General features: G+C 45.0%; 1 protein-coding gene and 1 pseudogene across 1 annotated transcript; one reads left to right on the top strand and one right to left on the bottom strand.

Moving 5' to 3' along the window:
• The first annotated feature begins 5,411 nt into the window (after positions 1 to 5,411).
• Positions 5,412 to 6,170, top strand: LOC147883759 (germin-like protein 1-1 pseudogene; annotated as a pseudogene).
• A 28,000-nt stretch (positions 6,171 to 34,170) lies between these two features.
• Positions 34,171 to 67,965, bottom strand: ARFC1 (ADP-ribosylation factor C1). Its single transcript, XM_087399073.1, has 2 exons — positions 67,304 to 67,965; positions 34,171 to 34,971 (listed from the first exon to the last, which is right to left on the bottom strand). Exons 1-2 carry the CDS (start codon positions 67,493 to 67,495, stop codon positions 34,609 to 34,611), a joined length of 555 nt encoding a protein of 184 aa, XP_087255199.1. The 5' UTR covers positions 67,496 to 67,965; the 3' UTR covers positions 34,171 to 34,608.
• Positions 67,966 to 72,089: the final 4,124 nt, after the last annotated feature.

The following is a 72,089-nucleotide window of genomic DNA, read 5'->3' as shown; positions in this document are numbered from 1 at the left end:
TGTGTCCATCATAATTGTTGCAAATTACAAGGGGAGAATTTGGGGCAAAGGGTGGTTGGAGATGTTGGCCGAAGCATAGTTGCATGTAGAATTGTCAAGAGGTCAATTGGGTATGTCCTCCTCAATTTTGGTTGCATGTAGGTGTGTTAGGGGGGTTAGCAATGGGTCAGCGTATTAGGAACCTTTGTGTTATAATTGAGCCTAGGGTTGTCCCCCTTGAGTGTGGAAATGTGCGATATAAACGGATCATTAATCGAAGTTCACGGGTGAAAGTTATGAGCGAATTAGTACAAAAATTAGCCCACACGAGGCACAAATTAATGAGTGCTAGGGATGCCAAAATGGTGTGTATTGGGTTGGAAAAATTCCTTGTAGCATGTTGTTTCTGTGTGTAAAATTTGGGTTCAAATTGGGTTCAATTGGGGTCCCAAATGATCGAATTACGGTTGGTTAAAGGAGGGGTAAAACGTGGCCTTTTAGGGGGGATCTTTGGGACTTAAGGATGGGTGTGAATGGGTTCTAGAATTAAGGGAACTAAACTAGGTTTAGTGAATGTAACTACTAGTTAGTCTAACTGATAGTTCTAACTAACCTTACTACCCAATTAGTCTAATTGGGTAGTTACTTCAACTATCAGTTAGCCTAACCTAACTATGGTTAACCTAACCTTATTTTGATCAATCTAATTGGGTTGTAGTGAGTTTAACCTAGCTACAGGTTAGCTAACCTAGTGCTAGTTGTTCTAACCTAACTATAGTCAAACTAACCTAACTTTATCTAACCAAGGGTCAACCTAACCTAAGCTAGGTAGACTAACCAAGGGTTCACCAAACCTAACTTAGGTAGACTAATCTAATTAGGGTTTGCTTTCGAGTTAGATTAAGATAGGTGTGTTTTTTTTTACAGAGGTTAGACTAACCTAATGTGGTTAGTTGTCACTAAGGTTAGATTTTACCCTATCTCTCCTATGTCTACCTCTCCTTCACTCTCCCATGAGCGTGCACGGGCAGGGTGGGCGCATCGGTGGTGGTCGTATAGACACGAGGAAGGGGCATGATGCCTGATGGTGGCGAACACGAGGCAGCGATGGTGCATTTTGCGAGGCGATGGTGGCAAGGCGTGTCTGTGTCAACAAACGGGAGCACGATGCCCAATGGTGGCGGATGCGAGGCAGTAATGTGGCACCCTTTTGGCAGTGGTGGCGAGCGCATGGCTGACGACTCACAGGAGGTGCAGTGCGCAAAGGACGCATGTGGCTCTTGGCCACAAGTGCAATGTCCGAGGGCGTGTTATGCCCAAGGTGTGCATGATGCTCACAAGTGTGGCGATCGAGGGCACACTATGCCCAAGGGATGCACGATGCCCAAGACTCAACACCCAAGGGGTGTGCAGTGCCTAAGGGTAGTGACCACAAGTATGGCGCCTGAGGCAATTTTGAGGGGCATCAAGGAGGGGGAGGAGGGAGTGGAAGGAGGAGGGGGCAGGAGGATGGAGGAGGGTAGAGAGATGCGGGGATTGAGGGGAAAAGAAAGAGTGGGGGGTCTTAGAGAGACACAGAAGAGAGAGGGTGAGAGAAGGAGGTAGTGAGAGTGGACATGTGGGATGAAGAGAGTAAGGGGTGGAAAGGGGGTGGTCGAGAGAGGAAAGGGGGTGGGAATGGAGGAAGAATGGGGAAGCGAGGATGGGAGGGGAAAAGTGGGTGAGGAGAGGGGAAAGGGGTGTAGAGAGAGGTAGAGAGATGGTGGAGGAGACAGGGGGATGGTGGGGTGGAGGGGGGAAGGGTATCTAGGGTGGAGAGAGGAAGGGGGTGTAGAGCGAGGTAGAGAGATGGTTGTAGACAAATGCTACTTGGGTACTCGTGATATATATCTATGTTGCTAAGTAATAGAAGGACTATGCAAAACCTTAGTAGGGGTAGTTAGAAAGAAACCATTTCTAGAGCATGTATGCTAGGTGTTGCAACTGATATATGGACGAGGGAGTAGTTCTCTGATCGAGTCTTGGTTCAAAAGTTCAGAAGTTTCGAATGAGGAGACATTCTCTGTATGCAGATCCCTTTTTGTCTAGTTTTGACTATGTTTCCTATCTAATATATTGAGTTCGCAATAGTAATGAAATGGATGTCAAGAAGTATTACTTATTTTGATCTTTACTTGTTCCAAATTTAGAATTGAAATGTCCGTTGTCAGAAGTTCTTTCTTTGTTTTCAATGGTTCTCTATTTATTCTAATAGGTGGTTTGGAGGAGGTAGGGAGATGGTGGGGTGAAGGGGGGGGAAAGGGATATGGGGTGGAGAGAGGAACGGGGTCGAGAGAGAGGTAGAGAGATGTAGAAGGGAGGTGGGAGGTAGGGAGATGGTGGGGTGGAGGGGGTAAGGGGGATGGAGGAGGTAGAGAGCTGATGGTGTGGAGGAAAAGGGGGGTGGAGGGAGGTAGAGAGATGGTGGAGTGAAGGGAGATGGGGGGTGGAGGGAGAAAGGATGATTATCTTGAGTGGTGGAGGTGGGGGATGGATGGAAAAAGTGGAGCTGGGGATGATGGGAGTGGGAGGTGGAGGTGGAGGGGATGAATGACAGAAAAACTAGAGGCAGTGGGGAAGGGGATGATAGGAGGTCATGGAGATGGAGGGGGGTAGCTTGACGAAAAAAGTGGTGGTGGAGGGGGGAGGTTGACGGAAAAAGTGGTGGTGGTGGAAATGGTGTACGGAAGTTGGAGGACAGAAGATGGAGGTGGACGGAAAATATGGAGGCTTGATGGAATTCGAAGATAAAGGAGAGATGGAAGTGGCTTGAAAATGTGAGGGGAAAGAAGTGAGGGGGGGGGTGATGTTGCTTTTATAGGATGTGGGGGGTTTAAGGGTTAATATTTTGTAATTAGTGTATTAATGTGCTTATGTACGTCAACATTCTTGAGGATGTACATCTCATCCTTTTGCACCAATTGGAAGCATTTTTTCACTCCTTTGCCTTGGGGGATGTGTCTTGATTGATTTTTTGAAGGGGTGCTCTGCTTTCGCTTCAGGTGCTATTAGCTAACCTCCCCCGTAGCAACAATGCCAAAATTTTGTCACTGGCTCTCCCAATTGCAGGTTCCGAGGGTGTTGGTCACCTACAATCCTATCGTTGCTCGTTGTAGCATAGGTGTTCACAAGTGCAGCATAGGTCCTTGAGTCATATTCTAGTGAGAGGTGTAGGCTAAAGCATAGAAAGCAAACGTCATGCATGCATGGGTGAGAAAGAAGGCACAATGATGGATGGAGGCTCTCGTCTCCACGGGAGCTCGAGGATTTAGAAGGGGGTTGCAGGGTTCAAAAGGGGACAAGGTTGGGAGAGATATCTAGGAGTTCTAAGGTTCAAAGAAGGTTGCAGGGTTTAGGAGGAGTCTAGGGTTGAGGAGTGGAGAGCTAGTCTCCTTTGCGGCTTTGAGGGGTAAGGGTTGAGGAGGAGGGGCAAGGGAGGAGAAGAAGGGAGAAGGGAGGAGGAAGGAGAAGGAGGAGGAGGAGGAGGAGAAGGGAGGAGGAGGAAGGAGGAGGAGGAGGAGGAGGAGGAGGAGGAGGGAGTACAAGGGTAGAGAGTGCAAGAGAAAATGCTAGAACACAGTAGTTAAGAGAGCATGGATGAAATGGAGATCAATCACATGAACACAATAGTGATCTTGAACACTGAACCCCAAATAGTTTGAGCTTCATTCCATTGAGAGATATTTATACATGTTGGTCTCTACACAATCTGTAGATATCTCCGAGGTGGGGCCTTTTTTATAGGAGAGCTTTTGGGCAAGAGTCCCTCCACTTTTTGGGGGGACATTTTGGGTCTCTACACAAAGTGGGGGGACCTTATGGATCTCTATAAAAAGTGGAGGGACCTCAAAGAGTTAGGCTTTTAGTCTTTCTCTCTCTAGATCTTGAGTTTGCAAGTATGATTGGATCTTTTCTAGAGAGTATTTTGGCTATACTCACCTTTAAGATTCATCATACCATCTTTCATGCTCAAGATATTACAAGCGGAGCTTTGCCACTACTCTACACATAGAATGATCTCATCATTGTTACTCTAGACTGCACTTCTGGCCTTTTGTTGCCACAAGGTTAACAATAAGGCCAATCCTTCCTCATCAGTGACCTGCTATTGTGAGCAAGCCATTACATTGGCATTGATTGAACTTGGGAGCTTCACTAGGATTGCTTGGCATCTAGGGCCGACTTTTCTCCTTTCTCTATTATTCTCGAGCAGCTTCAAATACTCCTGCCATAAAGGGCATTCAGCTTTCATGTGATCGCCATCGTAGAATTAGCAATGAAGCTGTGAAGGTCCTTGGATCTTGTCCTTTCTATTTTTACCTTTACCGTTGCTTTTCTTGGGTCTCGGTGGTCATGCTTCCTTATTTTATTGACTATTTTCCAATTCAATGTCAAGAGTGATATACTCTAGGAAGAGTAATTAAGCTTAGCTTTAAAAAATGTTTATTAAATGTCCAAATGTCAAATATTATAACCAATTCAATGTTGGCTCCAGATTCCAGAAAGTGTAGCCAATAGCATTCAATTAGTTTTATACTTGACTTCATAAAATCTAATGATCTTAATGAACCTGACCATGGGTTTTTGCTTAAAGTTATCTCTTCAAGAAATTTCACTGTTGCATTTTGACAAACTTTGCTATGTTGTGATTGCTCTATGGGTTTTGCAAAACTTCCGCACACTCATGTAGATTAATGACCAAGCCTACACCTAGGCCATGGACTACCGATTTTGTCAAAGTCCTAGATTGCATCATGGCCATGGATGAAGGTGACACTTTAATTGCCTCTTTTTCTCTCTCTCTCTCTCTCTCTCTCTCTCTCAAACCCACAACTTGGTGAGAATTCTTAACTCTATAAATATTAAAAACCACCAAATGACACCATCGCGCACAAAACGTTGACACATCATTTTTAAGAGAAAGTAGACTAAATTTCCCCCATAAAATCCACGGTCACAGCCCCAATCGTGCGAGGTTGCCGGCACTACCTCACCACGCGTCACCCGTTGCTTCTCGCCCAGCCTCCGGCCATTCGCCATTTACCAGCAGTCGGCTCCGGGACTACTCCCGCTTGCTAAGCGCAAATTTCTCCTTTAAACGTACGCATTCGGGACTCCTCCCATTTCAGATCGACGCGCTTCAGCCTTCCTTGTATTGGCACGCTTCCTTGTTTGATTACAAGTCCAGCAAGCCTGAATCGGCCTTCGAAAATGTTACTTGCCGGCTGAGAATAGGGCTACCTAGGGTCATGCGAGCATGCTGTTGATGATGAAGCTTCATGAAGTTAGTGTGATCAGCTGCAAGTTTGAACCGGAAGGAAGACGACTTACAAATCGAACACAGCAGTCCACCATCAGCCCCATCTTTCAGTACCACACCTGCCAGTTGCACTATGGGGGGCTGGATTCGTCAAAAGGATGACAGCATTTGCCCCTGCTTCCTTGTCGCTGCAACAATGAGCGTAGTGGTTTGTGCTGCGACTTGTGCCATGGCCGCCGACCCTGATCCCTTGCAAGATTACTGTGTAGGGCTAGCCTACCCCCTCCCGCATCGCCCTCCCCCCGGGACTATAATAGGCCCAAGCCCAGGGGATATCAACTTACAACGAGATATGAGTGTGAACGGTATATTTTGCAAGGAACCAAGTATGGTGACATCGACAGACTTCACTTCCACGCTGCTCAGAAAACCGGGAGACACCAACTATTCCCTCGGCTTGGCAATTAATCGAGCGGATGTCTTTGCCTTTCCAGGCTTGAACACGCAGGGTCTCTCTATCACTCGTTTCGACTTCGCTAAGAAGGGTGTAAATCCTCCTCACTTCCACCCCCGCGCAGGTGAGCTCTTCTATGTGCTGACTGGTACTCTGATTGCAGCCTTTGTCGACACTGCAGACAACCTCTTCGAGCAAACACTTTACGCTGGTGACATCTTTATCTTCCCAAAAGGCCTCGTGCATTTCCAGTTCAACGTGGGGGACGGACCGGCCACGGCCATAGCTGCGTACAATAGTCAAAAGCCAGGCGTATCTCTGGTTGCCAACAACCTGTTTGGTGCCATTCCAGCTCTTCCGCTGCAAGTGCTGATGAAGGCTCTTGGCTTGAGTAAAGATGATCTCTTAAACGTGATACAAGGCTTCAAGAAGAGCTAATTGATCACCTCGGTTCAGACTCCTCGAAGAAGTTCTCAGAACATATCTATCTATATATGTCAATGTCCACCTACATACCATGCATGTGTTATTTGACCATACGATGTGTTAGTTTTCCATTTTCTAGTGATAGAGCGTCCATGATACCCGAGAAGTACGGTAAAGTTCCACTTTTGATATTTGTTTTCTTTATCTAAAGTTTTGATTATCCAAAGAGAGCAATTTGAGATGTGGTGTGAGAAACCTAGCACTCGAATAGTTAAGCAATATTGTCTAGATACAAAATTCACCGTGCATACATTAAATAAAACAAGCATAAAATGATTAGTAGCATAGCCACATGATAGATTATACTAGGGCTTGAATACATTCTTGAAGGCAACTATAATTTCCATGTGGTTTGGAAGGTGGGTGCCCAAACATGATTAGTGATGCATCCAAACATATATAACTCTATGACATGGATTCACAAGAAGGGACATATATTTAATCCACTTAATAAAAAATTTCAAGGTTTCATGAGACAAAAAAGAGAGCTAAGGTTTATATTCTTATTCTTCCCACTATATACATAATATTATGTAGTAGCAAACCTCTCATATGATTGTACTAAACTCATTGAGCTATAGATCATAAGTTATCACCATTGGGAGGGGTTAGCATATGCGAAAAAAATAATTTAAAAAAGCTATTGCACTTGGCACCCTATGTCTTATCACTGGATCTCAGGAAAGGAAAATGGCCATTTGCATAAAAATTCATATGTCCTTTTACTACTCCAAGGCAAATTGGACAAAAATTATAATTATTGAACGTCAACTTCATTAATGCCATTGGGTAGAGCATAAAAACTTGCTTCTTACATCTCCTTGATCCAAGCTACAAATGACAAGTTAAGCCATGGGGAGGGGTCGGATGTGTGAAACATACACCGTCTTAAAGGAGGCTGGATGTGTGAAACATAGAGCACTTTAAAATGCTATGTGTTTCACATAACCATTAAAACGTTGTGTTTCATACATTTGGCCCCTCCCCATGGCCATAATGTGCGATCTATAGCCCCTATACAAGAGTTGTAAAGCCAAAGTGTGTCTTTTTTTATGCTCTACCCAATGGACAGATAACATCGTTCCTTTTATTGTTTCTAAGGCCTAAACCTCCCCATGGCCATAATTTTGTGATCTATAGCTCAGATCGTGGAGCTTTAAAAAGAAAAGGCGTGCTTTTTTTAATGCTCTACCCAATGGAGCTAATTTATTTCAATAAAAAAGTTTAATTAATAAGAGTATGTGTTTTTATTACAATTACCATGGTATTTATTAACATAATATATTTACTACTATCAACTTGTACAAATGATGTACTACCAAGTTGCAATCCTATCTCATAGACTTTGAGAAACTTTAAAATTTTTAATGAAGGTTGTTTATTTCTAAGTGTGCCCAATACTCGCCCAATAATTCTTGATTATTCAAAAATATAAAACAACGTTTGATCAGTTATTTGGAGAATTGGGTTTCTTGATTCTTATATCAATCCTTTTTAAACAAGATCAAGGAAATATAGGAGCATGGTGAGGCCCAGATCCTATCTCACAAACTTTGAGAAACTTTAAAATTTTTAATGAAGGTTGTTTATTTCTAAGTGTGCCCAATAATTCTTGATTATTCAAAAATATAAAACAACGTTTGATCAGTTATTTGAAGAATTGGGTTTCTTGATTCTTATATCAATCCTTTTTAAACAAGATCAAGGAAATATAGGAGCATGGTGAGGCCCAAATGGTGGCATGTTCTTCATTTAGTATTTCTCCATTTTATACAAATCTTAGCTTTGTCTATGATGACTTGGATGATATTATTAGGTCTCAAGTCATCGTTATTAGTTTCTTTGGTCAGCTCATCAACGTAATGTACATTCAAAATAGGCATGGGGTGGCATGTCAACCTTTTCCTATTATTGGGATAAGTATGATCAAGGGCTTGCTCTATGATGCATATGTGCATCTAGGGGAGTCACATGTGTGTTTGTGTGTGTTGTAAAGGCACATCAAGTGCTATGATGTGTCTAGTGTGTGACCTAAGTGATGATGTAAGCCAAAGGGCCCCACATGGGAGGTTCCTTTGATTTAGGCCAGTCCCACTGATGTAGGGGTTGATTCCCACTGATGTAGGGGCTGATTGCCACTTATGTAGGGAAGGTACTACCTTCTCCCCCTTTCTATAAGAGAGAGTCCTCTCTCTCACAATCCATAATAGAGAACTACCATTTTGTTTCATTGTGCTCTCATACCTCTTTCAAGATGCATCTATTCTATCCTATGGGATTCTACACTTGGTATCAGAGGTTTAGGTTCTAGATCTAGCCTAGCCTAGCATTAGATGCTTTCTCTAGCACAAACTACTAGTTTTCTCAAAGCTTCTTCATCTTCTCCATTTTCCTCTTTCTTCCCCAAATTTTGTGAGAGCTTGCTCTCTACCTACAAGCAACTATTCTTCAAACCCTTTGAGTTGTAGACTCCTAGTGTACGGGCGACCTTCCACCTACAAGCAATTAGAGAGTTCTTCTGTATGTGCAATGCCAACATGAAGACTATCCGCCGATAAATCGTGCAATGCCACCTCTGCGCTTACCTATCTACAAATTTCTCTGAGCTCGAGCTGCATGACACTACAAGCAAGCTGCTGATGAAATTTGAGCCTATTTGGTCAAGAATTGGAGGCGCAACAGACAAAAAACCAGTCGATTTTCTCAAGCATCTACATGGTGACCTGGCGCAACATTGTACCTCTTCTTGTTGGTAGCTTTGGTCTGGTATACTAGTGTTCTTTCTACATAAAACCCCCCTTCAATAGAGCTATGAGCTATGAGAATTGCACCCTCCAATCTACTCTAATCTCTGTTGACAGAATTCTACATATTTTGGTCAAAAGGTGTTGAGCAATCACTATAAGTTTGGGGCTTTCATTATTTATCGCAGACTTTCATTGCTTTGATTGTACTTGAGAAGTAGAACTCAGTCATGGAGCTCATAAGTTTCATTTGGAATGATGACTATGTCATTCTCTTTGATGAGTACTTGAACTATAAACATGACTAAGCCCAAGCAAATAGAGAAGTTTGATGGAACTTGTTTCCATACTTGGCAAACAAAAGCTGAGTTTATGCTTATGAAAAAGAAGATATGGAATGTTGTGAATGGAAAGAAGTCTACAAAAGAAGAAGCTAATTGGTTGATCAAAGACAAGAAGGCTCTTGCTATCATTGCTTTGGGATTAAGTGACTCATACATTCACCACATTGATGGCTTTGAAACCTCACATGAAGCTTGGGATCATCTTCTCTCATTATTTGGTGCACAAGGAAAATGCTTCAAATATATCTTGCTTATTAAGTTCCTTTACCTACAATTGGAAAAGGGAATGTGTTATTCCATGAAGAACAACAAAGAGAATCAAACATTTCTTGTGAAGAAGGACTACTTCAACAATAAAGCAAATCTGGCTGAAGGAAGAACTCCATCAACAAATGAAGAAAATGAAGACTATGCTTTTTAAGCACTTTGTCATTTTTGTGTATCAACACTTGGTCAAATTTTGAGGTTCTCTGCCTGGAGTAGTACTCCAAAAAGAATATCATATGTTTTTGTCTTTTGTAAATCACCTCTGGTCACCATATGATGTAGACCATGTGATATGTGTTTTGACTATCCCATTTCTGTGAACCTCACACCCTTGGGAACCCTTGCTAGCATGAGATCCTAGCCATAGATTTATCCTTGACCACCATGAGATGGCATGAGAAACTATGAGACTAGATGTATCCTTGACACTGCAAGAGGCAACCCCTTGAGGGGGGGTATGTTGGGATAAGTATGATCAAGGGCTTGCTCTATGATGCATATGTGCATCTAGGGGAGTCACATGTGTGTTTGTGTGTGTTGTAAAGGCACATCAAGTGCTATGATGTGTCTAGTGTGTAACCTAAGTGATGATGTAAGCCAAATGCCCCCACATGGGAGGTTCCTTTGATTTAGGCCAGTCCCACTGTTCCTTTGATTTAGGCCAGTCCCACTGATGTAGGGGTTGATTCCCACTGATGTAGGGGCTGATTGCCACTTATGTAGGGAAGGTACTACCTTCTCCCCCTTTCTATAAAAGAGAGTCATCTCTCTCACAATCCATAATAGAGAACTACCATTTTGTTTCATTGTGCTCTCACACCTCTTTCAAGATGCATCTATTCTATCCTACGGGATTCTACACCTATGTCCCACTCTTTCTTGAGAAAGTATCTATTTGTAGTATAATAATTCAAGGGGTCATTCTTTATCAACAAATGTTGATATTTCATACACATTAGTGCTAGGCTCGCGATTCTTGCATAGATATCCATGATGTATTAAGGTTATATCTAAAAAGATTTAAACTCTTAAAATCATTTTTGTGCAATATACAACTTTTCACTTGTACCACTTCATGGAAGCTAGATAAAATTTTACATAGAGAAACCATGGCATATAATATACCAAAAAATAGGGATGGCATGTCTCCTTTGACCATCCCACACTTTCTCAAGGATGATCATTCTAGGATTTCCATGGAGAAATTGTGGAGTTATTTCTCACAATTGGAATCCTATTCCAAGCATTTTGTCACCCATCACTAGTTATGATTCATGAGTCATTACGAAAATGGGTCAATATATTAGTCACTTCTTTAATGAGGAAGACATTCGATTGTGATGCCACTTTCCATGATTCAAACATACAATGGGTCAGTTTATTAGTCACATATGCATTGCACAATCTGTGTCCCTGTTTCAACAGTTATCGAGAAGAAACATCTTCTACAGCAATGAGATTATCGACAGACTATTTGAAAGGAGCAAATAGATGGTCCAAGCCTACCATGGAGCATTACTTCCAAGAGACCGAGCCTCTAAAGGTTTTTGACTCCGAGGAAGAAGTCCAATCTATATCGGTAGAACGGATGCATAACGGGCAGCTAGCTATTGACGATCGGTACTCTTGGTACGATCAACAGTCTACTTGGCGGGGAGGAAGAGGAGTTGATCAGCGAGATAGAGAGACATGATCATGTGACTCTTGATCGTGAAGAGAGCTCTGTAGTAGTACTGAAACTACAGGACGAGTTGTGGAGGATTTTCTATATGATCCAGGATGTAGAACAGAACGTGAGCTTCAATCGTCTCAGCAGCTATATACAGCTCCAATTTCAACAGCCTCCTAGCCAAGACTTCCACCAACCTCCAGGTATGACTCGTTTTTTTCTTGCAATAGATATGACTCATTTTTTTCCTGCAATACAAAGGTGCATTCTCGAAAACCTCTTTCACTACTCTGACTGGCGTAGTCTCTATATTTTTTCATCTCGTGAGATGCTTTTATGGAAGAGTAGATTACAAGGGTGTGCCTAGTACATGTAATCGATACTTTTTGTCAAAAATTATCCCAAATCCATGCTTTTTGTGATTGCGTACCTTTGTGTCTGACATGTTTAGGCACCATCTATTTTGTGTATGTTGCACCAGTACTTTTTGAGATTAATTCAGCAGTCTACAATCTTCGTGGAGGGGAATTTGTTAGTGAAATAACATGAGTTATCATGAGCTGCTATGTAGTTTCTACAGCTGCTTCGAAAGATGATGATCTCCCACAATGGGAGGAAGGGCGACATCAAAGAGGATGATAATCGAGCCAACACCTTGAGAGGGCGAGGCAGCGAGTGCTACATTATGAATAAGCCTACTCACCATCAAGAGGAGCATGACATGATGATCGATGGATTGAAGGTCTTTAGATCCGAAGATCATAGCCTCAAAACTAAATTAAGTCACCCTTGGCTCGATTTGGATGATGTGCAAGTGTGGAAGACCGTCAATGAATACTGGATCAAGATAGACGACGAATGTAATCACAAATCTCTCTCTCATAGAACTTGCCATGCATCACTGGTTTTTGATGAATTTGATTGCTAATTCTGCTCATATAACTTCCCATGCATCGTTGGTTTCTGATTAGTTTGATTGCACTTTGCTCTAGTCCTACACATAAAACTTGCCATGCATTGTTGGTTATTCATGAATATGATCTCTCATGATTGCTATATTTTGCAAACTTCAACTCTTTGGATCATTTAGCTAGTGTTGGCTCTACTACCCTCTCTCTCCAACATTGCTCACATAGAGAAATCGCTTTGGAGGTAAAGACAGGATTTCCCACAAAAAATGACAGAAGAAATCATGACAAGAGTTTTGGTCAATGCTCGTGTTGGAATACAGATACACTCATTGAGATTTAGGTAATATATCATTCTCTTACACATTCGTGATACTCAATCTCGGTGCTAATATTCTCGACGATTACAACCTCAGTGCACGGGGAAGGGCCTATTCCCTCGGATTATAACTATTTGGGGAAGGAAGTGCGCCGCCTCCCCACCCACACTATGTGTGGTTATAAAATACACACACACACACACACACACACACATACACACACACACACACACACACATATATATGTTTTCCATTTCAAATTCTGTGTTTTCTTTTGCTTTTGCATATTTCAAGTTTTCTTTTTCTATTTGTGTGCCGAGGTGCCCTAAATATTGAGAACCTCTTCTTCAAGACTATGAAAGTTTTGGTACGATAGGAACTATCATTGACCTGGGTCAGATTAGGAAAGGGCCAATTGAAGGGCCGAGCCTTACAAGCTAAAGATGCAATGATAGACACCAACATAGAGCGAATGCTGCAATCAAATATAGGATACCATGACTTCACACATCTCAAAACTTCTGTTGAGTACAAACTCCGTTTAAAGAAGAACTTGTTCGCCCAATGGTTAGGCAATTAGGCCCATCAACATTCTTCGTGAGACGTTCTCCACATCAGAAAAATTGTGGGAGCCATTGCTGCAATTCCTTCACGATTTGCAATAAACAGTTGCAAATAAACAGTACAAACAACGGTCCACGCGATCTCATTCGTTTAGATCCAGTAACAACAACGCAGTACTATGTCCATAGATTTAATGCAATGAAAATGCTATTATGAAAAGACAAATCGATGCTAGGAAAAATAGTGGACTTCTTCTTCGTCACTGAATTCCAAAATAGAGGAAGCCAACATGACCACGCTCTACTTTGGGCAGAAGATGCGTCCACTTACAATGTTTCCACAAACGATGAAATAGTGAGATACATTGACACATACATAACCATAGACCTCTCCAAGATGAAAATACCACACAAGGAAATAGAATGCCATAAACACAAGAAACTAGGGTGCGGTAGGCCACCTAAGGGGAATGAATGAAGAGAATAATCTATAATATGTTGATTATAAATTAACAATGAAGAAAGGATGATAGGAACCTTCAGTCCTTATTCATGAGCTCCCATTTTGCTAACTATTGGTAGGGTATCCTTTCGAGGACGTTGTATGCATGTGGAAAATCGTAAAACAATGTTGGAAATGTCAACTCTTCACATTGCTTCTCTTTGAAGATGCTCAAGGGCGAGAAGCCTTCAAATGGAGCAACTAATATTGTCCGGTCCTCAAAGTCTACCACTTGTTGACTTGTGTATATTCCATGCACTAGAGTGTCTGTGTGTGGCATGTCTTCCTCTTCCAGGTCATTGCAGTGTTGTGTTGTATCAATATCAGTTCTTGTTTCCTCTTGTAAATTGTGAATGTGTTGAAGCCATAGGGGGGTTTATTTGCACTTTGTTCTCCTAGTACAATGGTGTTGGAAGTAGTTCGTGCAAAGCATGCATTGTAAGTGTTGGTCGTACCAAACCACTCTTGTAGTTGTGGTTGAACTCCATTTTCCTTTTGATTGCCACAGTGACTGTTGCATCGACATAGTACTGCTTATGCACGATCCACATCTGCAAACACATTCACGACACTTCCATGGAAACCGAGTTGTCTATCATAATTGAATTTCCTTAATTGTGTGAATGGAATTTTGATGGACAACAAGCCTGGCTCGATGTCATTGAGCTTAGATGTATGTGTTGTCATATTACTCATACGCATGTTATTTACATTGAATGTTAGTAGTGTGCCTTTCTTAATTTGGTCATGGCATGAATTGCAGACGCAAGGGGTACTACGTACTTCAGCATTGGCAATTATATTGTTTGCTTTGACGAAGTGTGATGTTGTGGTAGTTAGTCTTTTCAGTTTGTGTTTGAAGTGTAGAGATGCACATGAGATGCACACAAACATTAGATAATCTCTTACCTTGTAACATTAGATAATCTCTTACCTTGTTTAAGTATGTAAGTTGATTTGTTTTGGTTTGCCTCATTCTTTTCTTGGTGAATGATGTGGTTGTTGTATGTTCGAATGTTGTAGGTGCCTCACGGTGTGTGTTAATATTATGTATCATGTTTATCATGTTAGTTTCGTCTAGGGAAAGCAAACGTATATTGGGTTCATGTGTTGTTGACAATCGCATCTTGTAAATCTTGTTCATAATACTTTGCATTGAGTGCTTGCAATGTGGGTGTTTGCTAATATATAGGGATGCTATTTCTCTAGCTGTCATTGTGAGATCATTTGTGATTTCATGTATCAAATCATCCTCTTCTTTTTCTCTCCAAAGGTTATACTTGCATTTTCTTCTGATTGTGGATAATGGATTCAAAGTCATAGGAAATTTGAAGTCATTCATGAAAAGAGAATGCGTAGTTCTTGGATTAGATGGACCAATGTGATAAAGTGGCACTGTCACATTGTTGGTGGTTGTCAGCACTATGAACGCATCCTGGAACGTAGATGATAATTGAGTCAAGCAATCAACGAGCAATGATCTAGAGTTGCAAGAATTGGACAACAACTTGCGTAGGTCGTCCTTGGTCAATGAGTTTTCAGTGTTGTTGTGGTGCGTCTGTGACAGCATATGCCATGATGTGCTTCCACTGCATGATGTCGTGGAAATATGGTCTACGATCGCATTTGCCAAGGGGTCGTACATCTACAATGGATGGAACTCTTTAATGCACTTCAGTATATCTATATTGGATGGGTTCCTTGCATCGCACTCTTCATTCCACTACACATTGAAGCCTTTGAGATTTATGTTCATACTCATTTGTATGTGGGGATGGCTCTACAAAGTTTGGTCTGTAGGGGTGTAGTCCATGTTAGAAACCTTCTTATCAAAACCGTTGTAAGATGTTGATTGACAATGCTGCCCCAATGTACTTTTTGCTACCTATGTTTTTTTTGGGATGTTTGAAGGTGAGAGCATTATTGTCATACACCATTTCATTTCCTAATGCCATAGAGACTCCTCACCTCTCATTGCCACCTCATTTGAGGGTCAGTCTCTCTTCATCAACATGTACTTCATCGACAAATTTAGAGATGAGAGCCCTATCATCCCCACTCCCAGGGCTTGTGTTTTTTTATTTATGCTTATCATTGGCCATTGCTAGAGGATCATCCCTTAGCACATATATGTGGGATTCTCGCATGTACTCAAGAGGTTCTACTAATAATTCTTCATTGACACCATCTACATCGACTTGTGCTTCATTGCCATCATCTTTAGTGACCTCTTGGAGTTATGCACTTTTAATGGGGGACCCATTTGACTTCCATTTGACTTCAGAGGAGGGGGAGCCTCCCTCACCTCTATCATCATTAACGTGTTTCCTACACTTCATCAACATATTGACATGGATCCTACACTTCATCGACATATCCTCATCATCCAACATTTTTCCCCTTAAGCCATATTTTCTATCCCATGTATGTTTCACTTGCATTGATGTACCTTCCACATTCACATTCAAGGATAAAATGTGCTTCAGAGGTGGGGGCATGTTAACCCATTCTGAACCATTACAAGCTTTATAACCAAAGAGCATATTAGAGGGGAAAGGGGAAAATCTTGCCTTACTGACCTCTCTAGTGAATGCATAACTACTCATCCATTTGAGCACATAGCTGTTACTCAATAGCACGCTCATGATCCTAAAAAATATACCTCCAAACCCCATTCTTCAAGGACCCTCAGCATAAAATCCTAATGAATATCATCAAAAGCTCTATCAAAATTCAACCCCACTAAAAGCATTGGCAAATCAACCACCAAGTTGATATTCCCAATACTTTTGAATAGATATCTCCTCTTCATAAAAGCATATTTCTCCTTCCCTATTAACAAAGGAGTCACATCCATGAATATCAAAGGCCTTTGCTTTATCTTGTAAACCTAGTTCAACATTGTAGTTGGCTTATTGTCCCAAAGCTTCAAATTCTATATTAGTCGAATTAGCCATGTATTTATATCCTTCGAAGCTCCCCTGCCAATTAAGCCACTCACACCAAGGGATCTTCCCAAAAGTCTAAAGAACTAAATCGTAAGTCCATCTAACCTTCGTGATTTATTACCTCATAATCTCTAGAAAGCATCCTTTAACTCTCTTTCAAACAAGTCTTCATCCAAAAGCTTCACTAGTAGCACTCACCCTTGCCTCCATCACATTTTGGAAAACCTTGCATCCCTCTTCCCATTTGTCAACAACCATTAGGGACCGTAAGTCAAATGTTGGTAACTAATGATCAATGCTCCACTATCAAATACCATGTATTATTAGAGGCATGTTGGCATATTCGATGCTATAGTAAGGGACCCACATCGGATCATCTTTTATAATTCATTTGAACATGGCACACAAACATTCTTTAGTGCATATAATACCTAATAATGAAATTATGCAAATTACACTATCATGCAAAGTGTTTTTGATTGACATTTCAATAAGCCTAAGCATTATACCATGGACTATTGAAAGAAAGACTCTAAAAATTATGGCACCTCTTGCTCCATGCTTTCATCATATATTTTGTTGCTTTTTCTTCAGCAGGGATAAGTTTCCACAATTCTCTATCCTTGTCTACCTCGTATGTCTAGACTAAGTATTTTATAGCTCGTATTGAGTAACAAAGTATTTTACAACAATGACAAGTTTTCACAATTCCCTATCCTTGTCTACCTCTTATGTCTAAACTAAGTATTTTATGGCTCCTATTGAGTCGCAAAGGACACTCTTGTTTATGTTTGACATTGTACCTTGCATCAATGGCTTTAATTATCTCAATTGTTGTTATCTACACTATTTAGCACTACTCGAACCCTTTGTTTTTCAATATGGACCAAAGATATTGCCTTGACCGCTACCAAACCTTTATCAATGCATGATACACTATTCCCTTGTGATACATCCCAAAGTTAACTTCAAATGGCTCAAAAATTCATGCGAAAAACTCCTCAAGAGTTCCCTTGGATCACAAAGCTAGAGGGGAAAATCCTTGCAAGAATTTCCCCCCAAATGGTTTCATTAAGTTTCGATGTCTCTATACTAATCATAAACTCTATGCTATAGAAATTTCTTCATTGATTACAAATTTTTATAGAAAATCTAAAATTTTTCAGGATTTTCATGCAAATATCATCAGCTTTTCATGTTAATCCTACCAATCTCACTTTTGTGAGTCTTTTCACATTCAGCTATAGAACTGTTGCCACCTATAGGACTATTGTCACTATCCACCTGTGTGGGAGCTGTTCCTAAGAAGCCCTCACTAGGGCAAGAGCTTCTAGGGCTCTAATCTTAGAGTGAGACCATGATCCATCAACTTGCCTAGGAGGGCTCTGTTAAACATTTAGGAAGAGAGCTAAAGAGAAATGGGAATGAGTCGAGGCAAGATATCACAAAGCAACACTAAGTTTCTATTCTACATAAAAGGAATACAATTCACAGAGATATATCACACACTCATGTACAAGACCTTAAATAGGCAAATGGAAGAGTTCACTGTCTTTCACTAAGCACTCTACCTCCAAATGTCTCACATGCAAGGATGTGATTACAAAATGTTGCCACATACCACTCACATGTGTCTCAAGCCTAGTATATCACTAGAACCTTAGACACCCACTCAAATGTACCTCCCACATAGAATCACTAAGTATGGATGCTATGATCATCCATCTCTCAAAACTTTCTCTTGGTCAAGCATCCATAACATGTAGGGTATGCTTAACCAAGGAACCACAAAGTATCACGAAGTACTTTTGTTATCACAAAGAAATGTAAAATTATATAGTTTACAATATACTTTCAAAAGTAGCTAGGTTGGCTTTATGGTTGGATGAGGCATCCGTATGATTGACCTTCTCATCCCATTAATTCTTATGGCACTCCTTAACTATATGTCCAAGCCGCTTGCAATAGTAGCAAATACATGGTTTTTTCACAAAAAGAGTGTGCTCACCCCGATGTTTACTTTTTTCATCCTTTGAAGAGGTTCTCCTTTTCTTTTAAAGAAAGGAACCTTGCATTAATGCTTGAAAGATTTCATACAAGACAACAGCCCCGAAGGTGCTGAGTATGAAAAATTTGAAAAAGGTTGAAACAAAAACCGGCCTATTCCAGAGAAGCCCAGCTCACTGCCTAGGGGATCTCTGGAACTGGGGCTAATAGCCAAGTGGGGGGACTATACAGCCAACGAATCCCTCGTGGAGTGAAGATGTAGAAAACACCTGCAGGCCAAGCCTTGCAGACACGAGCACGCCTCTCAATAGTCGCCCTGGAGCATGGAGTCCCACACTCCTAGGTGGACCGTAGAGTGTAAATGATATCTTGCCAAATGGCAACCAAGGTAGCCGAGGGTGGAACCGGGTGCTCTCCCATCACAAGACTGCACCGAGCTACCCAAATGTTCCAAGCCGTGATGCTAGCTACCAACTCCCAAACAATGTCCTCCCTAGGAGGAGGAGGAGCTAAGGTGTCAAGGGGGACTGCCTCGTGGAGATCTCATCAATCTGAAATGCGTCTCCTCCCTCTATCAACCAAGCCACCATCCCCTAGGTGTAATCTCTGTGTCTCTGTGTATACTCTGCATGCGTGTCATGATCCTGAGGGCTCTCATCCAGATCCTCGCTGCGATATGACAGTTCCATAAGTAGTGCGGGATAGTCTCCAGGACACCATTCGTCTAGGGTGTGAAATGTTTGGCCCTTTCAGCATGTTTCTTGCGTACTTTGGAAAGGTGAGCTATCCCCAAGATACTTTATCACCTTGCCATGGTTCTAGTTTGTTTGCAGCAGCGGAAGCTGGAGCATTTGTGAGATTTATTGTTAGAGCTAATATTCTTGGTGTTTATATTCTTGGCGCTTATATTATTGATGCCCAAGGAAGGGCCCGTTCACTCAGATTATAACTCTTTGGGGAAGGAAGCACGCCACCTCCCCGCCAACATTGTGTGGTTATAATAATTATATATTATATATTATCATACAATATTTTCAATTGCTTGTTTTCAATCTGAATTCTTACAACATTCCCCTCTTTTGATGCACGTTCTCGATGCGAGGGAGCAAGGAAATCCAAGCTGGATGCAAGATCAAAAGATATTGACACCTTTATTCATATGATTGTAGTCAATGTGACAGTATTGTATAGATTGTTTGCAATGAGGATCAGTTATGAGCTCTTGTGAATGTCGCCTTATTCATGTATTTGTTGGGCTTCAAGTCCCAAAACACACAAACAATATGGCCAAGTCCTTAGTCAATAACAAATCACACCCGTGACATTTGTAGGGAGGATCGGGTCTTATCGGACCCTGTGTCATATGTCTCATGTCCACATTTTTATTCATTCAAGTTTTTCCTTTAAAGATTTGATAAAATGATAGGATTCGAGTTCAATTTTGAGTTAGTAGTTACATGCTCGATGACGGAAAGGTTGCCTACCACAACTTAGTTGTGATCATTTCTTGATACCTGAACTTGTCCTGTTGTTCTAGATATCAACCTCCTAATTGAAGAACTGGTGATTAACCATCATCTTAGTTATCAATCAGCAAGACTCATGGCTCCAGAAGGGAAATACTTTGACAAGAAGGATTGTTTTGATGGAACTAAGTATCATACTTGGTTTGTCAAAATGAAGATGGGCTTAATCGAGTGAGACATGTCAGGGATAGTATCTAGAACTGAAAAAAAGAAAAGGAGAACCTCTATATACATAATTGTAAAGGGTCCAGGAGCTGCTCGGTGAGCTCCCCCTGCTGCCCACGGCTCCTGTCTGCTCCGCCCACTGCCCCCTCCTCTTCGTCGCCCCTCCTCCTTGCCTCGCCCTCGCCCTCGCCCTCGCTCTACCTCGCCCCTCCTCCCTCTCCGCTTTGCCCTGTCCTCCTTGCTCCACCTCCGCCTCCCACCTTGCCCCCGCCCCACGCCTTCTCCTCTCGCTGCTCCCCCTTGCCGTCTCCCCCGTCATACCTTCTCCCTCACACCGCTGCCCCTTGCTCCGCCCCCCGCCCTGCCTTCTCTCCCGCTCCACCCCTCCTTCTGCCTCCTTGCCTCCCACTCCCCCTCCTTGCCACCCCGCACTTCCGTCCTTCTGCCCTCCTCTCGTCAGTGCACCCCCCTCGCCACTCCGCCTCCCCCCTCCTCCTCTTCTCCTGCCTCTCCCACCCTCCTTCCTCCTCTTCATTCCTCCTTCTCCTCTCCCTCCTTCCTCTCCTCCCCTCTACTTTCCCTGCCGCCCTCCCATTCTCTCTCTTTAGCCTTTCCGCCTCGCCTCGCCTCGTCGTTCTTTCTTTTCCTTTTTCATTTGCCTCCTGTAGCGGGAGCATTCGTGTTTGTTACAGTGAAAGAAAATCTTGGTGGTGACCTTTAGTCTAGCCAGAGGGGCTCTATGGTAGCACCCTCGACTCCCACAGCCGTCAAGGTTCTTCTTTCCCTTGCTGACAAGCGACAGGTACAGCAGGCAGTTCAGTCCCTCCAAGACAAGGCGCTTGTGGGCAAAATTGTGGGCCTCATGCCTACATGGAGACAAGTGCGAGAGTGGATTCAGGTGAGCTTGACATTAGAGGGCGACCACATCCAGGAGGTCACCATCTATGGATGAGGCCTTTTCCTCATCTACCTGAGCTCACTCGACACTTGTGGAGCAGAGCCCCATACTCCTTGGCCCGCACCTTGTCTACCTCTTTCCTTGGTATCATGGATTCACAGTGGAGGACATGGATACGACACACCATGTTCCATGATTTTCAGTTACACTCTGTTTCCCACGGCTCCCTAAGGAGTATCGAGCCATCCTCCCTTCCATTGGCTGGGCATTTGGCATGGTGCTGGCACGGTGCTAGAGTCCCCGCGAGAGACGATTGCCTTCATTCTAGCAAATGATGGAGTCCCTAGGATCAGACTGGTGGTGGAGAGCCCGGAGTCCCTCCCAGAGTTGATCTTTCTCGAGACCTTGAAAGGGGGCACACTTTGCCAAAGGATGGAGATCTCCGGGTTACCAGGCCAGTGTCTTCAATGCAGACAGATGAGCCACCTCGCTAGAGATTTCCCCCGTGGCCTCCCTCACGCACCTCCTCCCCCTCCACAGAGTAGGCAGAGTCAGCAGGCCCGAGTTCATCGCTCTCTCATTAAGGAGTCTCAGACCCCATGGGTTACCCCCTCGGAAGGGAACTGGACATAGGTTAAAAAGCAAAAGAAAACAAGCAAGCAGGCCCGCAAACGCCGTAGACAAAGGGCCAACCGCAGGGAGAGGGACAGGGTTGATCGAGAGGCCTCGAAAGAGGAACAGTAGGAGCCCCCCCCAAAAGCGGGAGCTACCCATCCAACCGATCCTCCAGCTTCGAAAGACCAGCCTCCGCACCCACCCTTGCAGCAACAGAGAGCCCCAGGAGCTCTAGATGCAGCGAGGAGGAAGCCACAGCCGCTAGCCTGACGAGGGTCGTCGAGGAGCCGATCTAGAGCCCCGGCAAGCCTGATCAGCAGGGGGGCCTGAGGTCGCCCTTTTCCCTCCTCCCCCCCCCCCCCCCTCCTCCTCTTAACTTTCCCCTCCCCCTCCAGGGTTCCCCCCGCCCCCTCCCTCCCCCTCAGCCCCCCCTCTGATGGTCACTCTCACCACCCACCCCCTACCCTTTGTCCACCCGCATCCCAACCTCTCCCTCTCCTGCCGCTCCCCTCTTCGCTTCAGTAGCAGCTTCTTCCGCTTCGACACCCCTGCCATTAGGCAAGTGAACGACGACGCCCCCTTCTACCTCCTCATCGCAGTAGCAGGTCCGTTCAAAGAGGGATCCTGAGAAATGAGGCTCGTCCTCCCGGCCAGCAAGTCCCAACCTCTAGCTTGGGCGTCCCTTATCGTGGGACTTCTGGAGGTTAGGACCCTGGAACTATCTGGATATTCCGGACTCATACCCTCTACCATTGGAGATCACGCTCATGGTCCTTCAGCCCTGTAAGGGGGGTTTGATCACTGCAGTGGGATTTTAGACACACCGTTTGGAGATTTTCATTTGCCTCCACAGGGTTGGAGAAGTGGTCCCCAGAGGTGTTTGATGCTATTTTGGGTAATCAACTTATGCTCATGATGGACGAGTGGATGGGACCACAGGGACTAGATCTTTGGTACGCCCATGGCGTGGAGGTGAACTTTCAGCTAAGCTTCACGCGTGAGGAGCCGATGTGTGGTTTAGCGACGGGAGTTATAAGATTGCCGATGGAGACAAAGGTGGACCAGGCACACTTCTGACCCCTCCAGACGTGTGCGGATTTGTTCGAGGTGGAAGCCTCCTTCATGATGAAGTGAGCACAAAAGATCGGTATTGAGCCGGTATCCACCCTAGTACGACACCGCACATACACTAACTACTCGCCCTCCAAACCCCCGACAAAATCACACAAGTCAATCTTTCTAGGACATGCACCCACCCACAGGAGAGCCTTGTTCCCGACTCCCCCGTCCTCATGAGCTGGACCATAGTGAGTTGGAACGTACACGGGCTCCACGACCATGTTCGTAGCTAGCTGCAGTACCTGATGCTCCGATAGGAGTTGCAAAGGGCAGTGGTAGGGCGAGCAGTGGACATCCTTATGATTCAGGAGCACATGTTTTCCGTAGCAGACATCAGACGACACCATCACCTTCTTCCACGAAGAGGTCCAGAGGAGTGGTCTCCCGCAGTAGGATAGAGCAGAGGGGTCTGCATCTCAATCTCATAGACCTTAGCTCCAGAGGTCTACGATCAGGGCGAGCTCATTCCAGGATGGGCAGTTTGGATGGGAGTTCAGATGGGAGAGCCCAGGATTGGAATCCTGAACATGTATGCCCCAACGTGTAGACAGCATCGCCCGGCCTTTTGGAGGAGGCTGTCAGAGTGTCTTTCGGATGTTGACTCCTGGATTGTTGGAGGGGACTTCAACAACTTGGAGTTTGGAGAAGAAAAGCAGGGTGACACCTCATTCTCTGAGATGCTAGCAGTAGAGCGTAGTACTTGGGAGCAGTTCATTTTTATGATCAGTGGCAGAGACCCATGGAGAGAGCCAGAGTTTTTTTGATCTCGGTCTGCAAGTGCTTCCTCCAAACTCACAGGCTCCTTTACTTCTGCAATAATCTCAGCCATTAAGGCCATATTGACTATGTGAGCAGAAACCCTCCTTTGCTCCTCGATTCTCTAAGACCACCTTGGTCCATCTGCATGCTGCTCAACAGACATAGGCATCTGGTTATCATGGTCGTAGAGCTGCCTTACCCATTGCAGCAATGGCTTTTCCCGTGGTGTAACAACAGGTTGGTGACTTATACCTTCATCATCTGATATTTCCTCCTCCTTTATAGCTCTCGGGATAGGTCCATAGTGAATTACCTCTTCGCTTGATGATAAAGTGGAAGAGCTCTTTCAGCAAGACTTCTGGCAGCCTTCTCCTCTCCTTTAGACAGAGGAGACACGATGGATTGCTCGAGAGATTAGATCGCTTCTATGTTGCGGACTAGGCATTACACAGAGGCGGCGCTATCGAGATTTTGGCAAGTACCACGATGTCTGACCACTCTTCTCCAGTAGTATTTCACTTGGATCAGGCCCGCCGAGGTCTCCCCCAGAAGGGGGTCTGCATCCCAGAGGACCTCTTGCAGGACAAGGAGATTCAACAAGTTATGGCAGAGATCTGGGAGCACTCAGAGATGGCACTGAGTGAGGGCTAGCCTGCGTGGGTTCCCAATGCGATTCAGAGGAGCAGTGTGGAGCTACAGGCTCACACCCTCACGTGAAGGAGGACCCTTCAGGAATGCAAGCGGGCTTTGAGGAGAGACCTCGCCTCCATTGAGAAGCTCAAGGAGCAGGACCCAGTGTCTCAGTGGCTTACTGATCGCTCGTCTCGAGCTTCAGGACACGGAGCTGCAACGGGCTGAGTTCTCCTATCATTCCTCCCGGACCTGATGGGTACAACATGGGGATAGGATGACAAAGTAGTTCTTTCATACCACTAGGCCCCAATCGACCCCCTACGAGTCCCAGAGAAGTTATAGCTGTGTGCCCATCATGCACACTGACCCACAGGAGATTCTTGACATGACCATCGGTTTTTATAGCCAGCTCTTTCAGACAAAGAGGATGACCCCAGCCGGTCTTGTGGCCCGAGAGCTAGTTTGGGATTACATTCCGACAGTAGTCTCGTGGGACCTATGCAGCAGACGTGAAGAGCCTTTCACAGATGAGGAGCTCTGGGAAGCCCTCAAGGCTCTTCTGACCCAGAAATGCCCGAGGGAGGATGGCTTGACTCTGGCCTTCTTTCAGAACTTCTGGGAGATTATCTCCACCCTTTCCGTTTAGCTTGCTAGGAGATTTTCGACACATGCCTTCTCCCTCAGTCCTTGCGCAGGGGGTGGACTCTAAGGTCTTGAGTTTGCGGTTACAGCCTCATCTTACCGACATCATCCATGACACACAGACTGGGTTTGTCCAGGAGCGCAGCATCCTAGACAACATCTTCACGTTCTGGGAGGCAGTGGATTGGTCCAGGGAGGAGCCACAGCAACTTGCCATCCTTCTCTTGGACTTCGAGAAGGCCTACGACAAGGAGTGGTCTTTCCTTGAGGGCACTATGAGGAGATTGGGTTTCTCAGACCGATGGGTTCAGCGCTATATGCAGGGAGCTCTAGTCAGATGATTATTGGAGGACACACAAGCAAGGCCTTTCCTCTCTCTCGCTCGGTCCACCAGGGTTGCCCACTAGCTCCTTCCTCTTCTTGTTTGTAGCGGAGGCTCTGGGCTACTACTTGAGATCACAAGTGGCGGGTCTCACAGGGTTGAGGCTCCCAATCAGACAGGAGGAGGAGCTCCTTGACTCGGAGTTTGCAGATGACACGGCCTTGTATGTTGAGGGCGCCATAGTGAGTCTAGAGAGAGTCAGAGGTGCCTTGGCTATCTATTGTGAGGCCTTGGGGGCACGGATCAACTGGACGAAATCCATAGGCTTCTTCATGGGCTTTGAGGAGACACATGAGATCCATGAGTAGGGGAGTGAATTTGATTTCAGATGGATACCACGGGGCCAGACAACAAGATATCTCGGATGCTAGGTGGTTATTGACATCACAACAGAGCAACAGATTGCCCCAGTCCTTGAGAGTGTTCGACGCAAGCTTCTCTATTGGAAACTCTCCCTCACAGGTCGCGCCTTAGTGGCAAACCAGGTCCTTCTTGCCACTGCCTGGTATATTGCCTCCTGTTGGTGCTTTCACAAAGGATGCATTGGGCAGCTCCGTCGGTTGGTACAGAACTTCCTCTGGGCAAGTTCAAACGGCACGAGGAACACTAGGGCTTGAGTAGCTTGGCAGACGGTGATCATGCTGCAGGCACTGGGAGGCTTGGGTATCATTGATTCGGAAATGCAGAGCACGGCCCTTCTGGGCAAGTTGGTGGTTTGTGGCCTCACCCTAGGTGCCGAGCCTTGAAAGCTCCTCTTACACAGAGGGCTTCTGAGGAACACCCCACGCACTGGGGGACAATGGCAGCGTTCACATAGATGGATCTTCTCAGAGGCCCCCCTTATGTGGAAGGGCTCCCCCCTGATGAGGAGCCTCCACAGGGTTTGGCAGAGACTAGCAGGGGGCCTCATCCATGCTCCACCCAGATGCAGAGAGGAGTTTGAGCGCCAGCCCCTTATGTGGCACCTAGAGGTTAGAGATCAGGAGGGACGTATGCTTGGGCAGTAGACTCACATTGGCTGGGCACAGTGGGACAGTGGTCCAGCAGGGTCTTTTGGTCGCTGGAGCAAACTACCTATGGAGGCAAAGGCGAGGCTTGACGCCCTAGCGCATCTGAGAGGGGCAGGGCAGTGGATGGGCGAGATCGATTTAGCCATTCCTAAGTCTGGTGGGAAGGACTTCACATTTGGAGAGACAACAGATGGTTGGGGCAGTTTTCCCGTACTGGTGTTCCCTTGAGGATTTTGATGCAGCGCGGCAGCATGCACCCCGGCTTCTTCCATGTAGCACCTGGAGGCCTGCTTCAGCCCCTCACTGGGAGTGACCCTGAGATGGATGGGAGTCTTGATGGGATACACTGGCAGATGATCAGAGTGGTAGGACGCTTGGGGAAGGAGTGGCACATTGATCCCAGTATCTCAAAGTAGGATGCCTCTGGCTATGGGAGGGTAGACCCCTGAGGGAGGTCCAGTGGGACCCGGGGGAGTGGTTCTGGCCCTCCAGGGGCGGCCTAGCTGAGACAATAGATGAGGTGCCTTTCTTTTCCTACACCACATGGATTGGCAGGAGACTTCAGATGGACTCGTCGAGGTGGACTCCCTCAAGGGAAAGACTCTGGGTGACCCAGAGAGTGCCACGGGATGTTCGTTCCAAGTTTTGGATGCAGTTGTGGTCCAATTTGCATCCGAGGAAGATTTCATACTTCTTCTGGCTGGCAGCCCACGGAGGTTTGCCCATTGGCCCGTGGTTGGAGCAGATGCAAGTGGAGGGACAGTGCCACTGCTACTCAGAAACCCACAACAAACACACATACTAAAAGGGTTGTTGCAAGCCATGAAAGACCTGAGAAGATTATTGCAAGGGTGGAACTAAATGAGTTAGGATTCAAGAATAAGGACATGAAGCCTGTGATCTCAAGTTTTGAATTAGTACGAGTGGTCATTTCTCTTGATAAATTTTTGCAATCGGAAGAGTGAATTATAGATTTATGTAACACTATCCTAAGAGTCTGGCAAAGCTAATCAGGTCTTTTCCTGATCAGCAATGGGTGCATTTGTTTTCGGAGCGGTTGAGGCATCGAGTTTAGTCTATAGAGGCCCATAGTGTAGGAAAGTGAGATATCATCAAGAAAGAGAGCGGACACTTAAGGTTTAATAGTAGAATCAGATCTATCTTGGATAGCAAACTTTAGTATCCATACATTCAAGAGCGTTCTCTTGTTGCTCTCGAGCTGACAAAACTAGGTAAGATAGGTGATTTAAGACCGAAACATGGAAGACTATCATACCCTGAGCAATTGTTTAGGCAGCAACGGTTTTTGCAATTGTGGCAAACCTCTCTCCCAAAAGATGATTGATTCCTGTGAGCACTTTGCTACTACTACTTTGCTTGGATTGCCTTCGTTCAAATCCTCAGCTTGAATTGCCTTTGTGCTCAAGATTTTGCAAGTTGTTGCACTCAAGCTTTTACGGCACATCACAGCTTTCTTCTTCAAGACTAAATTTGTTACCCAATTCACGTCACTTGATTTGCCACTTCGACCACCCAAGCCCTATCCACGTTGCCCAATTTGTTGGCACAATTGGCCCCCACTTTACAAGTTGTAAGGTGTCCGATGTCAGACTTGGCTAACTAGGAGGCATTTACTGCATGCTCTCCGACTCCGCGCTGAACGAGTCAAAGTCCTGCTTTAAAGCCAATGCTCCCACCCCCGTGCAGATGGAGAATCCGCACACCTTCCCTTTTGCATTCACTATGTACACTGTTTCTATGGCCATGGGTGTGTGAGTCATTGCTCTTGCATAGTCTTGGTGATCCGGCCTTCTTCGTGGGCTTTTCCGACATCCATCACCACCTTTTCCTCCGTTGTTGCTTCCTTGGCCTCCATAACAACCACCTTGCTCTCTCTGTACCTTGTCTGATGCCCACCCAGAGCATAAATACACCATTAATCCTTTGCCGTAACGATTGCTATGAGGCAAGGATGAGGCAAGTAAGGCACAGGTAAGGCACAAAATGGAAACAGTGATGGGGTCAAAGATTTTGAAATTCTCAGCCATGTTCTGTGTATACGTAATTTGTGAGGGTCGTGAGCACAGTGGCAAAGTAAGATGTCCAAGACCTGCCAAGAGCTACCAAATGGACGAGACCTTTCAAGAAGATGTCGAGTAGCGATGAAAGCTACAAAATCTCCAAACTCGATTCTCAAATAGGCAGATAATCCACCTACGGAATTGAAAAAACAAGGCTGAAACCAATCAAATTGCTTTCACAATTGTCACAAATCAAAGCAGTGAGCAGGAAGCCACAAATCAAAGCAATGAGCAAAAAGCATACTTAGCAACCAAGCGGGGTACCGTAATAGAGAAGACACCTGCCACCACGTACGAGAGCACAACGATAGGGCCAACTGGGGTGAGAAATTCCACTCTTGTAGCATGAGCACACCCACACAACCGGCCTAGATCAACGTCTTCTTCATGCTATCTTTACGGTAGGTAGCCTAGTCCCTTTTCTTTACTGTAGGCACTTAGTTCTATGATCTTGAACACTTCTAGAGCACCACGAGGACTTAGCGTAAAAAGGCAATCTGAGAATTGGTGGGAAGTTTGGCTGACTAGAGCATTGCAATTAGCTCAAAGTTTGGTGGACTAGAGTATTGAGTAAGCTCAAGATGAAGAGAGTGAAAAGAGAAAAGCATGACCAAAAAAATCAAGAAATTTCTAAAACGCACTCTCTACAACTCAAACCACAGGATCTTCATAAAGATCAATGGCTATAATTACGACACATGGCTTAACAATGGCTTAAAAAAGGGAAACTTCCGTCTAAACTATATCCAATTGGTGCCAAATCTCTACCAGTGCCTCTTGAGCATCGTGCTCCTATAGCAAGGCATCTGGAATGCAGATCCCCCTTAAGCCCATGACAGTGCTACTCTAAGTGCCAAAATGATTAGGGAATGGTCATATGACAAAAATAGAAACAGAGACTGCATGGAAATTGCAGAGAACTCCGTATCATGCCAAGGACCCTTGCCACAAATCGTGAAAGTGAACCGTTTCTCGGTGCTCCTCTCGACTTTCGGCATCTCTGAGGACACTTCAACCTGCTTGTCCCTCCCCAAACTTAGATTGTTGAAGCTACCTCCAACAATCCAAGAGTCTACATTCGAGAGGCTCTATTAGACAACTCCAAAAGATCGGGTGTTGTTGCCTACAAGTAGAAGCGTAGACATCCAAGATGCCTATCCTGGAGTGGGCCAAGTGAATACCCATCCAAACTTCCCGGCCTATGATCAGCTCCTCTGATGGTAAACAGCTATCGCCATCTCTTATGAGACTAAGATGCAAACCCCTCCGCTCCTGCCAACTATGGGGGACCACCTCCGAACCTCTCCTCGCAAGTGGTGGTGCCGGCGGTTACTGAAAACGGATGCTCTTCAAAATCCATTGTTCGTCCTACCACAGCCCTCTGCAACTCCTAACGGAGTATAAGGTACTAAGGCTACTACCATGCACGGTCGTGGAAGCCCATGCATGTCCCAACTCACTATGGTCCAACTCATGGGGAGGAGGCTTGGGAAAACAAGGTTGGCTTATGAGTAGGAGCTTGCATTACCACTTCAAACCTCTGCAATTTCCAGGGGGACTTGGAAGTGGAATATTCTGCATTTGAGTGTCTTCATACTAGTGGCATTACTGGTCACATGCCTATCTTAAGAGCCCTCAACTCCTAGCTTGGCTACGCACTGGTCGAATGACTAGTGTGTAACCTATGTGAACTGTACCTCTGGGCCCAAGCGGATGCCTATGCACATCCTCTCTGTGGAGAAACTAAGCTAAAAAGTAGCGATATTGCCATGATTGAGCCAAATGTCAATCCCTTAAGGCCCCGTATACTTCGCCATCATGCAAAACATCTGCTCTTTCATCATACAATCAAATGAAGTGGGGGTCCAACTGTAGAAAGGGTGGGTGTGAGAACAAACCACTCCCCTTTTTGGGGCTGCAGAATCATGACAGTCATTCCCAAGGCGAGAGGATATTCGTCTGGTATCTCTACGTAGTTCCCCAGCCCAATCCTCCAAAAATCTCAACAAGGATTGCCCAAGGTAGGGCTTCGAATCTAGCAGTTGGGAGAACAAGCCACCTAAAGATGACTTTTGTAAAGAGGCAGAATCCTAAAGATAGGGGGAAGTAGACTGTGGCTGTGATGAGGAGGCCGCAACCTGAGGGGGAGGAGAAGACTCATTCCTCGGCCTTGCCCAAGGAATTCGGGTCATGGTCAGGTTTGGGAGGGGGACGAGAGAAGGAAGAAGAGCCGGCTGACGTTGCTACATTAGTAGTGAGAGAAGGAGAAGAGAGGAGTGTTTTTTTATTTTTGGGCTTGGGGGGGAGAGGGGGGGGGGGGGTGCAAAGAGTAGTGAGAGTAACTACAACTGGGTAATGGGCAGAGTAGGCAGGGGTGGGTTGGAGGGGGGGAAGAACAACTACAACTGGGGGAATGCGCAGAGTGAGTAGGGGGGAAGGGGGTGGGGGCGACTGAAATAGCAAGACTGTCGAAGATGAGGGACCCTTGGAATCCTACTAGGGTGCTAGCTCCGAGGTGCTATGGGGGTCAATCTGAACATAAAAGGTCTCGTCCTCCGAGGTATAGGTGCGATTGGGACGCCCTCTCACTACTTGCCCTGGGACTTCTCTTGCTCGCGGAGTCTGGCACGCCATCTGCGACTCTTCAAAGCGTGCTTGCTAGACTTCTTGCATTTCACCTTAGTCCAAGCCCCTCCAAAGGCACTACCTAGGGTGCCTAGGACGCCATCCATTGTCTTGGCCTGTGTTGCGCTCTCTCTGGGTGAGCAACCCTACGCTCCTGGCAAGGCTACGGGGGATCCTTGCCCAAACCCCTCCAATAGTCACGAGCTGTGTCCCCCATCTGCTTGCACCATAGGCACTAGCTCGACAACCCCAAGATCTCGATGCGTTGCTCGAGAAGGAAGACCCCTCTCCCATAGATCGTAACCTCCTGAATATCATCACCTTCTAATGCTAAGCTTGCCTGAATCCAATCGCACACCTGCCAACCATCTCTGTCTCAAAGAGATTGGAGTGCTTATCTTTAGGAGGGAGAAGAACCTTTATCAGCTTGGCAAATTGAGGGTGTTGCCATGTGAGCCCCCTGCCAAAAAAGGGGGAAAAGAAAGGGAAGAGAGGGGGCTACAGAGGAAAACCCAAAAAACTGGCTATAATAATCAGCTGAAAAAGGCGGCCAAAAAACCAACCATCTCGAAAAGAAAGCCGGTTGTGGGTTACTCCCAGGAAAAAGACCGCCAGCTTCGAACTTAAGCAACCCGAACGCAAGCAACCAGCAGAAGGGTAAAGGGTGCAAGCCTCAAAGGGACCTTAGGCTAAGACACGAGCTCCTCCCACACCCGAGACCACCACCTGTTAACCAAGAAGCTGTAGGCACCGAGGACTGCTCCCAAAGACTAAGAAACCCGAACTTCAGCAACCAGAAGAAGGGTAAAGGGTGCAAGCCTCAAATGGACCTTAGGCTAAGACACGAGCTCCTCCCACACCCGAAACCACCACCTGTTAACCAAGAAGCTGTGAGGACTACTCCCAAAGACTAAGAAAGCAGCTCCAAGGTCCTCTGATACCAAGCGCGAAACTCACTCGGACCTCCAAAGGACCCCCAGGCTGTAACCTTTACTGCTCCTTGCATCAAACTGGCCGAACAGACCATCCTAAAGAGTTCGTAGCGAAAAGGCTAACTATCAAGGCAGCATGGCCCAGGTGCTGGCCACGCGTCCCAAAAAAACCACCCGCTCGATGGCACAACCAGCCAGCGGACAGAAGGAGCCACGCACAGGTGGAAAAAAGAAAAAGGAGCTGCTGCGACCTGAGATACCTCAGCTCCAAAAGCACATCTCAAGCGACCACCAAAAGAACACGGGCTCCAGTCCGAAATGCAAAGGGATGGAAAGAGGCAAAAGCGAAGGGGTTGTTGCTCGAACTGACTCGAGGGCCAAGGATAAGCGAAGGAATTGTTGCTCCAAGGTCCAAGGACGATCTGCTGAGGAGCTTCAAGACCTAGAACGAGCTGAGGAGCGGCAAGAGATGCCCCTAGCTCCAGTGCGAGACTACAACAGGAGCTCCCTTAACCCAGAACGCAATCAAAAAGGCGGCCTGGAGAAGGGAAATTTCCTTTTTTGTAGCACGTCCCCTAAAAGAGGGTGAATAGCGGTTTTGAGCCTCAATGCCATTTTCGACATTGGAGACCCCACTTACCGGCAGGAAACATTCGAATTGCCTTTTTACAGGGCATGACTGCAGCCTTCACACCAGTGTCGTCATCTAGAGACTCATCCGCTGCGGTATGACTGTAGAGCAGTCTTCATCCAACGTCGTCTCACTCCGTTGCATCAGCCATGATGCAGCCTGCATAGAGGCTCCGAGATCAAGTGTTGTACAGCCTACCGTGAAGTGTCATGAATTAGTCGAAGGTGTTGAGGTATGCAAGCAAGCACCACATGAAGTGGCTCAAACCTTTGCATTTGCAAGCGAGGACCTTGAGAGAAGGGGCCCCTTTGACATCGAGCCTTGATTAAGATACTAGTAGAGGACACCGTGCAAGTTTCAAAAGAATCAGGCAATCAATGAGAGCCATGTACAGGAAACAAGCATGCAAGGAGATGCAGGTGTAATCTACCTTTTCATGTCGCAAAAACACCACAATGGAGGCAAATGGTGAGAGCCATTGCTCGCATTGTGAGACACTTCATACAAGACCTTGCACACAAAGGAATTACAAGAGGAGGTTCGTTGATCTTCCTCAATCAGAGCTGAAACCTGGCCAAAGTATGGTTGTAAATAGCAATATGATCACAATTCAAGGTGTCCACCTCAAAGTTCAAGAAACTAAAGGCAAGGTGTGTATTGGTGAGGTCCATAAGACAACCCATAGGTGCACTGAAATAAATTTTCATACCTAGTTTGAAATTATAAGCAAAACCCTATGCCTAAATAACTTGCGCAACTAGAATGACAAACAAGGTTCTAGAAGATGGCATCGTAGACTTTAAAGCTGAACATTAAACCAGGGAGTTAGAATGACAAACAAGGTTCTAGAAGATGGCATCGTAGACTTTAAAGCTGAACATTAAACCAGGGAGTTACATAACTCCATATGTAAAACCTGACAATGCAATGGCCTACATCAAACTATAGGTCCCTAGACCTCCATCCTTAATAGATCACACAAAAAAGGCAGAACTATTAGACAAACCATTTGGATGTGCTTGGCATTGGCAACATTGCCAGCGTTCCCAACCTAACACTAGGCTACATGACATTAAAACATTTGTGAACGCATCTTGACCATCATTGAATGATTGATCTTTTAGCTCTCCTCACAGTGGTAGCCCTTTTTCTCCTCGTCTCCATTCCCTCAGCTTTTTTCCCTGTATCACCCTTTGATAAATCATGAAACATACTACTCTTGCCTTCCTCAAAAAGTCACCTACAATATGGAAACAAAGATTTCCCACAAATTGTTGAGATGCTTACACGACCTAGAAACAATGGATTTTCACTAAAGATGCCAGCAAATCAAGCAGGTAGTCTTCTCAAAGAAATACACCATATATAAGAAAGCAGCCAGATAACGTGTTAATAAACAATCACTCATGGGATAGTCTTAATAAACAATCACTCATGGAATAGACTATCCTCTCTCTCTCTCTCTCTCTCTCTCTCTCTCTTTCAAGGATGCATGGAGGAAAGTAGCCTACAAAAAAAGTCTATGATGACGTTTGACCTCAAATATGCTCTACGATACCAGGTGCAGCTTTAGGTCATGCCTCATTGTTTGTACCCTTACAAACATCAACCTGGAATGAAGATATATTTGCACTCAAGAAAGAACAGGCCTTGTGCACAAAGTAGAGATGTAAGCTTGAAATTGTATTAAAAAGTAGCGACAGCTTCACATAAAATCAGTTTCATGAATTTACACATGAACACGTCTAATCGAGAAAACAACAGCAGAACACTGCTCCAATTTTTGAATACAAATCTTTAGGCAACCCTTTCTATTTGTGTTTAGTGACCCCCGACGTCTTCTTGACTATAAATTGAGACAAAACCAAGCAGGAAAAGTTCTGGAATTGTGAAGATTGCGTCTGAAGGCCTTCTCCCAACTGCCACAACCTCGTGGTATTTCTGGACAAACTTTGCTGTCATCTTCTCCAGCAAAAATTCTACAGAAGCAGATTTATTTTTTAAACTGAAATTCTAAATTTTCGAAACTACAGAGCTCTAATATTCATTGCATCCACATTTTCTGCTGTATTGCAGAACAATAAAAATGGCCAATGACCACTAACTTCCACCCTTTTTACCTGTGACATGTTGTGCAATCCATCCTAAACCATCATATAAACCTTCCCCTGTCAAAGCACAACATGCCTGGATGTGCCAATCATGATTCTTGATGCTATGGAGAGAGAGTGCATCACTAATTTCTGCTGGGGTCATTGCATCCTTCAAATCCTGTTTATTTGCAAACACAAGCAACACGGCTTGCTGGAGCTCATCGTGCTGCAGTAGCCTGAACAGTTCATCTTTGACGAAGGCAATTCTTGCCCGATCTGTGCTATCAACCACCATCAAAACTGCATGTGTACCCCTATAATATGTCGCCCAAGATGGACGAAGACTGTCCTGACCCCCTAGATCCCAAACCTAGCCAAAAGCCAAGGTCACTTGTCAGGTCACGATAGCTCCCATCATAACAAGAGGTACTTCAATAATGCCACATCTGCTACAGTTTTGGAACAGAAAAACCCCTCCCGCCCTCTTTTCTCCCTTGCACACACGCAAAAACATCTAAAGAAAGAAAAATCATACCAATACTGAGTTTGAGTCTCTCTCTCTCTCTCTCTCTCTCTCTCTCTCTATATATATATATATATATATATATATATGGTGCATGTGTGACACGTCCCAGCACTCCTGAAACCTCTGATCTGCAAACAAACACACACCACGTGAGAACTGAGCAGGCTGCTCACCACCCAACCATGACATCTATGGGATATGATCCCGAATCAAGAGATGTCCCCTCTGAGCCACGAGCTGAGCTACTGGCACGAACTCCCAATCAGATCCAAACCAGCCTGGTGTCCCATACCACCAGGTGGCGCTGTGAAGCCCTGGATCTGCCACTGGGCCTTGGGCTACGCTAAGATGCAGGCGCGCGTCCGCGACTCAATCCAGGAACAGACCTGGCACCTGGGAACGAAACTTGCTCCCAACTGCACACTGAGAACTGAACCCCCTGGGCCCCTTTTATAGACTCGGGCCTCGAGCGCCAAAAATAGCGAAGACCTATAAATAGTCTGTACCCTTGCCACTCAACCCGAGAATCAAGCCTGCCTAGCTCTAAGCCTCCCCAGGCTAACCTGAGCTAGTCCTGTGTACCTAGTACAAGTCAGATACCAATCCGTGCACATGACATACTCCCCCTCCTCTAAGAACTCACTCCTGAGTTCGCTAAAAAACCCGAAAAATGTTCTCTGGAGGTTTTGTAATGTCTCCCATGTTGCATCCTCCTCAACATGATCCTTCCACTTGATCTTGTATTCCGTGATAGTTCTATTTCGAATCTGCCTTTCACGAAATTCAAGAATACACTCAGGTTCGTGAGGAATAAAAGTCAAATCTGTAACTTCTATTATCTCGTGAGGAGAAACAAGTTGATCATCTGCACCCAATACTTCTTTCAGTCTACTGACATGGAAGACTGGATGGACTTTAACATCAGGAGGCAATTCTAGTCGATATGCAACTAGTCCAATTCTTTTAATGACCTTGAATGGGCCACAGTATCTAGGGGATAACCAGTACTTAAGCTCTTGGATTTCTTCGGAATTCGCAAATATACCATCGTTCCTTCCGAGAACTCTCTAGGTGAACGATGTCTATTAGCATAAAATATGTCCCGATCTTGGGCACTTCTAATAGACTCCTCGGCAAACTGCAACATTTCCTACATATCTAGCAAGAAGTTCTTAGCAGCATCATTTTGAATTCCTTTTAACCCAACCATAACTGGTGACTTAGGTTGAAACCCGTACATAAGCATAAAAGGACTGTAACCAGTACTAGAATGCTTTGCACTGTTGTAAGCAAATTCTATTATAGGTAGATAATCTTCCCATGAAGACTGTCTCTTACATACATATGCCCGAAGCATGTCTTCAACCAACTGGTTGACCTTCTCTGTACTGCCATCGGATTGTGCATGATCCGAGGAACTCATACTTAGAGTAGTTTCCAACTTCTCAAATACAAGTGTCCAAAAGTTACTTGTCAACTTTGAGTCCCTGTCACTGACTATGTCAGATGGCAAACCATACAGCTTAAACAAGTGGTCCACAAACTCGTGAGCCAACTGAACAGCTGAAATAGTTGTTCTAGTAGGTAAGAATCTAGCCATTTTTGTCAAACGGTCTACTATGACCCAAATGGAGTCATGACCCTTGCGCGTTCGAGGCAAACCAGTAATAAAATCCAAGGAAATACTTTCCCATTTATTACCTGGAATCTGTAATGGCTGTAATAAGCCCGCGCTTCTAAGGCGTTCTGCCTTAGTAACCTGACAAACTCGGCAACCTACTACATAGTTCTCAATAAATGCACGCATCTTAGGCCAATAAAAAGTATGCTTCACAAGAGACAGAGTCCTATGTATACCCGGATGTCCAGCACTAGGAGCATCATGACACTCCCAGAGAATCTTGGATTTAAGGTCCAGAACATCAGGCACACAAATCTTTTCATTCCGGAACAGCAAGCCGTTCCTAATCATCCACTGACCTCCCGCCGCCTGTACCGTAGGTGGCACAATCCCTGAGTCCTGGTCAACCATGGAGCTCCCATCCTGGACTCTCTGCCAATAAGAACTGAAATGACTATCAGTTGCGTATAGCCCTCTCAAGGATTGAAATAGGTCTGAGGATATTTCCGTAAATGACAGAGCATTTACAAACTTAACTCGACTTAAGGCATCCGCCACACTATTCAACGAATCCTTACGATAACGTATTTCGAAATCAAAATCTTGCATTAATTCTGCCCATCTAGCTTTCCGTTCCCTCAATTCAAATCCATCACACACATACTTAATTGACTGATGATCAGTCAATACAAGGAACTTTGAACCATACAAGTAGTGTCTCCAAATCTTAAGAGCATACACTACAGCATAAAGTTCCTTCTCGAGTGTGGGCCAACGATATTGAGTGTCGTCTAGCTTCTTACTCTCGAAAGCTACAGGTCTGCCCTCTTGAAATAGAGTTGCCCCAATCGCATAATCACTCGCATCGGCCTCTAAAACATAAGGCCGAGTAGGATCGGGTTATGCAAGAACGGGTGCTTTCTTGATAGAGAACTTCGAGGTTTCAAAAGCCTTGTTCATTGCATCATTCCAAGAAATTGGCTGGGTAGACCGGCATCCACGACCTTTCAATATGTTAGTCAATGGTGCCGTGATATGTGAATAATCACGCACAGACTTCCGTAGAAATACCGTAAATCCTAGGAAAGAACGAAGTTGTTTCACAGTCTGAGGGATAGGCCATTCTAAAACCTTCTGAATACGATCCAGATCAATGCTAATACCTTCAGAAGAAATCTTGTGTCCTAAGTAAATGATCTCCTTCATAAAGAAGTCACATTTACTCATCTTGGCATAGAGCTTATGCTGTCTTAGAACAACTAAAACAACCCGGAGGTGTCCTATGTGATCCTCAAGCGTTCGACTATATACAAAGATGTCATCTAAGAACACTACAACAAATTTACCCAGAAAATCCCTGAACAAATCGTTCATCATCTGCTGAAAAGTAACAGGAACATTGGTCAAACCAAAAGGTAATACGAGGAACTCGTAATGACCATACCTAGTTCGGAATGCGGTCCTATCTATGTGTTTAGCATAGATACGGATTTGGTGATAACCCGTACGCTAATCAATCTTAGTGAAATACTTCGCTCCAGCCAAACGGTCTATCAAATCATCGGAACGAGAGAGAGGGTATCGATTCTTAATTGTCACTTTATTTAATCGTTTATAATCTATACACATTCTCCAGGAAGAATCTTTCTTCTTTCTTAGGAGGACAGGTGCACCCCAAGGTGATTTACTTGGGCAAATATAGCCCATATTCAGGTAATCCTGTAGCTGGGTAGCTAACTCATCCTCCTCTACCTGGCTCATCCTATAAGGTGATAGGTTGAGCCCCTGGGACTAAGTCTATGCGATGATATGCTGCCCGTTCTGGAGGTAAACCTTCCGGCAGTTGAGCAGGGAATACATCCTTGAAACTATCTAACAACATTCTCAATTCACGGTGTTCAAACACACTTAAATCATTCTTGTTAATTACAGAAACAACAAATGAAGAAAGCGGAATCAAAACACACTGATAGACATCATAATGAGAAGTGTTTAATATATTCCGAAGCTGCATCGCAGATACAATAGGTCCCTGAGAAGAGGGAATTTTATCACACTGAATACAAAATTGGGTGTCCTTGTCTACAAAAGAAAGCGTATGCTCCGTCCATCCGATCTGAATATTGTGGGTTTTAAACCACTCTATTCCGATCAATAAGTCTACATGCTCCAGGTGCATAACATAGCACGTGAGAACCCCTGTGTAGGCTTGAATCCGGATAGGAAGTGCTTCAACCTTGCGATCCCATAACTGCTTCCCAGCTGGAAGCTGCACCTCATAGGTGTGGTCGCTAGGTACTGTGGACAGCCCCATCTTCTGTACAAATTTGTAATTAACAAAATTGTGAGAGCTGCCCGGATCAAAGAGAATGTGAACCTGTTGATTCATAACTTCTCCATAAACTCGGAAAAGATCATGGGAACCAAACAACGAAGTATTGAAAGTACAATTACAAGAGAGTGGGCAGGTAATGACATTTACAGAAATACATGTCATCGAGACTTGGTTCGCTCCCTTGGCTGCGGTACGTGGACCCGCCTGGAGCTTCGGTCCAAGCACCAACTTTTGGTTCTTGCGCTTTGGACACTCATTCTTGGTGTGGCCCCGCTCCTCGCAATAGAAGCATCGTCCTTCTTTCTTGAGCCTCAAAGTACGAAGGAAACGGGCTTTACCATTCTTAGCCTGAGTTAAGTGTTTCTTGGAGGCGTTGTCCGTAGACTTCGTCTCCCCAGTACCAATCGTAGGCTGAAAGAACTTTCGTTTGTCCTTTCCACTCGTGTCGGAAACTGTAGTTGCTTTAGCACCGGCCATGGTATCATCATAAATGCGCGCATAATTCATGGCCTCTTGCAACGTTGTGCATTTGTTGTTCTTTATCTGCAACTTATGAATCTAGCAAACCATCCACGAAGAAACCTAACAAGGTCACTGGATCCATCTTTGTGACCCTGGTTTGCAGATCTCGAAATCTTTGAAGATAAACTTCAAAGGTCAAGTTTAACTTTGACATATCGAGGGCTTTAAGCTTGCCAACGATATCGTAATCATCCTCCTTCTTCAGGAACTCCTTCCTGAAGATCCCTTCAAAATCTGTCCATGTATCGGGCTTAGGCTGGACTTCCTTCCACCATAGCAACGCTTTACCTGACATGAAACCCGCTGCAAGCTGGATCTTCTTCTCATCTGGGTATGGGTGGAACTCAAAGTGTACCTGCCACTTGTGTAACCAAGTGTCAACTACCTCCTTCGTTCTAGACTTTTGATCTCCTGGGAAAGGGTCTGGAGTTATATTCGGGCCTAGCACTGAAGCCATGGCATCCACATGCGTGAGTGCCTGCACAGTGCTAGCCAGAAGGGTGAGAGTTGCTTGAATCCCCTGGAGTTGCTGTGTCAACCCCGTTTGATTTGCATTAACCTGCTCGAATTTTCCATCCAGAGCAGTCGTAAATTCACTGAAGGCCTTTTTCGTAATCAGGTCATCATAAAGACCCTGATCCTCCTCTCCCACAGGAGTGTAATCCAAATCCTGCTCTCCCATGGTGAACTCGGGATTTGCAGAATCAGACATAACTGAAATCTGATTTGAATATAAACTGAGAGAAATAATTGACTGAATCGAAGCGGAAAGAAGAATGGAGTAGAGGAGAAGGCTGCTCACCACCCAACCATGACATCTACGAGATATGATCCCGAATCAGGAGATGTCCCCTCCGAACCACGAGCTGAGCTACTGGCACGAACTCCCAATCAGATCCAAACCAGCCTGGTGTCCCATACCACCAGGTAGCGCTGTGAAGCCCTGGATCTGCCACTGGGCCTTGGGCTACGCTAAGATGCAGGCGCGCGTCCGCGACTCAATCTAGGAACAGACCTGGCACCTGGGAACGAAACTTGCTCCCAACTGCACACTGAGAACTGAACCCCCTGGGCCCCTTTTATAGACTCGGGCCCCGAGCGCCAAAAATAGCGAAGACCTATAAATAGTCCGTACCCTTGCAACTCAACCCGAGAATCAAGCCTGCCTAGCTCTAAGCCTCCCCAGGCTAACCTGAGCTAGTCCTGTGTACCTAGTACACGTCAGATACCAATCCGTGCACATGACAATGTGCAAGAGCTTGTATGGGCTTGCAGCACATAAAGCAAAGGAGCACAGAAAGCGACACTATCAACGGGCTACCCAACAAATCATACAGAGGACAGACTTTCGTAAAGCTTCAGAATTCCCAATGTACAAGCTAAAAAGACTATCTTCAGCATAGAACCATATGGCAAAGGACCCCAACCATAGCTAACTTTTAACAATTCCGGACACAGGCATACATTGTTGTTAGTGTTTCCAAAAGCTTTGACACAGCCATTTGCTCATGCAACAAAACTACTGATTTTGGAATGAGCGGTACAAAGCAATACAAATAGAGAGAGAGAGAGAGAGAGAGAGAGAGAGTACTGTTTAACACTACAACACAGGGCTGCTACCCATTTATATATATGAACACGAAGGAATACATAGATGCATACATCCTTACACAAAATCATCTAGCACCTATTGAGAAATCCCACTAGAGGGTATCCCGCAGAGCCGAAGACTAATAGATGGGCCCAGGAATTACACGCAGAAGTCTTTCGAATTCCCAATGTACAAGCTAAAAAGACTATCTTCAGCATAGAACCATATGGCAAAGGACCCCAACCATAGCTAACTTTTAACAATTCCGGACACAGGCATACATTGTTGTTAGTGTTTCCAAAAGCTTTGACACAGCCATTTGCTCATGCAACAAAACTACTCATTTTGGAATGAGCGGTACAAAGCAATACAAATAGAGAGAGAGAGAGAGAGAGAGAGAGAGAGAGAGAGAGTACTGTTTAACACTACAACACAGGGCTGCTACCCATTTATATATATGAACACGAAGGAATACATAGATGCATACATCCTTGCACAAAATCATCTAGCACCTATTGAGAAATCCCACTAGAGGGTATCCCGCAGAGCGGAAGACTAATAGATGGGCCCAGGAATTACACGCAGAAGTCTTTCACTATGGAATCAAGCTTCATAAACATGTGTGTACTTCACAACCATTCATGTGAGTGCAAGCCAGCAAATAGACTGTACGTCAAGACAAATATAGAAGCAACACTTATATTCCGTCCGTCCATAAAGTGGAGACAATACAATACCAAAATATTCTCCTACTATATGCCGGGCATCTCTAGATCTCTGAGCCCGCGTGCTCCATTGAGCTTATGTAGACTCTCTATCCAAATGATCCCTTCCACCTGCTGTCCGGAAAGCCAGCCTAGGTGGGCTGCCACTCTAGCTCACTCTACAGCTTCATCTTGGTCACCTTCTCCTCCTGAATGTAGGCCCAAAGTAGGTCCGTCTGCTGCTCTTGTCTGCTGTTTGAGGGCTGCTCCAAGTGATGATGAAATGAGGCCCGAAGGCCTCCCTTTTATAGGGCTGAAGCCCCTTCCCTAAATTTGGGGGCATTCGTCCAGCCTTTGGCTGGCCTTGCCTGGCCACGTGGCTGTCATGTGCACGGATTGTGTCTAGGCACATAGGACTAGCTCAGGTAGCCTGGGGAGGCTAGGGGCTAGGCAGGTGATTCTCAGGTTGGGTTGCAAGGGCAAAAGGCACGAGTTAGGTGTAGCATGCAACGATTATCTGATCGTGTAATTCACAGCAAGACCTTCTTTAAACCTTTAGCGAGGAATGAGCGTTGTTTACCATAGAAGTAGAAGTAGAAGTAGAAATTATTATCGTCCACGGGGGGCCGAAAACGACCCATGGGACCCGAACGGTATACAAGAAAAGTCTCCTCCGGTGTGGAGGGGTCAAGAATTTTCAAGTTCTTGACAGTACAAAAAGAGGCGGGTAACAAAAGATCCTAATGCTGCCGGCGAGGTAGTGGAAAGGACTGATGTTAACTGTGTGGAGTCTCCCAATAACTTCCGGTAGTCCTCCCTAATGTGTGCATAATTGGGACACTGCACAGCTATATGTGCCTCTGTCTCCACTGTTTGAGAGTCACAAAATCTGCATATTCTGGCATGTCGCGGAAGATTCAACCACGCTCCCTTCTCAATTGCAAGCATGTGAGATCTAGTCCGGAATCTAGCAATATTTCTGCGATAGAGCAAGGGGATGGAAGTGCTGATGTATGCCTGAGCAAGGGCCTCTTTTGTCATATATGTGGACCAACATGTGGGGTTGATGTGATCTTGGTAATACTCCAGCTTCACCCTCTTCTTTGTTGTTAGCCATTGAGTCTGTAGAGTGCTCAGTAGGGACATCTGAAATTCTTGGGTATCAATTCTTGCGGGTGGCATAGTCAGGTATGAGTCTACATTCCATCTGCTGAACCACTTCCTTATATCTGTCCCCCATCCTGTGCAAATGATCTTGCTCTTATGGTTCTTTTGAAGTTTCATGCTGGCCATCCATGCTCTCCTGCCTGTTTCTAATAGTAGCACCGAGTATGGAGTAGTTGCCTTTACACCTAAGTGGCGGCGTAAGAAAGCCTTCTGCATTTTTTCGATCTCATTCCATGTCGATGGGGGAATGCTGCCTCCCCATACTTCCACTCCATAGAGTATTGTTTGAACCACATATGCATCAAACAAAATGTTCCGAATCTTCCAACTGCGAGTGTCGGTGTGCCTGCAGTCATTTTCAAAGTGATAGTATTTGCCCCAGCCTGTGTCTAGTCTTCTTTGGACACATTGCCACCATCTATGATCTGCTGGAATATCAATTCCTAGGTATTTAAAAGTATTGACATATTCGAGGGGCTGTCCATCGTATAATGTCTGGAGGATGTAAAGGCTCAATGGCAGGGACTATCGACTGCATTGCACAGCAACATGGGAGTCAAGCAAGGCTGCCCACTCTCACCCACTTTATTTGGGATATGTATTGACAGGCTAGAAGAACTTGTAAAAGAAGCTATGTCAACAGAAGGCATACAAGGCTCCAAAATAGGAGTGTGGGTAATATTGTTACTGCTATATGCAGATGATATAGTTCTTTTTGCATATGATCCCGACCACATAGAGAGAAAAGAGATGAGGGTAGGGAGAGAGTAGAGTCGACAACCAATTGGGTCTGTGTACCCACTGAGGCCCCCTCCCCCAATCAGGGAAGAATTCGCTTTATACTTGGAGAACTGAAAAATACAAAGAACACTCTTCAAGAGAGCACGGAACACGCTTCTAAAGAGCTCATTGTGCACACGTATAACAGACCCAAAGACTTGAGAGGCAACGCCGACCAATACCGAGACCTTGATGCTGTCCACACTGACGATGTAGGATGCTTTTGCAAGGCAAGGAAGAGGCTTGTGCTGTCTACCGGAATGCAGGGTTACTGCGTGTGTGAGAGAGTGAAAACTAGAAGTGATAGATCCTATGAGAGAACTGAGAGATGACTGAAATATAGAGCTGAGAGTGAGCTGTGTAAACTGTGAAAGAGAGCTGAGAAAGCTGAGGAAACAGTGTCCAAACCTCTCTCCGTTTGCTGGTCCAAACCTCCGACTGTTGTGCTGCACGGTCACCTTCAGATCAGGCTGAACTGATGGCCAAGGGACTGAGGCTAGAGCACGGCCAGATCTGAGGATCTCAGGGGCTGCACAAGAGGCTGAAGTGGAGCTGTAGGAGAACTGAAGGTAGGAGTAAACTGAATGAGAAAACAAGGCAACCAAGGGGCCCTTTTATAGGGCTGGACTGAGCCAACCCAGTCTGTAAACAGACCGTAAAAAGCCCTCCCTGGCTCATTTGCTAGGGGAGTTTTTGGGAAGCCTTTGCAAGCTGCCTTCCCTGCTTACCTGTCCAGCCTTTGGGGACCCTAAAGGGACTCCTAACCTAGGCTAAGACCTAAACTATAAGATGGAAACACTTAACCTACTGTTCTCCAATGGGTACTAGTGAACAAGAACTGACTACTGACTTGACCTAAGGCTGAGAGACTGACCTACGTAGCTTGTGCCTAACTGTCCCTGGACAAGGGGTCACAGCATACGACAAAATCTCCTATCTGGGAACTACAATGCACTTGTCGATGTAGCGAGTGTGTCACCTAGCACCCAAGTGCAGGGGTGCATGTGACATTCCCTCCTTAACTTGGCGGTAGGTTCATTGCTTCCAAGTAGTCCGCCAATATCTGGGGAAACTCCTGGAAAAAATCTTCATCCAACCACACTGCTTCATGGGTAGGTTCATTGCTTCGGAGTAGTCCATCAATATCTGGGGAAACTCTTGGAGAAAATCTTCATCCAACCACACTGCTTCATAGGTATCTCGATCACGGAACTTGGTGTAAAAATCCCGGTTCTTGCGTCCTGACCCATGCTTGAATTTATGAAGAAGGATCTGTTTTGGCTGCAAAATTTCAACTTCATCAAGAACTTCAGGTTGTTGCTCGTCGGAAATCTCTGAAAGAGGAGGTCCAAAATATGGCTTCAACCAAGCTACATGGAACACGTTGTGCATAGTCCAACTATCTGATAGGCGTAACTTCATTGAGACATCGTTGATCTTTTGAATAATAGGGAATGATCCGAAGCTAGTAAAGGACAGCTTAGAGCATCGCTTGCCCACCTGCTTCAATCGTTGCTTGATAATGCGTAAATACACCAATTGACCCTCTTTATACTGGACATCTCGTCTGGATTTATTAGCTTGGCATGTATACAATGCTTGAGCTTTGGCGATGCGGCTTTTCACGGACTCCGTAATCTTTGCCATGGATTCGGTGGTTTTGTTGGCTTCAAGAGATGGAGACACCATCCAATGAGGTTAATCGCCGTCCAAACGCCACTTCATAAAGTGTGCGACCAATACTAGAAGAATAGGTATCGTTCAGAATGGCCTGCACAAGCGGGAGAAACTGCTCCCACTTTCCCTGAGCATCATGACAATATGATTTCAAAATATCAAATGCCATACCATTATACTTTTCCGTCTTGCCGTTCGATTGCGGATGGAAAGCGCTGGACATCTGCAGATTAGTAAAAAAATTATCAAACAAGGCTCGCCAAAAGTTAGACGTAAATTTGGAGTCCCATACCAATACTTGATAAACAAACGAGCTACATCTTCAACGCTGGCCGTTTGTTTGCAGGGAATGAGCATACAATATTTACTAAAGCGACAAACAATAGTAAGACATTGAGTATTACGAGTACCTGCGGATGCTGGAAGTGGTCCCACGTAATCCATACCTATGTCCTAAAAAGAACCGTCGAGAATTAGCAATGGCATAAGTAAGCCTGCCACTTTCTTGTGGGAAGCCTTGACCTTTTGGCATATTTGACAATTCTGCACATAGCCGTATCCTGGCCAATAGAAATAGCGCTCCAACTTCTCCAAAGTCCCGTTGATACCTCTGTGACCACCGGTAAGAGCATCATGGGCATCATGAAGAAGCAACTGTCGTTTGTCTTTGAGTACACATAACGTTTTCTTATAGAAAATCCAACCGTCCTCTAATGAGTAATGGCTTGGAGCAAGCGTCTTGGCTACTGCGTGCCAAACTCCGCTGACTTCGCGTACTGTGCCTTCATGCTATCAAGATCATTTCCTTTGATTTCGAGCACAGTGGCCTGCTCAATGGTCTGGATGAAACCTTTCTGACTGAGAGCATCTGCAATGGGGTTGTTTTTGCCGGGAACGTACTCGGAATATTTGACTCCACCGCTACTGCCGATCACTCCATTGCGTACTAAGCATTGTCTAAAGCCACTTAAGGGCTTGGTGACCTGTCTTCACCGTGAAGTCCGTCCGTAGTTCTTTTCGGCATCGTTAAGCTTTCTGCTGTAGTATGCCACGGACTTATCTTCTTGCTGTAAAACTGTCCCTATGGCGACATTGCTAGCGTCTATGATTACCAGAAATGGGATCATCCCAAGAGGCAATCTTCATAAGTGGTGCTGTCGTAGCCAACCGTTACAAGTGGTGAAGGCTTGCAAAGCTTTGCCTCTGACGTGAACTTTTTGTCTGCGTGTCTTTACCCCCTTGAGTAAATCTGTAAGAGGGGCTGCGTATGTTGAGAAACCCTCCATGTGCGAGCTGTATGCTTGACACAAACCCACAAAGGATCGGATCTCCTGGGCCGTCGTGGGGACAGCCCAACTTGTGATAGCTTGGATCTTCTCAAGGTCCAATCGAATCCCTTGAGCACTAATGATGTAGCCCAAATACTGAATTTTCAGCAATCCGAATTCACTTTTCTTTGCGTTGAGATATAGTTGGTTATCACATAATAACTGTAGGGCACATCGCACATCCTTAATATGTTGCGCGGCTATCGCAGAAAAGATAAAGATATCATCGAGAAAGATGAACAGGCACTTCCCACTATACTTTGCGAATACCCGAGACATCATCTTGTTGAATGTTGGTGGTGCATTCTTCAGACCAAAGGGCATGACGATGAACTTGTAATACGCTCATTCAGTTCGGAAAGCTGTCTTTGGGATGTCAGCTTCAAAAATCCGGACTTGATGATAGCCACTCTTGAGATCAATCTTTGAAAAAAATCTTGCACCATTGAGTCGTTCCAAGATGTACTCAATGCGGGGCATAGGAAACTTGTTGCTTACTGTAAGCTTATTGAGTGCTCTGTAGTCGACACATAGTCGTGCAGACTTATCCTTCTTTGCCACAAATAGAATAGGTGCAGTAAAAGGCGAAGAAGAAGATCTAATAGACCCTACGCGCAATAATTGAGACAATTGCTGCTCTAACTCCCCCTCCATAGACTTTGAAAGTCAATAAGGAACTTACTTGGAGGTGTCGAGTTCGGAAGGAGATCGATGCGATGGTCTTCCGGTCGGTTGGGAGGTAACTAGAGTGGCAGATCGTCCCGGAGCATGATGTCTTTGAACTCTTGGAGGAGATCCACCATTGCTTGCCCCATCGGACGAGCGACTTGAACTGCAGGGATCTGGCACTGGACATAGATAAGTGCACACATGGCAACCTTGCGGACGGCGCGACCTACTTGAATATGAGAGATTAATGGAATCCCTGGTATGCTCCGATGACCGCGTATCATGGCGGGCTCAGGTAAACCTTCCACAATCGTGAAGGTGTCCTGCCGCCAATCAGGCGTCACAACATGCTCACGGAACCACTGAATTCCGAGGATCATGTCGCACCCCATCAAAGGAGTCAATATAAAATCCCGCGTAAACATGGCCTTCTGAACTGAAAAGTGAACTAGATGGACTTATGCATGATGTGTGTGCGCAAGCCGGGCGTGAACCCGTCCACTGCAAGCTCGTGAGGCACCAAGGTGCACCCCACTGTCTTGACAAGCTGAGGGGAGATGGCATCTTCTGAACTCCCCATATCGAACTGGACAATAAACTGATGTCCGTTAGCTGTGCCGTACGCTCGAATGAGCGCCTTCTTTTGATCTGAGAAGTCGCCCTCCTTCTTACCTTGAAAGACCACCGTGGAAACGGCATTCAAAGCAGGGAAGACGGCATTCGTAGCTGAGGATGGAGGCGGGGCTGGAAGAGCCAATACATTGGCGACAGATGAAGTAGGTGCTTTCGCAGTCTTTTCGGCAAGCCACTTCGGACAATCCTTCTTGCCATGCCCAACGATGTGGTGGCAATGAAAGCAACGATGTTCTTGGTGGTACCGATTCTGCTCGTCGGGCTGTAGATAGCCTTCCGTAATACCCGCTTTAGCCTTCTCATCCGGAGTCATCTTTGGCTTGGACTCCTTTTGACCAGAAGCCTAGCCGTCTTTCTTTTAGAAATGGTTGTCCTTCTGATCCTTACCCGTTGTGTTGTTTGACTGCTGCGGGGCTTTGGAATCTTTCTGGACCTACTTGGGCTTTCCCCCGTTCAGTATCATCTCTTGATTCTGTGCGAGAGTCAACGCCCGCTCGTAATCTAGCGGGTCGAAGTTCCAAATGGTAAAACGTATGTTCGTGTCCAATCCTCGAATGAATTGCTTCATCTTGGCACTCTCCGTCACACCCAACTGTTGTGCCAGTGTGATGACCTTGTTACTGTATGTCAACACAAGCAAACCATTCTGGGAGAGACAAGCGAACTCATCCTCCAGGTTAGTGGGAGAAAATGGGCTTTTAGGTCGGCCACAAACATTGCCCAAACGAAATCGTCTTAAACGTGTTTGGGTCGGTATGCTTACTAGCCCAATGCTGCCACTAAGTCACCGCCTCACCTGTAAGATGAGGGGCTGCAAGGTGGACTTTATCTTGCTCATCTTGAATCCGTGCTAACGGAAAATGAGCTACAAACTGATGAATAAACTATAAAATTGCTGAATGGTCACACTTACCATCATACTTAACAAAATTTGGAGTGGACCGAGTGAGTGGTGTTAATTTGGAGTGGACCGAGTGAGTGGTGTTACCTTTGTCAATGGCGAAGCTGTGGTGGAGACGGCTGCTGTGCTCAAACTTGCCTGCATATTGGCTGACATCTGTTTGTGTTGGAGAAGCATCGCCTCTCGGTCTAGCTTTTGTTGCCTCTCTGCCTGGGCGAGCTCTGCGCGTCGCAGTGCCTCCTCATTTTTGCGTTTCTCATGCATCATCAGGATGCAGTTTTTCAAAATCTGTAGTTCCTCTTTCTTCCAGCGGCTTTTCTGCTTCTTTTCCTCCAGACGTCATTTTGTCTACTCCAGTTGTCTTCTGCTTTCTTCCAGCCGGGATGAGTGTTCTTCGAGTTGCTGCAGCAGGACCTGATTCTACTCTAGAAGGTTCGCCATCACTTCTTGAGCATTTGGCAGAAGCGTATCTTGTTGGTAGTCTTTAAAGTCTTCGCGATTGAAATCTTTTCCTGACCCTTCCATGGTGCTTGATTGTGTGTCCTTCCCGGATCTCAACACAACCATACACTCGCGGTAGTCAAGCTGGATATAGATCGAAGCTCTGATACCAATGTAGCATGCAACGATTATCTGATCGTGTAATTCACAGCAAGACCTTCTTTAAACCTTTAGCGAGGAATAAGCGTTGTTTACCATAGATAGAGAAAAGAGATGAGGGTAGAGAGAGAGTAGAGTCGACAACCGATTGGGTCCGTGTACCCACTGAGGGCCCCCTCCCCCAATCAGAGGAGAATTTGCTTTATACTTGGAGAACTGAGAAAAACAAAGAACACTCTTCAAGAGAGCACGGAACACGCTTCTGAAGAGCTCACTGTGCACACGTATAGCAGACCCAAAGACCTGAGAGGCAACGCCAACCAATACCGAGACCTTGATGCTGTCCACACTGACGATGTAGGATGCTTCTGCAAGGCAAGGAAGAGGCTTGTGCTGTCTACCCGAATGCAGGGTTACTGCGTGTGTGAGAGAGTGAAAACTAGAAGTGATAGATCCTTTGAGAGAACTGAGAGATGACTGAAATATAGAGCTGAGAGTGAGCTGTGTAAACTGTGAAAGAGAGCTGAGAAAGCTGAGGAAACAGTGTCCAAACCTCTCTCCGTTTGCTGGTCCAAACCTCCGACCGTTGTGCTGCGTGGTCACCTTCAGATCAGGCTGAACTGATGGCCAAGGGACTGAGGCTAGAGCAGGGCCAGATCTGAGGATCTCAGGGGCTGCACACGAGCCTGAAGTGGAGCTGTAGGAGAACTGAAGGCAGGAGCAAACTGAATGAGAAAACAGGGCAGCCAAGGGGCCCTTTAATAGGGCTGGACTGAGCCAACCCAGTCTGTAAACAGACCGACTCAGTCTGTTTTACAGACTGGTTCGCCTACAACCAGGCCTATAAAAAGCCCTCCTTGGCTCTAACCTAGGCTAAGACCTAAACTATAAGATGGAAATACTTAACCTACTGTTCTCCAGTGGGTACTAGTGAACAACAACTGACTACTAACTTGACCTAAGGCTGAGAGACTGACCTACGTAGCTTGTGCCTGACTGTCCCTGGACAAGGGCTCACAAAGGGGTCACAGCATACGACAAAATCTCCTATCTGGGAACTATAATGCACTTGTCGATGTAGCCAGTGTGTCACCTAGCACCCAAGTGCAGGGGTGCATGTGACATTAGGGTTTCGGCTATAAATAGCCGCCCGGGGCCCAAGTCTATATAAGGGGCCCAGGGGGCTCAGTTTTCAGCAGAGCAGGGTAGAGCAAGTCAGTTCTTCCTTGTTAGTCTGGATCCTGGATTGTGTGTGGACGCACACTTGCTCTTTAGATTAGCCCAAGGCCCAGCAGATTGATCCAAGGCTCCTTGAGGGCACCACCTGGTGGCATGGGACACCAGGCTGGTTGGGATCATGGTTGGGAGATGTGCCAGTTGCCAGCAGCTCAGCCTGTGGCTCGAAGGGGGCATCCTAATCTAGGATGCCATGGTTGGGTGGTGAGCAAGCCTGCGGATTCCTTTGTGGTTCTATGATTGGTTTCTGGTGTTTGTTTGCAGGTCAGGTCACACAGGAGCACCGGAGTCGTGTTAGTTGGTATCAAAGCCACTCCTCTGATTCAATCTCTGTGGGAAAGAGGTATGGATGAAGCTTCTTCAAGGTATGAATCAGCCCTGAGCTGTTTTGAGAGATTTTCCAGCTCTAATTGTAAATTCGTCATGAGGGATGAATGGAATTGTGAGTGGGTTGCAAATACTTCATGATTAGCATAAATAGAGCCTAGTAGACGTGGGAAGTAGTGAGGTAGAGGGAACTTGCGCCTGGAACGATAGAAGGGAGCCTGAAATGAAATCGGATGATTGAAGGGGGCAAGTCAGACTATTGAGACGATCTTTGGTCCACTAGCTGGTATTACGTGGCTGGAAGCTAAACTAGCAGGTCTATATCAATTCGATCACGTAGAAGGGATAGCAAACCAGCATGGATGAGGTCAAGAGCGAAATTCGATGTGGAGGCAATCGTCATTGGCAGTCGGCTTTGGACAGATGCGCCGCCTGCTCCTCCGCCTCTATCAAGAAGGTGAAGATCCAGAGATATTTAGTGGCTTCGAAATTGTGGAAACTGACAATGGGAGTTGAGGCGAAACCGAAGGATTTGATGTACAACAATGGGAGGGATACTCATACCAGTAGATGGAGAGGAACTCGAAGCTTGGGAAGATAGAGATGCCCACGCCCTGGCATTGATCATAGGGACTACAGTGGACTCTATGCTTCCTCAAATCCAAATGGCAGACACATCAGTAGAGGTGTAGGCCATTCTGAAGGATCTGTACGAGACAAATAACACATCCCGGATCAGCTCTACAACTTGGATATGGATGACGGAGAATCAGTACATGACCACTTGACAAAGGTGAGGGATCAACTAGCATCGGTTGGTTAAAAGATGGACTCATGCCAGTTGGCCTTGATGATACTGGGAAGGCTACCACGGAGTTTCAAAAGCTTCGTTACAATTGTGACAGCAAGACAACGGACCAAACCTCTGACATTTGAGGAGTTGAATCCATTATTGCTCCAGGAACAAGCTAGGGAGAAGCTCTACAACAACAACAACGATGACAAGGCGTTGCTGGCAAAGGATTACGCTGGCAAAGAAAAGGGCAAGCCTAATGGTGGCACACCTGTAATGAAGGGGAAAAAGGGCCAAGTTAGAGGCTCTTTTGAGGCCCTTTAGGTGGAAAATGTGAAGGGACTATATAAGTCCCCATCCACCCCCTACTATGTACATAAAAGTAAGTCCCCATCCACCCCCTACTATGTACTTTTTTATGTGACATCTAATCCTATCTACGCTTCCACCTCCTTCCTGCTACCTGCTCCCTACTCTCTCTCTCTCTCTCTCTCTCTCTCTCTCTCTCTCTCCTGCCCCTCCTCTTCCCTCTTTTCCCTAACTCTCTCTCCCTTCTGCTCCTCTATTCCCCTTCTCCAAATCTGTCCCTATCCCTTTTCTACATTGGTATCAGAGCCAGTCACCATGCCACCGAAGCGTGCCCCTCGTGATATATCACCTTTCATGTGGAGCATTTGGTTGCTATGCCTTTCCTTGCGCAAGAGGATGCAAATGGAAATGCTCTAATGGATGAGGAGGAGATCTATTGGGATGCGCAGCAAACAATTTATGCTCTCTCTTTTCATGCCTTGATGGGTGCCAAAAGTGCTGAAACTATCAGATTGAAAGGACAAATTAATGGCAGGACTGTTCACATGCTTGTGGACAGCGGTAGCACTCATAGTTTCATCGATTCTAAGACCTTACGAAGGTGGGACTGATTGCTACTGAGATTAATCATGGGCTGAGAGTAGAGGTGGCAAATAAACAGCATTTGGTCAGTAAATTTTGTTGCCAAGATGCAAGGATCAAGCTCTCTGAGGATTATGAATTTGCTGGGGATCTCTTGGCACTGGATATGGACCCAATAGATGTTGTCTTGGGCTGCGATTGGCTAAAATCTTTGAGTACAATCAGCATGGATTTAAATGCCCTATCACTCAGCTTGTCCACAAGGGTAGAACTGTGGCATTGCATGGCATTGCCACTCCTATATTGCAGGTCATTTCAGCAAGGCAGTTGGCCAGAGAGATCAAGAGGGAGCATGCCCTCTATGCATTGAATGTGTCAGTATCTCAGGGGGGTAGCATTCCCCGTGTTGAGGATTGTGATATGCAGCAGTTGCTATCGGAGTTTGCTGATATGCCATCCCAGTTGCCTCCCAATAGGGATGTGGATCATGCCATTGTTCTAGAGCCTGGCAGTAAACCCATAAACAAAGCTCCATACTGTCTCTCTAAGGTTAAGCAGGAGGAAGTGGCAATACAAGTGCGGGAATCGCTTGAGAAGAACTTCATCTCTCATAGCACTTCTCCTTTTGTCTCTCCGGTGCTTTTGGTGAAGAAGAAGGATGGATCGTACCACATGTGCATTGATTTCAGGGATCTAAATAAGACCACTATCAAGAACTGGTTTCCAATCCCCAGGATAGATGACCTGTTCGATGAACTCAAGGGTGCTCAGTTTTTCACGAAGATAGATTTGAGGTCTGGTTACCATCAAATCAGGGTGAAAGAAGGAGATGAGCACAAGATGGCCTTTCGCACAAAACGGGGCTTGTATGAATTCAAGGTGATGCCTTTTGGATTGATTAATGCACCGGCCACCTTCCAAGCACTGATGAACAAAATATTGCACCAGGCACTGATGAACAAGATATTGCAGCCACTTCCTTTGCAGATGCGTGCTGGTTTTCTTTGATGATATCCTCATTTACAGCAATGATAGACAAAAGCACATTAAGCATGTGAAGCAAGTGCTGGAAATTTTGTGAATGCATCAGCTTTAAGCAAAAGCCAGCAAATGCACTTTAATGGCAAAGAAGGTTGAGTACCTGGGGCATATTGTGAGTAGACGTGGCATTCGGGTGGATCCTGCAAAGGTGAAATGCATCAAAGATTGGCCACAGCCACAAAATCCCACCCAGTTGAGAGGATTTTTAGGTCTTGCGATCTCCCTGTGATATCAACACCCATGGGCCTTCCTTGTTGGTAAGCTGTAATAAATGCGTGCAGCATAAAGAAGCGTAATGCCCTGATGACAAATTTGTGGCCCAAAAACATCAACGTCACACTGCATTAGTACAGCAATCATAACAGCTGTATCTTGGGGCTTGTCTTGCTGCTTATGCCTGCAACTTGATGGACAAAGAACCATTTTACATATTTCTGAATTTCTAGCTGATAGGCTAGTGGTATCTGCAAGTTACTGGTAGGCAACTCGATGAACTATAAGTAATAGTCCTGACATCACCCTCATGGGTCTGTTCAGCCTCATCATGTGCACACGAATTTGCTTTTGCGAGTGCCAATACACGGTAGCATTTATCACATGTTGTACCAAGCACGAGGACAACCTTGCAAAGTTCTGCCCTCACATTTACAGCAAATCCTATGAGATGCCATTGTACTCCAAATGGCTGCTAAGTGAGCAATCAAAACTCCCAACTATACTCACCTAGTGAGCAGCACTGAAGGGCATCAGTTATGTTGAAGTTGTGGCCATATTCCCCGGATGTGTTGTGACACAGCTTCAGGACTAGAACTGTCTTGCATATCTTTTTCATGCTGCACAAGCTGCTCCTTGTCACTGTGGGTAAGTTTACTTTGGCATCCCTTGCTATCATCTGTGTGGTCTTCTATATGTTCATCTTTAATGGAGACCATACAATGCTGGATACTCACCTCCTCAAAGTTTGCATGCCTAGAAGGATCGAGTGTAAGTGCATCCACATCCTTATCTTGCTGTGCATCTTAATCAATATCACAGATTTGCTCATCATTGCTTGGCGCCTCATCTATCTTTTCACCCATCAGGTCTGCTTCATTGTCACAGTTATGTAGGCTACTTTGAATATAGGCATTTCTTCCATTAGTGTGTTGAATTGCCAAGACATCATCTGGAGCAATGTATCGATCCTGCAAACTGATATAACAGCCCCCTTGCTGTCCATATTTGTTTCCATCATATGGGCCACTGCTTTTATTTGAGCAGCTATGCCAACAAAACCCTTTTGTAATTGCAGCTGTAATAGCTTGGAAACAACCAGATTTTTGTCCTGCATATTGAGGCATCTTCCACGGCTTTGAAGTATGATTTAGCTGCGTCCTAGGGACAGGCATAGCATGGCTAGGCTGCATAGCTCCTCTAGGCATCATAGCTCCAGGAGACTCTTTGGGTGGATCGATATCCTTCCCATCCCCATCGTTTTGGTGCATAGAAGGAAGCGTGGGCTACTTTCCCATCATTGCATTGCAATGTGTACAGCCTCTCCGACCTTCTCACAAATTTGTTTGCCGATTTGTTGGCCCATCTGCTTCTCTGCTGTGCTCTGAAGCATCACCAATGAAGCATCCATCAAGTTAGCCCTTGTGCCATCAAGCGTGTGCATTGCAAAGCTAGGAGGTATACCCTTGGGTGCTCCCGAAATGACAGCTTTTGATTCTTGCTGTTCATAGCCATTTAAGCTGCTATTTTCATTAGAACACTTCTCCCCACAACATCCTTTAGTATTTGCAGCTGAAGTAACTTAACAACGACCATAGTTTTATCATGCATCCATAGGCATCATCCATGGCTCTAAAGCATAGTTTGGCTTCTTGCTAGGGAGTGGCATAACATGGCTAGATTGCATTACAAGCATTGGCCTGACTACATTCTGCCTAGATGTTGGGTGTTTACTGTTATAGGCTTGCATAGCCTTTGACATCACTCCCCTCGGTATCATAGCTCCAACAACAGGTTGCTCTATGGCATTTGTATCTCGACATTTAGCATAAGACATCGCTGTCAAATCTAACAGCTAAATATGTAAGGTACAACCACCATCATATATATCCTGACCATGCAAGTTATTTCGTGCTTGCAGTGCACTAGCCTGAGGCAAAATGCATTTCAGCTTGAAGTCCACCTGAAACTTGATGCATAACAATCTTCTCAATAAGCCCAAAAGGCAAAAATACGTAATGCAACACATCCAATGTAATGGGGTACAACATATTGTGGATGGTAATCAAAAGGATTCCATGCGGCTGTGAATCATCCCCACTTTGAAGGTGCCCTAATCTTTTTGCATGCTACCAAGCACTTGGAAGACCAAGATAGTTACAACGGCAAGCAGGTTGTCTGGGTACCGAAGTTCAAGTCACAAACTGCAGTGGTTCCGACAACAAGAAACTGTGTCGACCCTGGATGCAGTACCACAAGAACCTACCGTCGAACCAACCACAACAAACAAGCCCCAAAGCCCCGAACGTGCCCTTGTACCACGAATCGTACAACTCAACACAAAGAAAATGGGCCGTTCAAAAGATCCCGTTTGGAAGGAGCTAGATGTGGAGGAATCTTGTGGTGCTTCTACCGGGATCATCCTACAGCTCATCCTTCCACTTCCTCGAGCGCCTCCAGTTCGGACCATGGGAGCTTTCATCGGTCCTATCTACAGGGGAGATTGAGGCACTCGCCCTCACGAAGTTTGACGATATTGATTTTCCTCCAGTTGACATTTCCTTGTGTACAGCTTTCATCCGGAGTAATGACAAAGAAGTGGAAGAGCAAGCACTGTGGGGGCACCTATCATGGAAGTGTGCCTTGTGTGAGAGCTCACTTGCTTGGCATCTCTGAAAGGGGAGTAAATAGTTGTGCAGGAGATGTCCCACATGATGTGCTTCTTATTTTGGGAGGCATTCCAGGCTCATCAAAGAGATAGAGACTTGAGGCTCCACAAGCTATTTCTATGCATGGATCTCCTCCTGGGAGTCCCATGTCAAGTCTTCCATTGAATGCTACATCTAGACCACCACCTGTGCTTTTGTCAACGGCCACTACATTACCTACAGATGTGCGTGCAGCCCCATCCAATTCAGCAAGGGGGAAAAGCATAGCAGCAAGGGCATGAACTTTACGGGCTGGTTGGGCTGCAAGTCTATCTAGAAATGCACGTAGGGCATGTCGCAGGTTCTTCTACGAGTGCGATCTGCCATTTAATATTGCTCGGACTCCTGCATTTATGGAGTTTGTGCAAGTAGTGGGAGATGCAGGACCATTGTTTAAGCCTCTATCTTCAGAGACACTGCGAACTCGAGACCTGCATGCAGAGCGGTTCGAGGTAGAAAAGGAGCTTCAGCCCATTAAGGCAGCATGGAGGAAATATGGATGCACTGTCATGTCTGATGGATGGTCAGATCAGAGCACTTGCGATCATCTCTATTCTACTGGAGGTTTAATGAGGGTGCAACCATCATCAATGAAGGGACGAACCCGCACACAAAGAGGAGGCCTCTTATCAACATTTGATGCAACTCAACAGAACTCCGTGGACGATGAACTCCTCGCATTCAAAAACTCCTTTGGGGAGTTTGGTACAGCTCGTGCATGCATCCATGAGGCCCAGTTGAGGCCTGTTTCATGGTGGAACAAGTATGGCAAGAGCACTCCGGCCTTGAGGCTGCTTGCCATTAGAGTCCTCTCACAAAACTGCTCATCTAGTGCCTGTGAGAGGAACTGGAGTGTATTCTCCCTTATACACACCAAGAAAAGAAATAGACTATCCACCGCTCAACTTGAGAGATAAGTAATCAAATTTACAGCAAGGTTGAAATCTGAAAATTTGAAAGTTACGTTGAACTTTGAAGCATGGATGCTATAATTTTTCGTTAGAATTATTGTTATAATTTAGCAGTGACCAATGTAATGTAATAAGTAGGTTAGGGGCACTTTTCCCTCACTTAGAGGTTTTTCCCCCTAACCACAGTTAGTTCACTAACTATGGTTAGTGAAGGATAAGGTTTTGTCACTTAAACAAAACCTATCACTCTCTTCAGTTATAACACTCATCTATTGCAACTATCATTTTCAGCTCTCTCTCTCTCCTGTTCCTGCTCTCTCACTTTGCTCTCTCCCTTATTCTCACATTTGGTATCAGAGCAAGTCGATCACCTGCACTTGCTAAGCTCCTTCAGTCTGCTCACGAGTCACTCTTCATTCCAAGCTGCGCATCAGTCCGTACAGCCATTCTAGGCTGTTCCGTACGTCCGTACCACGCTGCCCGTACAGAACGCAGTACAGCCATACAGCACGCCGTACAGCCGTACAGCCCCATTCCGTACACAGTTCGCCATCGCCAGCCGTACAGCTCGTCGCCAGACCGTGCAGCCCCCGTACCGTACAGCGCCCGTATCATCAGCCCGTACAGTTTGCCGTACAATTCCGTACGTCCGTACCAGCTCGTCGTCAACGCCGTCCGTACATCCCGTACAATGCGCCATCCGTACATCCGGTACAGGTGTACGGATTTTGACCGTACAAGCTGCGTTGTACAGTTCCGTACAGCTGCTTTCAACCGGACTGACAGTTCCGTACTGTTAGTCCGTACAGTTTGAAGGTGAAACTGAGTTCACATCTGGTCACTTGGTAGGTGGGCTTGGAAAGTTGCATTTTTGCAGGATTTTCTTTGCAGGAGGATATTGGAAAGAGTTTTGTCAGGCTCTTGTGCATACAACCATTGTTTGGCTGTTTTGTTGCCCTCTTTTGGATGCAATTTCCTTGAAGAAATTTGGGGCTTTTGCAGACAGAGAGCAATTTGTGCAACATTTGGGGCTTTCAGACCATTTGCTCCTTTCTGGTTGCAATTTCGAGCCACAAATTGGGGCTTTTGTGTTGGGAGAGCAATTTTGCAGGTTTCAGTTCACACTGCCTTTTTGTGAGTGTTTTGAAGCACTTTTGGCAGGTTTTGGGAGAGATTGGATGCTCTGGCAGATTTCTGACAGAGACATTACAGAGATTTGAGTTGCATTTTTAGCCAGTGTTTGGCTGTATTTTTTTGGGAATTGTGCACTCCATTCCCAGCAAGGGAATTCAGATTTGCATTTGCTGTATTTTCTTTCTCAGACATGGCTCAGCAAAATCAGAATGATTTCCAGTTCAGTGGTCTCTCACAAGAGGATAAGCTGGATGGTACCAACTACTCCCTCTGGAGTTTTATGGTACGCAATATTTTGATTTCCCGTAATTTGTGGGACTATGTAAATGGGGATGAGTTCCGGCCAGCAAATGTGGCACCTAATACCCCTCCCTAGCAAGGAGGAGGCAGAGGTCGTGCACAAGATACAACTGCAGCACAAGTTATTGGTTCAGTTATACCTACCACTCCAGAGCAGAAGAGATGGGATTCATGTGATGCTTTAGCTTTGTCGTGTACTTCTCTTTCAGTGAAAAGATTCATCATTCCACATATCCGGTCGTGTAAGACCTCAAAGGCAGCATGGGATATTTTGGAGAGCATGTATGCAGCTCAGAATGATGCCAGGGTGTCTTTTTTGAAAAGAGAATTGTCTCATACACATATGGAAGAGGGTGACTCCATGTCAGTGCACCTCACAAAGCTATAGGATTTACGAGAGTAGTTGCTGAATATTGATGAGATCATTCCTGATTCAGAGATGATTACCACTACTCTGAACTCTCTTCCTGAGTCTTATCTCAGCTTTCATACCTTGCTGAATTTGTCGTTGAGGGGGGGTGCAAATCCTCTCAATTTTCACGAGTTGATAGGACTTCTGCTGCAGGAAGAGCAGACCAAGAAAAACATGGCTTCACACGTAGGTGAAAATGCCATGCTTTCAAAATTCAAGCCTAAAGTAAAGGGACAGGCGCAGACTTCAGCAAATCAGCCTTCCACAGCCCAAGAAGAAGGGAATATGTCATTACTGCAAAAAGCCAGGTCACTATGAAAAGGCTTGCAAAAGAAAAGAAAAACAGCTCCGGTATGGCTGTTTCAGATTCAGCTCCTCATGCATCTGACAATGAGCAAGCTACAGCCAACTTTGTGGAGCACGACTATGCCTTCTTGTCTTGCATTTCAGACTCTCAGTTGGCTGCTCTGGATAGTACAGCCACTTGTAATCATGACTCTTATGCTTTTCTGACATGCAGTTTTGATTCTTCCAAGGATGCATCAGCTTTCAGTGTCAATGAGAAGAGATCAGTATGATCTATGTGTCAACGCATGACAATGTTGCAAACATTTTCACCAAAGCACTTCCACGTGAAAAGTTTGAGGCATTTCGCAGTGCCCTGAACATATCTCCTTTTGGTGATTGATCATTTCCTTGTACATGACATTGGCACTGCAGGGGGGTGTTAGAATTATTGTTATGATTTATTAGTGCCCAATGTAATGTAATAAGTAGGTTAGGGGCACTTTTCCCTCACTTAGAGGTTTTTCCCCCTAACCACAGTTAGTTCACTAACTACGGTTAGTGCAGGATAAGGTTTTGTCACTTAGACAAAACCTATCACTCTCTTCAGTTGTAACACTCATCTATTGCAACTATCGTTTTCAGCTCTCTCTCTCTCTCCTGTTCCTGCTCTCTCACTTTGCTCTCTCCCTTATTCTCACATTTTTGTGGTAGGCTTGTGTATGTCCACGCAAACTTGCGTCTCCTTCAACAAATGAAGAAGACACAAGGTCCAATCAAGGTGAATCCAAATAAAATACGTGTGGAGGTACCTGAGGACAATGGTGATTTGCTCCTTCCCAGCAAGAGGGATGATGACGTGTATGCCTTTCTCGCTGAGGAGCGAGAATTGTTACAGCGTGTCACACAATCACAGACCCGTGGGTGACGAGGAGCTGCAGGAGGAGAGGGGGCTGCATCTACATCTCTTGCAGTTGCATACTCCTGCCTCTTCTTCCTCTTCTGCTTCTTCAGATACATCATCCTCTTCAGATTCCGATGCTGATGCTGATGACATTGAGGGGGAATCTCAGCCAGCTGCGGACCTTGAAGAGTAGAATCAGTATTTGGGAGATTGTAGCTAGCTACTGATATCTTCTAGCTAGTTACTAGTTGGTACTTTCAAGTTTCAATTTATGCTTTCTGGCATTTGAGTCATGACTCTTAACTTATAAGTTGTAATCGGTTTCATATTGATGTCTGAACTTTCAAGTTTCAACAATTGAACTTGAATCTTGACTCTTCAATATTTACTATGCAGTATTGTTGACAATTGTGTGCTCAAATGATAAATCTGAATTCTGATTAATCATTAATGGCTGGAGCCTGGCCCTAGGATGGCTGGTTGCTACTCATTTATAATGTCTGTTGAAAACTTTAGTGATAAATATGAGGCTTAAATTTTAATGGCTGGCTGCTATTCTACATGTTTATGGTAGGTATTACTGGTTTTCCTACATGTTTATGGTAGGTATTTCTACGTGTTTAATGGATGGCTGCTATTCTAGATGTTTATGGTTGGTATTACTAGTATTTCTACATGTTTATCATCATTTTAACATTACAAATATATGTGGGACATATTATAGGCATGTTTGGCACTAGAGAGTACAACCAGGAGTTTCAAAAAAAAAATTGCTTTTTTGAAATGTTTCACGTTTCTACGTTTCGAAACGTTTCTTGTGACTGGTTCTAAGTGCAAGCATGTTATATTAACAAAGGCACAATGCAAGCTAGGTAACCTGGAGAGAGAGAGAGGGAGGCCACCATAGAGAGCACAAATAGGTTGCTTAATATAAAGAGCAAGGTTGTAGAGGACATGAAGAGGTTGCTAGAAGTAGATGCCCAAACTGTGTACTTGTCAGCATCGTGAGATGCATTGCTTGGATTTGAATCCCTCATTGGCAATGTCTACACATGCTTTGGGGAATCATGTGTTGCAAGACTGCCATTTGTCGATGATATCCGTGCATTGCAGATGGAACGATGGGATATAGTATCACAATAGGCATAAACAGCCCATAATCCATAGTACAACATCACATGAAGTACAATATACAATGCACACACGACAGGACTGCAGATCCATCCATACGGCAGTATATCAACTGTCTAGAGTGTCATGACCACTCATCATAGAAGTCTCACGGCAGAAACACTGTCAGCATCAGTGCCCCGGGTGGAACCGCAGTGTCACCAAGCGACCTCTAGATATCATGTGAGCTTGTTTGCACTGTGGGAGCGGAGGTGCTACCCCCCCTTGAGCATCTAGGTATATGCTCCGGACCTGTGCTCTACTGAGCCCAAATGAGCCGTTACTGCAGTAGGCTCGAGATCAAATGCCTCAAGCTAGAGCTGCAAAACTTGTGGTGAATCTACCAATTCATTCTCCTCCAACCAGATCGCATCGTTTGCAGGAGTTCTTGCACTTCACTCGATAGCATCTGGAAACTCTACCATTAATCTTCCGATCCTTATGTGCCACAATCTGCTCAGGAATCAAGACTTCATCTTATTCATCAACTTCACGTTGCTCTTCAATTGGCATATCCTGTGGCACTTCTCCATGAAAAGGCTTCAACAAGCTAACATGGAAAGCATTGTGGATGGTCCACTTCTCAAGTCATCGTGTAAGCTACCTCATTGATCTTCTCAAGAACTTGAAAGGGCCCATAGTACCTCATATTCAGCTTGGTGTACAGCTTTACCTTCCCTCTCTTGCTCCTGAGACGTGCCTTAAGAAAACGCAGCAATACCTAGTTACCTTCCTTGAAGACCAGGTTCCTACGATGCTTATCTGCAACTCTTTTCTACTTGTCCTAGCTGCGTTGAAAGGCATACTTAACCTTTTCGTACACTGTCCACAAGTCTTCCACATACTGATCAGCCACAAATATCTTCTCTTTTGTATGCAAAATAGGAGGAACCTTTTTCCCACCTTCCACTATTTCAAACGGTGCCTTACCAGTGAAAGAATGCACTGTGTTGTTGTATGCATACTCAATCAGTGGCAAATACTGCTCCCATTTTGCTTTGTGCTCAAACATATAACAACATAGCAAATCCAACGCTGTAGAGTTTGCCTCTTCTGACTCGCCATCAGTTAATGGATGATATGAAGATGAAAACAGCAGTGAGGTACCCATGTTATCAAACAAGCCTCTCCAAAACATGCTGGTCATCCGTGGATCTCTATCGCTCACGATAGATTCAGGCATAACATGGTACTTGAAAATAAACTTCAAGAATTCTTTCTGCTCAGCTGTAATCTTCTTCCTCACTCGAATGAAGTGAGTCTGTTTGCTAAATCTGCAAATTATAGTCCATATGCCATCATGACCAGTAGGTGTTCGAGGGAGCTGTTGCCGCTTGCATCAATAACAGGATCAGAGCATAATTTTTCCTTCAGCTCTTTGAATGCTACAATTTCTTTCTTCCCCCAACGGAAAGGCACTGCCTTCTTTTGTAAAGCATGAAAAGGTGAAGCTATCTCATCAAAATGGCGTATAAACCGCCTGTAATATGAACACAAGCCAAGAAAGCTACGGACTTCATGTAGGTTCTTCAATGGAGGCCAATTCTTGATTGCCTCTATCTTGACAAGGTCCATTCTTACTCCATCCCTTGAGATGATGTGTCCCAAGAAATGGATCTCTAGCATGAAATTGTTGTTTCACCAACTTGGAGAGATTACATTCATCCTCTACTGGTTCCTTTTCTTTTACAAATATTAAGTACGCTGAAAGATGCTTTTTCATTATGAAGGAGATCGCCGAAGCGGATACAACTAGGACTGATTCCCCTTTCATTTTTACATCGATGACTTGGGTTTTACCCCTATAAGTCAAAGTGAGCTTCTTATCATGCGTATTAATGATAGCATGAACACGGTACATCCAAGGCATCCCCAACAAAACATCACACTCAAGTAAAGGAATCACATAAAAATCCTCATAATCCACATAGCCCTGAATGTGAATCCGTAGCTTCCCTATGATAGGGGTGACAGGGGTACTGAGCTCCGGATTAGCCATATTAGCCTCACAAAGAGGCCAATCTCCTCTGGTCGAAGACCCAGCTGAGCTGCAAGTTCAAGGGTCATAAAATTTGCTTTGGCCCCTGAGTCAAAGCAATACAAACAATGCTGATCCCATAGCTTGCCCCATGCTCTGCACATCTCTGTCTTCTTCACATCATGCTCACCCCCAATGATATCAGGAATGTGGCCAGCACTTGCTTGGGTTTATTGCCCCTGAGGTCCTCTCTTGTGCCCTGATTAGACTCAGCCCGAGTTGCTGCAAGTTCTTTTCTCTTCTTGTTAGGACAGTCTGCTGCCCTATGACCAGTCCCTTTGCAGAGGAAACACTTTCCTTCAGCAAACAATTTATTTCTCTCTTCAGAAGTGAGAGAAGAGGGCTGCTGTTTTCTTCTCTAGCCTGCCACAAACTTTGATTTGAAAGGTACAGCCTGCTGTGGTTTCTTGTGCTCCTCTTTCAGTTGCTTTTAAATCCTGAGACTCTGCCCTGCATGAGTGAGTCAGCTGTGTTTGCATTCTCTATCAACTGTGACATGCTGGAAATGTGAGTCTTTGTGCAATAGTTCCTCAGCTCTTTAGGAAGACCACAACAATCCTTTTCGACCTGCTCTGAAAAGGGGACTGTTCTGTAGGCAGAAGTGCATCTCAAAACTTCTTATTGTAGTCCTCTAAGTTCTTGCATTCCCTGGCATTCAAATTATGCCACTAAGTCATGACATCCACTTCAAATGTAGTGGTAAGCCATGTGGCTGAGAATACCTGCTTGAAATCAACCCATGTAGCCGGTGTCTGCCTCTAAAGAAGAAGGTTAGACCACCACTGCATTGCATTACCTTTGAGGAATGTGGCTGCCTTCCTGATTTTTGAGGACTCTATGAAGTAGCCTCCAGCATAAGCCAAGTCAAACTGCTGCAAAAAGGTAAGAGCCTTCATCCTATCTGCATGTCCATTGAAGGTCTTAAATTTCACTGCTGCCCCTCCCTCATTGTAATCCTTCATCTTAAGCCTGGGTTCCAGATAAAATAAGGAGGCTGCTGTCCTTGGGGTCCTTCTGGAGCTTGTATAGCACTGCCCACAGCAAGATTTGGTGGCACAGGTGGTACTGCTTGATTGTGAGACACCATGGGACTGCCTCCTTGCATTCCAGGCTGTATCCCCACATTAGCATACACAGGATTTAGGGCTGGCTGTGTGGCCATGGCCTAGAACATAGATCCTTCACCAAAGTGAGTTGGCTGAACCACATGCTGTGGTTGGGCTTGCTGCCCTTGCTGCATATTTTGAGCATTGCTGCAATGCTCATTCCCATTTTTTTTGCCTGGGTGGCACTGCAAGTGGCTGTACCATAGGTGTCTGTGGCTCTGGTAGTGGCTATCCCTCATGCATTTGTGGATCTTGTATGGGCTGTTCCACTGCCCTCGGCAAAAGAGCTGGATTATGTACAATCTCAGCAAAGCTTTGAGTGAGCTGAGTTAAAACTTGTAACACAGAAGCCATCTAAGTTTGCATCACAGCCATAGCATCTGGTTGTACGCTTGGGTCTACACCCAATGCAACTGTGCTAGCAGGGTTATGTACTTGTGGAGCTAACTGCCCCAAAAGTGGTAGTACTTGGCTTCCCTAAGGAGCATGCTGCCCCAATACATCAACCTGAGTATTCTGCCCTTCATGGGCTGCATCTTGCACTCTTGTTCCAGGAGATAAGCGATCAGGAATATGGTCTTAGAGAATGAAAAGGAAGCTTTCTGTCACGAAGAATGTCGAGAAAAACATCAGAAAGACCCAGAATGGAGACGCCCAAGCCCAAGGAGCATGCTAGCAACAGGAAACACCAACGGGAGAAAATCTGTCGTGGAGAAATCATCAAAAACGTCTTCAGCCAGCAAAGGGAGAGCTGCAAAAACCCACCACACTCTTTTGAAAGTAGGGATGAAGACCCAGAACAGCAGAGTAGGATAGGGTAGACCTTCCAGGTGCTTCCAGATGGGACACACACGCGCCACAAGTCAAGCATATAGCCCAAGCATGCACACACTCAGGACACATGGCAAATTGGATGTGGGAAATTAATGCCCCTAGGGGGTCACTTTTTAAGTCATAACCCTAGTGTATAGAACCAGTGACCCTAGTAAATAGGACCTCTAGTGGGTGGTCACTTTTTAAAACATGACCCTAATGAACAAAACCAATGACCCTAATGAATAGGACCAAGCTAATAGAACTAGGAGTTACTTGTTGCACATTTAATCATAGGTACCCTTTGGACATTAATTAATGCCCCTAGCCTGGCACCCCTAGGCCAAATTCAGTGGCGGTTAGTTTAATCACTTCACCATCACGTCCGTGTGACAAAAGCTATGTTGTTTCAGTTACCACACTTGCCACTAGTTTTGACTCCTCTGACTCTTGCTTGGACGATGGCAACTCCTTTTGATCGGCCTTCTTCTTTCTACATAAATGTATAGGCCGATCGTAGCCAAAGCATTTCTTCTTCTTCTTGCCTTCACCGTTGCCTTGCAATCATGGTTGTCACAAAACCTTTGTAGTTCCTTGGAAGCATGCCAACCAAAAGCCTAGCTACCCTAACCAAATTCGTTTGTTGACCAACTACCTAGAGCTGATCCCTTACTACCTTCATCTTAGTAATGTGTTCATGCACCAGAGTTCTATCTAGAGGTCGAGTATTCTAGCTGCGTTGTTGATACCCTATACCTTGTTAGCACTGCCTTCCAGGTAGCGCTATAGTTACACTTTTGTAAAAAATGTCCCACACAGTTTCTTGCCACGTGGCCTCCTTCCATTTTGGTTTAATCTCTCTCTCTCACACACACAGACACAGTTTGCAAATCATTCAGACTTTCCTATGCGGTGCTTCCATCACAGGTGTTGCAAATTAATCATCCAATCATCTTGACAAATGTTTTCCTTTAACAGAACCAATTTGAAGGCAGTGCTCACGAGTACTTGTACTCACTTGTTATCTTAGGTTGAGACACAACGAAAATGCCAAGGCATGTTCGGAGGCATGTTTGGCCCTAAGTCGAATCCCAATTCTAACAATAACAACTCAAAGAACAGAAATCAAGCCCATGGACACTGCTCCACGTATTCCATTGCTGCCTTTCAGGCATTTTACTCCTCTCGTGCCAAAAAAACGTTTCTTGGTTCAGTTCGATCTTGGCAATTATTGAAACGAATCGATGGATAAAGAGAAAGATTCCTCGTCCAGGTAGATCTCGGCAGTTATCTTATGTACGTTGCAGTAAGAAAGCAATTTTATCAGAACCTTTCAAGCAAAGCATATAGTGGGGAGAGCAGATACCTCGAATCTGATATTCTTGTACACCACCTCTTCTACGTTGCTCCCAATTGTTGGTTGCGTGACCACAACTTCTCCCAGATGTAGTTTGTAGAGAGTTGTCGTCTTGCCTGCGTTATCCAAGCCTACAACCACTATTTTGTACTCCTTAGCTGGAAACAAAGTGAACCAGAGGCGGGAAATCAAAGCTCCCATATTCCTGGAAAGCCAAGGCAAAGGGGCGTATGGTCCAAAACTTCGCGAAGAATTACAAAAAATTCAATCTACTCTAGAACAATGTGTCAGAGGCCCAAGAGATGTCAGTGACGCAGAGGGGCGGCTCTCCCCAGGGACGGGTAACCAAACGATAAGGTCAACATGTATGCAAGTATGAATCTGCGGGTTTTCCTATTTGACTATCTCTGTGCGCGGTTGCAGAGAGATGCACAAAAGAGAGTTAAAAAGGGAGATCCCTCAAATTTGGACTCTCCCGTGGATCCATCGTCGATCTTAAAACGATCTAATGGTGTCTAAATGACAGTGTAAAAGGATTACTCAAAAGCTGCAAAATACACTAGATGATCTCCATTCATACGTCCTCCATTCAAGCTGAAATTTTTTTGACAATTGTACCCGATCTAGCTTTTGGACAACTTTTTGGTTAAAGAAGGCCTACAACGCCCCTTTTCCACCAAACGTCTCTACAAATGTGAATCTTACCTACTAAAATACAAGATGAATTACATTCAAGTGGCCTTCTCACTATGGGTGTAAGAGTTGTGTATGTTCATGTCTATGAATGGTCAAACCAATATGAGTAGTGTGTTCTTGTAAGTCGCTTTTTGATGAATGTGTTTGTCCAAATATGATCCAAAGTGGAATTATGAATTGTGGTGGGCTCATAAATGAGTTGTTTCATGTTGTATCATTTCATGAACATGAGGAGTTTGTCCATGTTACTTGTTTTCATTGTATAGTCAATGTTGAAGTCTCCGAAGATATATGTGGGAATGTTTGTATTTGAATTGTTAAGGATGCGGTTTAGTGAATGGATGAGGATATTTGTTTGTGTTCTTGGTGGCTTATATACATTTATTATAGCTATAGTTTGTGAGGATTGAGGTTGAAAAGTTGTTAACAAGCACTCAAGGCCATCATTGAAGTAATATTCTTTGCTTACTAAGTTATTTCGCTTCTTAGTAAGTTGAAATCCTAGCGCCCATTAATTTAGTGATATGTTTGAAGTTTTGAATGTGAGGGTCATGACAAGATTTGGGGTGTATTTCTTGTAGGAAAAATATTTGTTATAAAAGAATGTTTGCACTACATAGTTTGTCTTCCTTGTGTTTTTGAAATGTCCTTGTGTTTAAGGATTGTAAGATTGGTAGTGTAGTGTTAGTCAGGTTGATGTAGTTGTTTTTAATCACTCAATTTCTTACAAAACACATATGTCTACTTTGATGTGTTTCATTTCCAATGTTTACAACATGTAGAGGTTAGATGGATCCCGCACACGTGATAATGCAGTATAAGCAAGGCCATGTGATTTTACGCCGATAGGATCGAAACCTAAGTAGTCCATGGAAAGCCCTTGTGATCGATGAATTGTAGCATCCTTCTATTAACAAGCTCATCTAACTATAGACTAAGATAGATAAAGATTTTAAAGCGCATTCAAATTGCACACAAACACAGATGGATTTGAACTACTTAAACACGCTATATCAGCGTACGGCTCTAAGATAACATGAAATTCCATACCTCTAAGACATAAACGCAGCAAAGACAAGCACAATGAAGACATCTTCCACATGTTGAACTCTCAAGCACACTTCCTTAAAGCAACAGACGGTAGGCATAAGACATGTAGCAAGACAATCCACCTACCAACCGACCCAAAGAATATAGGAGGCATCCATGCTAAGCTAAGACTTAACCTTGGCATGATAGTCAAACTTTGTTTAGGAAATCTAAACATTGCAACCAGCCTAGTCAATGGGGCTAATGCCATTTTCATGGACAGTGACATGGAAAGAAAACCATTCATTGTATGTGTGTGTTTTATCGTGACATTAAAATTGAATAAAAAACACGCGTCAAGAACTCAATGTTCTACACATGCAAAACCCATCCTTTATGGACACCAATCTTTCAAGTTGCTCGTGAATTCCAAATAGGAAAGAACCTTCTCAACACTATTTGTAGGCACCAGTTCCCACTACAATGACACAGAAGGGGCACAACTCTATGTGGGTAATTGTGGATCGATTGACCAAGATGGCTCATTTCATTCCTGTTAATGAAGATGTTAAAACTTCAGAATTAGCCAGGCTATTTGTGGAGCATATCTATAGACTATATGGGCTACCAGTCGGTATTGTTAGTGACTGGGATAGCAAATTTAACTGCCATTTTTGGAGGATTGTGTTTAAGAGGTTAGAAACTTCATTGAATATGAGCACCGCGGATCATCCACACAGTGATGGTCAAACTGAAAGGGTCAATCAAATCATTGAGGATATGCTTCGAGCATATGTAAGTAAACGGCAAACTAATTGGGAACAATATCTGCCCATATTAGAATTTGCATATAAGAGTGCCAAACATTCAACTACAGATTTTAGTCCATTCATGATAATGTATGGATTTCAACCAGAAGCCCCAATGATAGTGGGACTTGAAAAAGAGAAGGTTGAAGTGGCCAAAGACTTTCTTGAAGATATGAGTCAAACGCTTAAGTTAGCTAAAGATAGCATAAGAAGAGCTCAGGATAGAGCAGGAAGTTATGCAAACCCCCACCGTAGAAATATGGAGTTTGAAGTAAATGAGAAAGTCTAGCTTAAGGTACCTGAATCCTCAAAATCTCTAAAGACATGTAAATGTCCGAAGTTGTCTCCTAGGTATTGTGGACCATTCACAATACTTAAGAGGATTGGAGAACTTTCTTACAAATTAGCCTTACCTGAGGGATGTAGAGTACATCCAATTTTGTTAGGAGATGATTATAATCTCATTGGAAATGAAGTCCTAGTTGAACTCATTGAACCTGCACCTTTACCACATGAACCAGAAAGAATTTTAGATAGACAAGAAAAAAGAACGCGACACACAATATGGCAAGAATTTCTAGTTAAGTGGAAAGATAGATCTGAAGAGAGTTCAACATGGGAAAGGGTAAGCAATCTCCAGAGGAGATTTCCCAAATTTGTTTTTGAGGACGTAAACCATTCCTAAGGGGAAGGGAATGTTGCGTCAACCATAATCCTGGAGCCATGCGGCATGATTATGGTGAGGCGGGAAACCAAGAGGGCTTGACACTGCAACGATGGATGTAAATAAGTGTGCCTAGGCATAAGTGGGGCCTAGCATTAGAGAGGGATGCCAAGAAGGGCTAAAGACCAAGGTCCCCTAGAAGAACACTTGGCATCTAGAAGTCCACATGGCATGCAATGGGCTAGGAGGGAGGATTCTAGAGGGAGCTCAGGAAAGGAGGTTTGGAGAGAGGAACCTCACGAGTCAGGAGAGAGGAGCAGAGACGAGCCCATGAGTGAGAATTCGAGGCTAGGTGGAAAAAGAGAAAAATCCCTCTATGAAATCGATGATGTTACACTCGTGCTTAAGGGAAGCATTGTCAATGTATTCTTAGATGTTGCCAGAGCTCAGCATGTCCTCCCAAGGTTCCTTATTGATGACGCAACTGCAATGGTAGCTATTAAAAGGAAACTTGAGTACACACATAGTTTTATGAGTGGCTTGGTAAGGCCTACTCTTACAATGCGTGCGTTGAATGAACTTTACTTACCCCACTATACAAGCAACACAACGTCAAATTGAACTCCGTGTGGGCATCAAAACCTTGCAAACGAGCAATTACAAGAAGCCTCACCAACAACCACCTTCTTGAACAACAAGAATGAGGACCTTGAAACCAACACACTAGTCCATGGAATTTACAAAGACCAACAAGTAATTGACTTCGAAGACAAAAAAATAGTTGTCGCTCCTTCGGAAGGCTTCTCATCTCTAAGCATCTTCAAGGACTAACACTGTGAAGATCTTGCATTTCCTAAGCTCTTTTATGGCTACCCACACATGTATAATACACTAGATCATACTTCTTACCAAGAGATTGCACATTGGGAACTCACTAACACTGATTGTCACTTCACACTGTCCATAGAAAACCTTTTCTTCAAAACAATGAAAGTGTTGTTCACCAAGTTCAGTCGTCAACCTACGTGCACATGCATAAAAGCAAAAGATGCACTAGAGAATACAGACGTAGAACATCTTCTTCATTTAAACATTGGTTAATCGTGACTTCGCTTCCATGCGACCATCATCAGAGTACAAGGTGAAACTCCAAAAATTTCTGTTTGCCATGGTGTGCAGCTGCAGCTCTAGGGTCTCCAACTTTCTTCATTACTTTTTCAATAGCAGACAATGAAAATACGTAATTTGATTCGCAAAGACAAGCTAACATCCACATGCACAGATTCCAAGCAATTAAACGCCTCCTAAAACCAGATCCCTCCATCATATGGAAGGTCATGGACTTCTACTTCACTGAATTTCAGAATCATGGTAGCCAACATGACCATGGGATGCTTTGGATCCAAGGTTCGCGTACGTATGGTGCCTTGACAAATAAGGAGATAGAAGAATTTGTGGATAAATACATATGTTGTAACATATCAAAGCTTGACCTCCCAAACCATGAGACCCAATCCCATGAGCATAAGAAGACTTGCAAACAAAGAGGAAAACTTGCCACTTTGGATTCCCTCATCCACCCGTGCGCACAACCAAG

The sequence above is a fragment of the Dipteris shenzhenensis genome, chromosome 27 (genome assembly GCF_047967505.1).
Source record: "Dipteris shenzhenensis isolate YYH24624 ecotype China chromosome 27, Dip_SZ_1.0, whole genome shotgun sequence".
NCBI lineage: Eukaryota > Viridiplantae > Streptophyta > Polypodiopsida > Gleicheniales > Dipteridaceae > Dipteris > Dipteris shenzhenensis.
Note: the sequence above shows the minus strand (reverse complement) of the source record. Positions and strands in the feature narration are given on the sequence as shown.

Bases quoted from the DNA above. Each gene is read 5' to 3' on its own strand.
- ARFC1 (XM_087399073.1), bottom strand. From the start codon at position 67,495: ATGGGAGCTTTGATTTCCCGCCTCTGGTTCACTTTGTTTCCAGCTAAG. The intron at 34,972-67,303 runs GTATCTGCTCTC...GCTTTTGGCTAG, and splicing joins ACAAGAATATCAGATTCGAG to GTTTGGGATCTAGGGGGTCA.